This window comes from Musca domestica, unplaced genomic scaffold, assembly GCF_030504385.1.
Source record: "Musca domestica strain aabys unplaced genomic scaffold, Musca_domestica.polishedcontigs.V.1.1 18, whole genome shotgun sequence".
Taxonomy (NCBI): Eukaryota; Metazoa; Arthropoda; class Insecta; order Diptera; family Muscidae; genus Musca; species Musca domestica.
In genome coordinates this window covers 13,141,679-13,213,767 of record NW_026712238.1, presented here as the reverse complement: position 1 = coordinate 13,213,767, position 72,089 = coordinate 13,141,679, and the positions used below count along the sequence as shown (strand labels likewise).

The 72,089-nt window shown below is 35.7% G+C and overlaps 5 protein-coding genes across 7 annotated transcripts; 2 read left to right on the top strand and 3 right to left on the bottom strand.

The window, feature by feature from the left end:
* Positions 1–6,236: 6,236 nt before the first annotated feature.
* On the bottom strand, positions 6,237–15,013 carry LOC101896761 (vacuolar protein sorting-associated protein 26B-like). The gene is made up of 2 exons (XM_005183846.4): positions 14,661–15,013; positions 6,237–11,893 (listed from the first exon to the last, which is right to left on the bottom strand). Exons 1-2 carry the CDS (start codon positions 14,805–14,807, stop codon positions 10,538–10,540), a joined length of 1,503 nt encoding a protein of 500 aa, XP_005183903.2. The 5' UTR covers positions 14,808–15,013; the 3' UTR covers positions 6,237–10,537.
* A 3,137-nt stretch (positions 15,014–18,150) lies between these two features.
* Positions 18,151–46,339, bottom strand: LOC101896461 (apoptosis-inducing factor 3). Of its 3 annotated transcripts, XM_005183844.4 has the most exons (5): positions 46,252–46,339; positions 35,359–35,586; positions 34,941–35,233; positions 19,227–20,152; positions 18,151–19,162 (listed from the first exon to the last, which is right to left on the bottom strand). In XM_005183844.4, coding segments are annotated over exons 1-5 (2,205 nt in total). In that variant the 5' UTR covers positions 46,254–46,339; the 3' UTR covers positions 18,151–18,406. The 3 variants fall into 3 exon arrangements, with proteins under 3 accessions (XP_005183901.2, XP_058976927.1, XP_005183902.2); XM_059120944.1 differs by lacking the exons at positions 34,941–35,233; positions 46,252–46,339 and adding an exon at positions 35,997–36,153; XM_005183845.4 differs by lacking the exons at positions 34,941–35,233; positions 35,359–35,586; positions 46,252–46,339 and adding an exon at positions 26,976–27,126.
* Positions 20,353–21,552, top strand: LOC101896290 (uncharacterized). Its single transcript, XM_005183843.4, has 2 exons — positions 20,353–20,514; positions 20,582–21,552. The coding sequence occupies exons 1-2, from the start codon at positions 20,506–20,508 to the stop codon at positions 21,314–21,316; spliced, it is 744 nt and encodes a 247-aa protein (XP_005183900.1). The 5' UTR covers positions 20,353–20,505; the 3' UTR covers positions 21,317–21,552.
* Positions 46,340–48,869: 2,530 nt separating the features above from the next.
* On the top strand, positions 48,870–51,042 carry LOC101897749 (glycerophosphocholine phosphodiesterase GPCPD1-like). The gene has a single exon (XM_005183852.3). The coding sequence runs from the start codon at positions 48,870–48,872 to the stop codon at positions 51,006–51,008; it is 2,139 nt and encodes a 712-aa protein (XP_005183909.2). The 3' UTR covers positions 51,009–51,042.
* A 4,923-nt stretch (positions 51,043–55,965) lies between these two features.
* On the bottom strand, positions 55,966–67,896 carry LOC101896013 (LIRP). The gene is made up of 3 exons (XM_005183841.4): positions 67,584–67,896; positions 56,639–56,870; positions 55,966–56,572 (listed from the first exon to the last, which is right to left on the bottom strand). Exons 2-3 carry the CDS (start codon positions 56,868–56,870, stop codon positions 56,418–56,420), a joined length of 387 nt encoding a protein of 128 aa, XP_005183898.1. The 5' UTR covers positions 67,584–67,896; the 3' UTR covers positions 55,966–56,417.
* Between the last annotated feature and the right edge of the window lie 4,193 nt (positions 67,897–72,089).

Here is a 72,089-nt window from a genome sequence, read left to right as displayed (position 1 = left end):
CTGATCGTTAGGTACGTTCCGTATAATTGTTATATACAAGTGCGATCCTGCAAATCAATTGCTAATTCAAATCCGGCACTGGTGACTTGTCGATGAGTGTGTAACAAAATTTAAAGTTAAAATTTGAAAGTAAAATAAAAAAAATTAAAATTGTCAGCTTTTTTCGGAAAAGATATTTTTGTCGAAATATTAAATATAGAGCGGAACACAGGATTTCCAAGGGATCCAAAATATTTCTAAGGTTGAAAGCAAAGACACATTCAATTTGGATTCTAGTTGAAATGATCTCCAAACCACGAAAATTTTCCATATTTTGTTCAAGAAAGCTTTTTGTGTTCTGAAATTTCTGACGCTGTTTCCATCGTTTACATTACGAGTCTTACAATGATTTATTCAATAATTCGCACACAGCACCTTAACTTTACATAGCTCGCATTCCACTAGGTCCCACTCACTCGTATTTATGGGTTTCCATCTACAGGGTGAGATGAAAAAATTGCAACCAACTTCAGACTGCTGTCATCCTTTCTCTTTTTGTGCAAAAAATATAGTTTTTGAAAATTTCGACCTTTTGTGGGGAGGTACCAGAAGGTGTGAACCGATGTACACAGCTGTCTCTTTTTGTGCAAAAAATATATTTTTTGAAAATTTCGACCTTTTGTGGGGAGGTACCAGAAGGAGTGGACCGATGTATTTCAACTTCGCACCAAACTTGGGTTAATAAAATTATTGTGATGTGTGAAATTTGAAGACAATCGGACCCTTACATCACATTTTATGAGAGTTGTAATTATTCAAAATGTTGACCATTTATGGGGGAGGTACCTGAGGGAGTGGACCGATATTGTCCATTTTTGCACCTGATGTAGCACTGATCAAAATATTAGGATTCGCAAAGTTGGAGCAAAATCGGATTATCCTTTCCCTTTCTGTACAGTAAAATATTTTCTTTGAAAATTGGGGGAGGTACCAGAAGGAGTGGACCGATATTGCCCATATCCGAACTCGATCTAAGTTCTATGTTTAATAATAATAGTACGATGTACCAAGTTAGGACCAAATCGTATACTACTACTACGGATTTGATCCAAAGAGACCTAGGGTTTAAAATCATTATTTCGAAGAGGCACCTTTTGGTCGTATTAAATGATATATACCCTCTCTAGCCATAAGACTGAGGATATAATAATGTACTGAAAAGAAGAATTTCTAATTTTTGCATTTTTATACCCTCCACCAAAAAAGGTATGGAGGGTATATTAAGTTCGTCATTCCGTTTGTAACTCATCGAAATAATCATTTTAGACCCAACAAAGTATATATATTCTTGATCAGCGTAAAATTCTAAGACGATTTAGCCCTGTCCGTACGTCTGTCCGTCTGTTGTAATCACGCTACAGTCTAAACGAATTAAGATAGGAAGCTAAAACTTTGCACAGATCTCTCTTTTGTCTGCAGGCAGGTCAAGTTCGAAGATGGGCTATATCGTTGTATAGCCCCCATATAACGGTACCCCCGATATTCGGTATTTTGATGATGTTAGCCACATTTTTCAATGGAATTGTCTGAAAATCCACACAAGTAGTTCCTTGTGGGTACTTTATAACTCGGCAGAGAATTATCTATATAGGTCCACAATATCGTATAGCCTCCATATAACGGTACCCCCCCGGTATTCGGCATTTTGATGATTTTAGCCATATTTTTCAATGGAATTGTCTTAAATCCACACAAATAGTCCCTTGTGTGTATTTTACCTGCTCAAAAGAATTGTCTATATAGGTCCACGATATCGTATATCCCCCATATAACGGTACCCCCCCCCCCCCCCGATATTCGGTATTTGATGATTTTACCCACATTTTTCAACGGAATTGTCTGAAATCCACATAAGGAGTACATTGTGGGTACTTTATACCTCGGCAGAGAATTATCTATATAGGTCCACAATGTCGTACAACCCCCATATAACGGTACCCCCCCGATATTCGGTATTTGATGATTTTACCCACATTTTTCAACGGAATTGTCTGAAAATCCACATAAGGAGTTCCTTGTGGGTACTTTATACCTCGGTAGAGAATTATCTTTATAGGTTCACAATATCGTATAGCCCCCCATATATCGGCACCTTCCTATATTAAATATTTTAAAAGAATTTTTATTGGATTTAATTTTTTTGAAAATTTTCTAATTCGTTCCAAATGGTGGAGGGTATTCAAAGTTCGGCCCGGCCGAACTTACAGCTTTTTTACTTGTTTTTTCTAAAAATGTTTCAAAAAATTGCTATTTTCCAAATAAAAATGTTTTTGCTTGTGAAATTGCTTGTAATAAGAGAACTTTCTTCTCATATACAAATTGCCTTTATTTCCCAGCATGATATGGGGAGCTTAGTAACCATAGTGCTTTCAACATTTCGGATTTTTGGAAATGATTTTTGTTATACCCTCCACCATTCTATAGAGGCTATATTAAGTTTGTCATTCTGTTTGTAACTCCTTGAAATATTCATAATAGACCCTACAAAGTGTATATATTCTGGATCAGCGTACGATCTAGCGCAGTCCGTCTGTCTGTCTGTCTGTCTGTCCGCCTGTCTGTTGTTATCACGCTATCTTTCGAACGAATTGAGATAGAAAGCTAAAATTTTGCATACATGCATAGGTTTTTTGGAATTTTTCAATTTCCTTCGAAATGGTGGAGGGTATTGAAAGTTCGGCATTGCCTAACTTAATGTTTTTTTTTACTTGTTTTATTTAACTTTGGTTTTATCTCATTTGTCCATCATTATAACAAATCAAGTCAAGTGAAGATCAACACAGTGACGGCAGCAGCCGTTAAATTAAAAAATGCATTTGCATGCCGATCACAAGAAGAGTGTTAAACGAACTTAAAGAATAAAAAAAAAAACCAGCCCTGTTGACAAAATGCAAATATTTTTAAACAAAAAGACCGGAATTTTTCTGGCGAAGTCATTATTTTGTCCATGAGCAGAAGCAAATCTATATGCGATAATACTTGTGTAAGCGGGAGAAGAGAAAACACGACCGTATCGTAGGGCTGTTGATTCAATTCTAATTTTATTTTTAAAATATGTTCCTTACGTACTACTGAAACTAATCTAACTTAACCTAGTCGCAGCCACACAATTGTTCTTATCTATTATTAGATTTAAAAGAAACATTGCATGGGTGCTTGTCCCTTCATTCAAGTGGTCTTGGCTATCCACTGTACGCATCGATACTGTGTGTGTGGGTCATGACCTTTATTATCTTACACATTATCGTATGCGACAGCGCACAAGATCACTTAATTCTACACATGTGATATTTTATGACCGCTGGGAAACTGATAATTTGGAAATATTTATTTTTAATTGTTGGATTTTCCCAGCGCCTCAATCTCACTCAAAAGTATGTACAAAGTATTTTGTACAACTTGAAAAATTAAGATGTTGAAAATCATATATAAAAATAATAAAATCTAAGGGACAAAATAAATTTTCTTTAAAACAAATTAATTTTAATTTCCCAAGAAAAATTATTGCATTCTAAATGTGGAGCTTTTAATACTCATAAATTATGACTGACACTTTTAAACTTTATTTTCATTTTCCGTAAATGTCACAAAATGCTGGGGAATAATAACAAAATGTTTAATGCCCCAAAAAAAATCATTGACACCAATTTTACATTGTTTCCATTTTCAAACCCAATCATTTTATTAATCTTTTGATGCAGTGAACGTTCACATAATGTCACACATTTTGTTTATTTAAGATTTTTTGAATTTTTTCTTAAATATTGAAATTCAATATTCTAAATTGTTATTAGGTAGCAACATCTTTGGATAATTTGAACGTGTGAATACCTAATATTCATGGAATTTCAATAAATTTTTTGTTGTTCTACAACACGTTCTGTTCTATTTCAATTAGCATAATTTTAGATCAAAGATCTACAAAACAAACAGACCGGTTCAGAACAATTACCTTAGAACGCCATTTAATTATGCGAAAGATTGGCAAAATATAAAGCCTTTTCATTAGTTTAAGGAATTTTTAAGGAAAGAGGGTGATTAAATCGATAGCTAAGGGCCAGTTATTTTATATATTTTTATACCCTCAACCATATGGCTCGAGAGGGTATATATCATTTGATACGACCAAAACGTGCCTCATCGAAATAACGGTCACTTTGGACCAAATCCTAGGTCACTTTTGGACACTTGGAGTCGATCTAACGATGTCCGTCCGTCACTTCGTTTGTCTGGCTGGTGCGGACGATAACTCTCGAAGGGAGTATCCGATTTGGTCCAAACTTGGTACATCGTAATATTATGGTCAAACTTAGATCGAGCTCGGAGATGGGCAATAGCGGTCCACTTCTACTGGTACCTACCCCATAAAATCGAAATTTTCAAAAAAAAATATATATATTTACTGCACTGAAAGAGAAAGGTTGAACCGATTTTGCTCCAATATCACAAATCCTAATATTTGCATCAGTGCTAGGTCAAGTGCGAAAATGGAAATCATCGGTCCACTCCATTAAGTACCTCCCCCACAAAGGGTCAAAACTTTGAATAATTATAAATCTTATAAAATGGGATGTAAAAGTCCGATTGTCTTCAAATTACACACATCACAATATTTAATTAACCCAAGGTCTGGTGTCAAGATGGGATATATCGATCCAATCCTTCTGGTACCTCCCGCACGAAGGGTCAAAATATTGAATACTTGTGAATCTCATAAAACGCGAAATTAACATTCGATCCCATTCAGACTTGGCACATTTCAATATTTCTATCAACACAAGTTCTGTTTTAACGATAGTAGAGATCGGAGCATTCGTTCTGGTACCTCCCCCACAAAGGGACCAAATTTTGAAAAACAAAACGCTAAAAGTGTGGACTAGAAATTTTAAAGTTTCCTCCTTCTAGAGGATGCCACCATTCCAGGCCTCTAATTCCTAAAAAATACCAAATGAAATCCCTTGCTTAATTACTTATCATGGTATCCTGTAGTACAATCCCTGTATATACTCAGTATCCTCTCGTATTTAAGATTAAGAACTTATCGACGTCCTCGCAATAGAATCTTACTTCAGTACTTATCTTATTCTTTGTTGAGTCGTCGTTAAGGATTGAGTACTCATTATTACGCTAAGTTCTCGCAAGGTAACCTCAATTAAAAAATTAATTTCCAGCTATACATTTCCTGTAATTTACCTTGTCGAAAATTAACTTCATTGAAAACAAGTTCCCATCTGTGATTTACATGGGCCCAATTGATTTACGATTACTCATTTTTGGAAAAATCTGGAAAAAACTTAAAATTTTAATTTCCCAAAATTTCAGATATACGGGGTCTACGGAATCCATCCGTGTCCTTACTAGAGTACTTTTAAAGATTGCTTTTATTAGAATCCACCCGCATCATTCTTGAGTAGTTATAAAGGTTCTCTTTCTAGAATTTTTCATTATATTTGTTTGAGTAGTCTAAAGCTTGTAGTATCCTTGTTTTAGTAACTATTACGATTTTTGCTTTAGAGCAGCGCATTCTTGCCGGAGTATTCTTGTGGGAACATTACAAAAGAAACAAACCTTAATAAAATTGGAGTCCGAGAATTGACATTTAACGATGTCGTTTAACAATAGCGCCATCCGTTAATGTGCCCACTTACCTTACGTCTTAAAATGGATTTCTTTTGTAGTCTTTGATAAATTATTTTTTTTCTGGAAAGAAGCGCGGCCGCGGCTAAATATAAAATTATCCAAAATCCCAAATTGAAAACATTCACAAAACAACTACTTTTTTGCCGAACAGCTACATAGGAGATCTTGCATCATCATCATACATTGTTCTAGATTTTGTTATACGTTTTTTTTCTTGATTGATACCTGTCATGATATAAATTGTAAAAAAATTACAATATTTGATTTTATTGTTTTTTTATTTAAATTTTTAAATAACTTGGTTAATACATAATATATTTGTAATATATCATTTTTTTTGTTTTATTATACTTAATAACTACCAAAAAAAATAATATTGATTTAGTTTTCTTTTGTGTTCTTTTATGTTTTGTTTATATCATTACTCTTGTTTTTTTTTTCTTTCAATTATTCCAGAAAGTGTCTCGTTTTACAAAGTTTGGATTATTTTGTTATTATTATTCAATTTTATTTTGAGTTTTTTTGTATGTTGATTTTTTATTTTACTGCGTTGCGCATTATTTTTTTTTGTAGCTTATTAAATAAAGTACATTGATGATGAGGGGGAGAGAAAGAGAGAGAAAGAATAATTGGTAATTTAGGGGAGTAGGAGGAGACCGTTTAAAGGGGTTACGTTCTAATATAAGGGTGTGTGGAAGGTTGTTTAACAAATTGGAATCATATATAGGGGTATTTTTTGTTTTTTATTTGCTTTGGGCAAAATATATATTATAAACATAAAAATAATATTTTAAAATAGTAATAATAATAGTAATATAAACAATTATAATTATTATCCATAATAATTATTTAAACGAGAAAAAAAATTTTATAGCGGCAGAATGGGAAATAATAGAAGCAACTATTTATAGCAAAATGAATTAATAGACAATATACAACTAAAGCCAAGTGCTTAATTTTAAATATAAAAAAAAATATAATTTAAATAAAAAAGTTAGAAGTTGAAAAGAAGGACCTTTTTCATTAAAATGCTGTGGGTTTTGGTGAACCCTAGGATTCCTTTGAAATTGTGAGGTAAATAGAAGCGATGCGGGATATCTTAAAAATGGACATAACTGAAATAACCGCCGACTTTCTTCAACGAAAATGTTTCAATCACAATTTTAAGTATATGTCCATTTTTAATTAAATTATTTAGATCGCATAAATTCTTTTTACATCCCATACGAATAGAGACCTGTAGTGGAATTTTTTAACTCATTTTTTGAGTTACCGACAAAAATATATAATTTTGAATTCCAAAATTTTGATATTAAAAATTAATTTAAAGTTTAATTTTAATTTTACCGTCTTTTGTTGGTAACTGAAAAATGAGTTAGAGAATTCCCCTACTGGGTTTGTGATCAATATTTGTAGTTTAAGGTTTAGAACATTTGCAAACATAGGTAGGTAGATAGGTTCGAGGAGAAAACTAGCAAGGGCTTATTTTTCGTTTTGTTTTGTCGACATTTTTGTTTTGTATAATTTAAGGCTATAATTATTTTTTAAGTTTTCAAATTTTGTTTTAATTAGATTTCCAAAAGATTTTTGCTATGTGTATATGTATGTACGTATGGTTTGTGTGAGTTTCAAGTGATCTATATATGATTATGTTTCTTTACTACAAAAAAATAACAATTTGGTTGATTTAGTTTTTCATTGTTGTTCTTGTTGTTAATACTTTTTACAAACTATGGACTTGTTTAAAAAAGATTTTGGAAATTAAAATAGTTTCGTTTTATATTTTTGTTTTGTTCATTCATTCGTAGTTTCATTTTAGAATCATTCACTCACGTTTACACACACATTTACTAAAAGGTAATTTTCGAGTAAAGCGACCCGAAATTGTGGAAGTTAGACAGGAAGTCAACGAAAATTGAAAAACACAAGTCCTTTGACATGCATAAATAAATTGAATCGCTTCACTTTTAATGTTACCTCATATTTTCTATTAAGTTAAACATTTGTTCTCACTCTATTTAAAAAGTGTTTGTTTTTATGGGTTTTAAACATGCTTGTGATTTGTAGAATAATGATCGATTTGATTAATTTTATTGAGTGCCAAAAACATGTACTAAATACTCGGGTATCTGCAAGGCTATAAATTTTTTGTAAATTATGCAAAGCTGAATGAAAGTAAAAAAGTATCGGTCGGTTTTCCTGACAGATGTATACCCTCAGCCAATGTTCGATTACTAAAAAATATTTTGTCCTCTGTTATGATTATATAAATTTTTTGACCCTCTATGGTATTTTTTTTTGAAAATTTTAACATGTGCGTGAGGTACCAGATTTATTCAACCGAAGTATTCCATTTTCATGCTTCATCTAATACAGATAAAAATATTGGCATGGGCAAAATTACAAGAAGATCGAACATTTATATAAAACTTATGGGAAATCATAAATTTCATATTCATCTCAGGTTTCTGATTGAGAGTCATATATTTAGATATAGCAAGTTGGAAAGAATCGCTGAGTTGTTTCGCAATTTATGACAGATAAAACTATTGAAAATTGTGACCCTTTCTGAGAGAGGTACTTGAAGGAGTTCGCAGATATATAGCATCGTCACAACAGATCTTGTGTTAGCAAAAATGTGTGAAATATAAAGAGAACCTGTTGCTTATTTCGGATTTTAGAAACGTTTTGGTTATTCAAAACTTTGAACCTTTGTGGGGGAGGTACCAGAAGGAATGGTCCGATATCCACCGTCTTTATAACAGATCCTGTGTTGATAGAAATATTCAGATATGCCAAGTCTAAATGGAATCGGATGTTAATTTCGCGTTTTGTGGCCTTAATGTATATTCAAAATTTCAACCTTCTGTGGGGGAGGTGGAACTACCATAAGGAGTGGACCGATATACTCCATATTAATACCAGACCTTGGGTTAACATGAATATTGAGACGTGTGAAATTTGAAGACAATCGGACAAAAACATCACATGTTATGCGAATTGTAATAATTCAAAATTTTTACCCTTTGTGGGGGAGGTACTTGATGGAGTTCTAATTTTTACTTACAATTTCCAGTCAAAAGAATAAAATCTTTGCTTGTAGAACGGACGAACAAAAATAGACTCTATCAAGTCTTTATCCAATTCAGGTCTAGAGTCTACTTTAAAAGATCACAGAAATTCCTCCACATAGGATTGTAAAAATGTTTAAAAATGGGTTTTTATAAAGTCCGACATAAGAAAAATTTTGTTTCAATCTATACATTGGAAATACATCATTATATTAAAAATCGTAATATTTTTATGAAGTTAAATTTGTCATCGATGTACAAAGTAATCGGGCATATAGCATATATAGGAACTTAATATATAGGAACTTAATTAAAAGTCCTTTTTTAAACGTGTTAGATCGATATTCATCGACCTCATTCGAAAAAGCTCAAAACATTTAATACGGGGTTGTCAATTAGTCAGTGCCAACTTTTCGACATTATTAGATGTCAAAGTACTGTTAAGATCTTCAAACTATTTGACATCGGAAGATACTGTTATACGGAGATCTGTAAAAAGGGAACTGAGATATCAACAAAAACGTACGACAGCACTACCCAGTTGAAATACCTTAGAAGAGATCTTTGAGTACAATTTCAAGAAACATATTAATACGAAATGTTAATTTTCTGCACGTAAATTTAATGGCCAAAAAATCCTGAAATTTACTTTCCACGGCTTCCTTTCTTTAGTTAAGTTTTAGCAGAAGAGTTCGATTAGAATAGCTTGTTTCGGCACAAAATAAAATTAATCGAATCATTTAGTTACCACGAATGCATGTTTATAACCTTTTTGCGTTTAGTTTAGATTTTCACAAAGTTTTTTTTTTTTTTTGCTATTTTTTGCCCGCCCTATTCAAATGTAGTTGGAAATTGATTATTAATTGATATTGATCGATTTTTAATAAATAGTTGAAAAAAAAAAAACAATTGAAAATTGTCTATAAAACACGTGTTGTTCCAGAATCTAATAGTTTTAAAAATTTTCGATATCTTAAACGGAAAAAGTAAAATATTTTACATTCTTATAGTTCTGGAACAGTGCAATTGAAATATCTGCAATTCGAATTTTTTTATTAAATACATAGTTGAGAAAAAAAGAGAACAATTGAAAATTGTCTATGGAATATTTGCTGTTTCAGAACCTGCAATAATCTTATAGTTTTCCAATGTTTCGATATCATAAAAGGAAAAAGTAATTTTTTACATTCTTGCAGTTCTGGAACAGTGAAATTGTTATTTAATTTGCCGATGAACAGCTTAGCCATTCCTTAAAGGCATTACAAGCCAAAGACTCTGAAATTAATTTCTAGATAATTTCTAGAGAACATTTATGAATTTCCAAATCAATTTCGAACTACATTTAAAAACGGCAAACTCTTGTTGTCTTCATTGAAAAAGTCTTAGTTTTCGTATTTCTTGTTGTTTTAAAAAATAAGCCCTAATAGTTATTGTTGCTATTTTGTTGTTGTTGTTTTAGTGTATTCTTGTAATGTCTTTGTGTGGTTTTTTTGTTCTAAATTATGAGAAGTTGTTTGTTTTTGATGTTAGTATTCATTTGTATGATGGTTGTTGTTGTAGATTCTTTCATTTCGTTTGTTGTTGTCAGTTTAAGCACTTGATGCAATATTTACACGATCGATCTTTTTCAGCAATTGATCGTATGTAGTTGTTGTTGTAGTTGGTTTTGTTACTGTTTTGTTTTGTGTATTGATGATAACGATGATGCTGGTGGTTGTTGTTTGTGTTATTGTTGTTGTTGCTGCTGCTACTGCAGTATTACAAACTCAATTGGCTTGGCCATAATATCAAGCTCCGCCACTTCCAGTTGTAACAGCATCATCACTATCCAAGAAATCACTTGATGCCACCACTTGAGGCTTATCATCACCATCCAAGGATGCAATACCACGATCAACACCATCACTTGGAATATTGTCTAGAAAATCATCAGCTTCTTTCATGTTTTCAATCGATGACGATAGATTGTTACTGCCCGTCGATGCTGAGGCTGTTGCTGCAGGCAATGGAGGGGGCGTTGTTGACAGCATAACCGGTGATGTACTCACCGCAGCTGCGCCATCGCCCATGCCACGTTCAATTGGTATACCACTGACAGCTGTTGGTGTAACCGGCGATGTGGGCAAAGAATCTTGTTGTGAAAATTCCTGATTTGGACTTTCACGGGTGAATAAGCCCATTTTACCGCCCTCCGAAACCATGGTGGCTGGGGTGGCGCCCACCACTGGCGCCGCATTACCTCCCAGCTCATTGCTGGCCACAAGTGATGGTTGACCGGCCGCAATTGGTGCCGGTGGGCCACTCACCAAATGAGGTGGTGCATGTTGAGGATGTGTATTGTGACCCGCCGCCACAGCAGCCTGTTGATGCTGATTGTGGGCATGATGATAACGTGGTATATCAGCCTTACGCCACAGCGTAATTTCTTGCTGCTTAAAGTAACGACGATCTTCGGTATCCATTAACACCAAATTGAGGAAATATTTCACCGAAAACTTTTTATTTATATCACGCATTGTCGGCGTCAAATTGTAGCCAGCCAAGAATACACGTATTGGTATACTCTCACCCTTGACCGGTGCTCCATCCATGATCTCAAACTTGGCAATTGTTTCGTTTTCGGTGAACGTATTTGGCCCACTACCAGTCGATTCCCGTTTTATAATGGCAATTTCCATGTGCTTAATTTTAATGCGTACCAAGAGAAAATAGATTTTACCAATTATTGTATCCTTCAAGTGGTATTTACTCTTGTTGTATTCAAATTCAATGTGCAAACAGTCTTCAATGCCAACTTCCATTTTAATGGGATTATTTACATCCGGATAACTGCACAGGGTGTGAACGGCAATGTCAACCTCTTTTGTTATATCGCTGATGCGTCGTATTATGGTGGCACGCAGGAAATATCGCAATCGAACATTTGAACCATTATAGATTTCGAATTGTTTCTCCACATTGGGAAATTCGAAGGGATAGCTGTTGTTCTGCAGCAGGTCACCGGGTCGTGCCAGAGCTTTGGTAATACACTTGAACTCATGATGATTACCACGATCGTAGAATAATTCAATTTGTCCAATGAATTCTATTTTAATGCCCTGATGTTCCAATTTGCTGCCAGGTTTTTTGAGTGTAACATTCACCTGAAAAGGGGAGGAAAAACAATTATTTTAAAATCATTACAAGAAAAAGATACAAAACATATTGAGTCTGATATGAGAAGTGCTTTTCATGGTATTAAAAGTAGATTTAAAGTAGATTTGTAATAAGTAGATTTTCACAGCTATACATTGTCAGATTTTTTCGGTATAGAATGGGCTTTCAAAAATGTGAAGCTGGAGTCGATCCACAATGATCTATATGCCTCCGACATTTCCTTTATCCCTATTGAATGGCTTGATGGAATGCTAAAATTAATTAAGGATAATCAATTCAAGCTTGGGACTAGGAAAACTGTCAGCGGACTCCGCAAGAAGTTCTCTCACCTCTTTCTGGTGATTAATGAAATGCTTGTGAGTTTCGATCAGCTTTGAATAGATACATTGGTGTTGATGACAAAGTGCGGCTGATGTGTGGTAAATTTCTTTCAACTATTTCAGACCTAATGCAATGTGCACTAGACATCTGTCTGGATCATTGGCAATAGTCTGCTGGTAAAACCTGCAAAGACTTAACTCATACATTTATAAGAAATTAAAAAAATATATCAAATTTCGCTGCCAGTACTGGAAGGGGTTAAACTGAACCTTCCTTCATCCGTAAATACCTGGATACGATCTTGGGTTAGCTTTTAAACTAGAGCACGATGGTCTTTCTACAGTTTAAACGCTGGTCCAAGATTGTAAGAAGAAGGGTCGAATTGCGCTCCATTCATAAAAGAATGCCATAGGGATTCCCCAACCTGCATTGAATGTGCAGCTTAACGTACACTCACTGGATATTTTAGCTGAATATCAAACAGAAAGATGTGCCCTGAGACTACGGTTAGCTGGAGGATGACACTCTTCACTGGTTGGTCATACACGAAACTTGGAAATACCAATAAATCGGAATATCCTAGGTGAAAATAGCACAATTAGTGATTACATGTCCACTTTTTTCGACTGCAACTACCAGTGACTATATTTGTCAATAGTCAGGTGGCCCATACAGCTATCGAGTGCCATTAAATCGACAGCCGTTCTTGACTGCAAGAAAGTCCTGAAATATGTGAATGCATTAAACTTTGAACTTTCTGTTTCTCTCATCGAAGAAGCTGGCCCTAGGAAACCGGTAGCACTGTATCTAAGGTCACCTGGTCGGTAATCTCAAGAAGAAGAATAAGGTCCCTCCTATCACTGACTGCTGTAGACTATGTGAATATGAAGAAAAGGTAGAAACAATTGAAAGTCTGCGATGCAGATGAACCATGTTATACAACAACTCTGCCATTTTTCTCAGACATCGATTCCATCCTCATCTACTAGTTTGCCAAAAGCACTCCTGGCTAGGCAGACATCCCTGCTAACTATACATTTCTCCATTAACTCTGTCTCGTTTCTAAATCTCACCCATCACCAAAAACTTATTGTTCCTATTATGAACACATTGAAGCACTGGTTTCCGAGTGAAGCAGTTGCCGACTCATTTAAAGCTGCGCACCCTTAAACCAAACCATGTGCAAAGTATGAACGAAATCGGATACACCATTCCCCTTGAACCACTACCAGAAAGACTGATATTGCCCATCTTAAAACTTGATCTAAAATTGAAAAAAAAAAATGTTTGGAACGGAAATTTTAGCTCAACCCGGATTCTCTTAGCGAGTATCGTACGGAGAGCATAGCTGATTGCTATCGGATGCGTCCACAGGTTGCGGATAGTGGAAATCCTAGTAGATATCCGGTTTGGCAAGGTTGAAGACCTCAAATACTGACAAGTTTCCTCGCGATCGGCATTGTATTTTTCATTTTCATTGAGCATTACATCGTCCTTTCAAAAAGAATCTAATTAGATTAAGCTACTACAACAATAATTTAATAGAATTGTGTATAGCATATAAGTAGGCAACCTTCAAACTGGAACTTCAACTTAAATGCCATATTTAAAATCTTATCTCCAAAAAAAAAAATAATATCGAAATTAAAACGTGTCTTCTATTTAGCGCATTTGCATCGTCCTTATCATATAGCTTCTAATTGGATTAACTAGCTTATATCGTCATTAAATAAAATTCTAATATTTAAATTATACTGTTTCATATCCACACTAATATGCGTCATACATTGGATGTGCTGGCTGAACAAAACTTTTCGAAACATTGTTATCACAACCAAAAAACATATATGAAAAATCGCATTAAAAGGAGGTCATATCAGCAGCTGCTAAATGGCTACGTAATGTTTCCGTTCCGATATCCTCCACCTCCTCCGCTTCCAACGTTCAACATCAATTGCAAAATGATCGTTGAATTTGCAACTACCATCATCGTCATCATGACAGCTTCCCAGTTAAGAAGCGCATTTTTATGATATTTTCTTAATAGAAATGCTTAGAAACGTTACGATCACCGTACACGGCAACGACAACAACAGCAACAACACAAGAGCATCGACGAGTTTTCAATAAGCATAGAATTGAATGCACAACAAATTAATTAACAAAAACAAGTGTCCGTCTGTGCCGCTGTTGTCATCGTGTCGTTTGCTTTGTCAGCGGCATATGCGTTAGGAAAAAAAGTCCATTCTACCGCAAATATGTGACCGGTGTTCAATGCATTGATATTTGTTTTTAGTCATCCCCTTCGCAACACGGCCCTTAAGGAATTCATTAACCAATTAAACTGCGAATGCCAAAACTCAAGATATTCCTTTTTTTACATAATGCACACACACACGCACGCCGTAACTCTATTTGTTTTGGGTCATTTACCTTTCCGGACACCGTTTCACCATCGTAGTAAAGTAACATTTTCTCAATTTTCCCATCCTCTGCCTTGACCTCAGCAGTTTTCTTTTTTTCAGCACCATCGAAAACAATATCGATTTCAGCCGATTGTCCAAAACCCAAAAAGTTCATGTTGGATCCGTTTTTGTTTTTATTATGCGCAACGCACCGTTCGGAATGTTTCGTATATCAATTATTGGAAAACAATTACAACAAATTAAATGTTTTAACAAAAAAAAGTTGGTAAATTTTTTGGGCGTTTTGTTGAGAAAAAAATTCTTTTGCTTCGTTTGATTAGTTGTGGATTTTTTTTGATAAGTTTGACAGCCAGTGTGGTGTGGCCAGATGGTGGCATTTGTTGGTTGGCAAAATGCGAGGTGGTAAGGTTGTAGTGATGACAATGCAGATGATTTCTTTGATGTGTGAAATGTGAAATATAGATGGCGTTAGCAGTAAACAAGATAGGGAAATAATTTAATTTTAATTAAAGATTATGTACTTAAGAAATTAGATAATTTTTCTTCTAATTAATATACATTAATATATTATTATTAAAAACTGCGATGACATCACCTTAAAATAGGAGCAACTTAACCTGAATAATGAGTTTAGCATCGAGATATTACAGTTCTCTGGTCGAAATTGAGCCGACTTAATTTAACATTTTTAGAAAAAAGGTTTCCCAATGTCACTCAACAACTAAATAGCACATTTTACGAAGATTCATCGTTTATTTGAAATACTATCAAATGAATTTACAATCTGAATAACGTGGTTTTCTAAAATCATAATCGGTGTAAATAAGGCCCTGGATAACAGACTTCTCTACAGAGATATGACTCGTTTTCCTTTGTCCTGGAGAAATTTATGACGTTTTTCATTATTTTTTATGGTGAAGAGTAAAGACTAGTTGCCTGGTAATCTATTTCGCATATAGTCGCAATTTCTTCAGTTGTTTTAATAAACTAAAAAATCACAGGAACTGTTTTAAATTTCGTATTTGAAGTTCCATATAACGGGTTTCATTTAAGTGGTAGTTTTCGGATTTTTTTTTATTATAATAAATTTTTTTAATTAAAAGGTTCACCCCGAGTTTAGCTGCATTTTTACTTAATTTCTCTCTGTCTCCATAATCAGATGGCTTTGTAGTGTACCTTGAGGTCGTAATGGGAGAGAGACGGTCTTCTTTGGTTTAAGAATGCGCAGCTACAAGGAAGTCGGCAACCGCTTCACTTGGATAGGATAAACTGATAGGAGAGATATATAGGCGCGAAAGCAAAGAAACGATACCTATATTGCATAAAGCGGATAAGTGGATCTGGGTCTTGAACTCAGACTTTCGGATCAAAAATCTGGGGTCCCGGGTTCGTCCCCAAAGAAAAAAGTTTCCGGGATCAGGGTAAAATACCTACCTCTGCAAAAAATCGAAGAGTTTAGCAAAAACTAGAGTTGTTCCAGGATTTATATAGAGAAGTATGAGAAATGCTTTTAGATCAGATCTACTAAGTGATGGCAGGGAGCTTGTTCTTCTTCTCGAGATTACCGACCAGATGGCCTTAGATACCTTGCAACCAGTTTCCAAGTGCCATCTTCTACCACCTTCATTGATGAGAATTTTTTTGAGCAGCTGGTATAACAGCTGATTGGTGGTTTAATAGTCTGACCAATCGGTAAATCATTCGACTGGGAACCACCTCGTGTTAATTCATCAACCACTTTCTCACTATGTGAGTTCACATGTTTCAAGGAGAGCTTTCTTGCAGTCATGAATGACTCACGATTTAATTGCATTTGACTAGATAGCTTAGAGAGCCGCCTGACTATGGGCATATACAGGGTGAGATAAAAAAACTGCAACAAAGTCAAACGCCATAATTTTTACATTTTTTTTAAAATTTTATTAAATTGAAGCAGAAAATGTCGAATATAGCATCAAATTTTAGAATAAGTTTAGATTTGTTCGAATTGGTCACCTTTGGTACGAATTATGGCCTTCAAACTAAGCGTCACATTTTGATCTGCGATATTTTGGCCCATTCCCGGCGAAGCGCTTGCTTGAGGTGATTGACACTTTGGTATTTTTTAGTGCCAACCATGCTTTCCAAAATACTCCAGACACAATAGTCCAACGGATTGGTATCCGGAGATTTTGGTGGCCATTGTGCGCTGGAAATGAAGCGAGGAACCTCATTTTGTAACCATTTTTGGGCGGCGCTTGCTGAGTGCGATGGTGCTGAGTCCTGTTGGAATGTACAAGGTTTGTGGCTTTAATACACCCTCCAGAATATTTTTGCGATAATCAGCATTTTTTATGGCGGCCCACACCATCACCATGGTCGGCGCTTGAGTTCTGGTGGCCAACGGAAAATTTTCAGCTGACCTCTTTGGCAAGTAGACATGATCATTTTGTTTTGTTTACCAACTACTGGACAATGAATTTTTTCTCAACGAAGAAAACCAAATTCGGCAGTTCACCACTTTCGGCCAAGCGAAGCAACTCTTTAGCTCTTTTGAGTCTGATCAATTTTCTTTCTGTTGCGGTGTAAGTTCTTACACTTTTTGGCATTTCAATGGCTTTAGCCCGAGCTCATTTTTCAATATTTGCCCAATGGAATATTGCGATATGTTCGCGAGCTCACGAGCCATTTTCGGCTACTGCGACGCTGATTTCGATCAAGTCGCTTTTTTCTTCTGTCCACTTCCTTGACGTCGGGCTATGCTACCAGTTTCATGGTAACGAGCTATGGTACGAGACACAAAAGATTTATTCACAATTAAATGCTGGAGTGCTCCAACGATAGCCACTTGTGGTTTTCCAGCCAAATATAAAGAAATCACACTGTCACGCTGAAATTCCATCACGAATAACTTTATTTCTGGAAAATTCTCACTAAAATGCTTCTGTACGCTTGTAAACAATATAATGAGCTGTCACTGGGATAATTTTAACAGCTGTCGGACGAGTGGTTTTGAAATGACAGCAGTCTGAAGTTGGATGCAGTTTTTTAATCTCACCTTGTATAGGTTAATGTTTTCCTATAGTCCATATACATCGGTACCCCCAATATTCCATATTTAAATCATTTCAGCGTTTGAAGTTCGGTAGTTACAGTTCTTAATGGGCGCTACATTCTTAGGCGGAAAAGTTTCTACATAGGTAGACGTTTTCTTATATTCACCAGAAATTCGGTAACCCGTTTTGCTAATATGTGTGAATCCATCTAAAGCTGAGCTCGTACACAAGGAAACGAAACTATATGGAGTCAATATAAGCCTTTTGGATGTTAGGAAACGTCTTGCAAGAGAAGCATTGACAAAGTTCAAAGCGCAGCATCTTTGCCAGCAGTCTTTCTTCAGTTAGCCAGAGGACTAAATAGGCTTAAGGCGACACATTATTATTATTATTTTTCTTTATCTTTTTTAGTTCCTATCTTGGGTTTTCCGTGTATGGAAACCAAAGTATTAGAAAAAAAACTTTTTTATTTTGCAAAATAAATTTATTAACAATTTAAGTGGCGGAATTATAAAAAATAGACATATATAATTATATTATTATAAATACTAATGAATTATTAGCAATGTACAACAACACAGTTGCATACATACTATGTATATATATTTTATATAACAAAGCATCTTATATAAACAAAATATGTAGAGTAGTAACATAGCAATATAATACTCTTGGAGTTACAAGAATTTCAGACGGATTAACAACAACACAAATCAGATTAAATGCATTTACCAATAACTTTAAGTTTTTTGGTCCATGCCACCGGATCGCTGGCATCTTCCTGTAAATCTTTGCGATGGAGACTCTTGCCCTGGCTCTTTAATTCAGCAAATTGTGCAACAATTGGATCACGACCACATGATGCCACTGCAACAACCTTATCTTGTTCGTTGAGGAAGTAGGCAACAAATTTCAAATTTTCCAAATCTCCTTCAATGACAACATCCGAATAGGCACCATAACCGGAGTAACGGAAACCTTTGCCAAACAGCATGGTGAAGAAGAAGGGTACAGCTCTTAATTCCTCGGGTGATTTACCCACCATATTGAGGGCAGCTACGCGACCATGATATTGGGCCAATTGATAATGGCCGATGGCGGCACGTTCTTGATTGTAAGCGTAAACAGGAGCATTGGCAATATCACCACCAACATAGACATCATCAACCAAAGATTTCAGATATAGATCGGTATCAATGGAGCCATTGTGATTTAGTGGCAGCCCCGAACCCGTCAAGAATTCGGTGTTGAATTTGGAACCAGTACCCATAATGAGTATATCACAGGGAATTTTGGTGCCATCCTTGAGTACAACCTCTGTCACCTGATTGTCGCTATTGCCCAGGATTTCCACAATGCCACTGTTCATGATGCTGGTGACACCTTGATCACGGAATAGGCGTAAAACGCGTTCACCAACCACGGGGCCAAAACTGGCCATCAAGGGAAATTCTGTGCGTGAGACGAGAGTGGTCTGAAAACGAAAGAAATATGCTATTAGTTTTGGAAAATATTTTGCGGAATCAAGTTTTACTTACACTTTGCACCTTCTTGACCCAGCTTTGGGCAGCCTCCAAGGCAATGAAACTGGAGCCCAAGCATACCAAATTGGTCTCGGGTTTAATGAGTTTATTGATCTCCTTGACATCATCATATTCGCGTACAACCACAACACCTTTCAGATCGGAACCCTTAATCGGTGGCTTGCTGGCGGTGCAACCAGTGGCAATAAAGATTTTATCATATTTTAGGGTGGCATCATTTGAAAGTTGCAGAGTTTTCTCTTCACAATTCATTTTGGTGGCAGCCACCCCGAGCAATGTTTCAATACCATATTCCTCGTAGAATTCAGGTTTGCGGAATTGCAGAGTTTCAATTTGACTATCCGAACTCTTGGTCAATTTAACACGATCATAGGGTAAGTGGCGTTCTTTGCAGACCATAACAATGCGACCGGTGAAACCCTCTTGACGCAAAGTTTCGGCACACACTGCACCGGCAGGACCACCACCAACTATTACATAACACACAGAATTGTTGGGATCTCGTTTGACCATATCCTTGAGACGGCGAGCATTTTCCAAATCCTTGCGCTTGGCACGTACCATAACCTGGCCATCAGATTGCACATCAACCTTGTAGCAAGGCAGCGAATCGAGACCTGGAAAATCTTCAATATCACCCGTATCGATGCTGAAACAGGCACCATGCCAGGGACAACGTACACGACCATCACCCAAGACACCAGTGTGCAGGGGAGCACCATAATGGGTACACTTATTGCCAACAGCCTTGACTTGATCTCTCTGTTTGACAACCAGCACTTTGGTGTTCTCGTTGAATTCGAACGACTTCATTTCACACTCCTGCAAATCGTTGACATTGCAGACGGCAACGGGATCGGTGTAGTCGTCAATCATTTTGGCGTCGCAGGTAGATTGATATGAGCCAGAACCAGTTGTACCTGGGCGAAGCAAAACAAAACAAAATTAAACAGAGATAAATAAAAGAGAAGAACACACAAAGAAGAAGAAGAATATGTTGGCTTATTGCTATTCTACGGATTACATTGGAGGAATATTAATGTGTAAGACAGGCAAGCCAAGAGTTTCGTTTTCCAAAGAAATTCCCCTGCTTTTTTCAGACAAACAAACCAGGCAGAAAGAGAGTTTTTTCAGTAAACATCATTTCCATAAAATCTACCTTTCCCCTGAAACTGAACTGGTTAACAAGCAAAGAGCTAGCGATTGGGTTTTTGAATTAGTCATCTTCCAACCGTTGTGGTAGACGGAAGCAAAGACACAAGAAATTGGCAAAATGGACACGGTAAGTCAATGAATATTGACAAGTTAAATTAACAACTAAATTGTTAAATATCTATTTTTTTTTCCAGAACTATCTTCTTTTGTTGCAATTGATTTTGCTGTCGTGGGCAAAGTGGTTACAGGCCTTGCCTTTGGATGGCCACGACAATGATATGTTGAATGAAATTTTCATTGATTTGGATGATGACTCGGATTTGTGGAAGAAACAAAATGCATTCTATGAGCTGAAAAATTCACCAAAGGAAACGGAACCTATTGATTTTGTCATAACCGGTGATATTGAGCCACCAAAAACAAAGGAACCCAATGATATAGCCTCTGAAATGAAAACAACAACAGATGGGCCCATAGCCAAGACAACTGAAGGTGATGGCTTGGGCATTAAGTTATTAGAGGATATTACCAAGACAGCTGATAAAGGTTTGGATAAATTGAAAGATGTTAGCAAATCTGTTGTGGATACTGTATTGAATGGTTTAAGTACAACAACTCCGGCAAGTACCTCAACGAGTACCACCACAACAACTCAAAAACCCAAACGGAAAACTAGCTTTTGGCAAAGTTTAAAATCGATTATTTGCAATGATTTCGATTTGAATAAATCGATTAAAGAGAACGGTAATCCTCTGCAGCCCATCATTGATGCCATCGACACGGTGGAGCATAGTGAAACCTGGAAGAATGTCAATAAATATGCCTCAAAGACGAGAGAAGCCATAATGGAGGGTTACGATGAATTGGGCCATCGATTGGATTCCCTGAAGGATGGCCTGAAGGATTTGGGCAAGAAATTCAATATCTAAGAATACTCCATCGCATTTTTATTACAAATACGAAGATATCAATTAGAATCTATAACCCATTTTCATATCGAAAACATTATTTAATCATCAGATCATCATAATATTTGTGAAATTTTATACATTTTGAATATCGAAAGAAATCAGTGTCCCATGAATCATATATTTTGAATACGTCACACCTCCATATATATTCTTTAAACCGCTGCCTTTCACTTCAATAAATTTTGAATAAATAATTATGTGTTATCTGATTCGACGAATCAATTGGTATGCTCTCCATGAATTGGTGGACATTTTATATTTGTTATGTTAGGAAAATAACTGACCTAGAAACAACTCCCAAACGCAACAGTTTAAGGTAGAATCTTGAAATTTTTTCCCGAGGGCCAGTCTTTGTGCGTAGGCGTGAGATAAGGCTGGGTTTTTGGTACTAAAAATTTGACAAATGAAATGAGCTAGAATTCTGAAATTTGGAGTGATGGAGTGCAGGATAGATATACGAAAAATGGAAATTAGTACTTTAAGGTTACGAATGTTCCAAAATGGTACTAAACTTCTTAAATGGTACCATTTGGTATGGTGTAAATGGATAACTCTAAAAATTTGAAATTAGTTATGAGAACGGATGAAGCTGGAATTTTGAAATTTTATATTGGGGTCTCTCCTGTTGGCGGAAGGTTTGTGATAAAGAGGTGGTTTAAGAAATGTGTACTACAAGTGCACAAAAAGTAATAAATAATACTGTATTTGGTACAATTTGCTATTGGATGAACATATAATGCTTTGAATCAGAATTTTTGGAAGTTGAGCCGCTGTTGATGTGTATCCTGGTCATATGGATATGGTTTCGAAAGTGTGTACTATACGAAAAGTTCTCAATCGTACTATATTTGGTATGAGATGAAGGTAGAGAGCTGAAATCTCGAAATTTGATGTAGATTTCGCTGTTGTTGTCTGTAGTTAAGATATGAAGGTAACTTTGGAAATGTGTACCATAGTTCAAAAAGTACTATTTTTTCTAATTTGTCGGAAATTAAAATGGTTGTTTATAAGCCGAAATTGATGATATTTTTCCGTAGTACATATTAGGTATACAAATTTCTGTTGTTCAGAGACTCCCACTTAAATTTGATCTAGTATATTTCTTCCTTTAAGATGTTCCGTAAAAACTAAATTACAGAGTGAGATGAAAAAACTGCAACCAACTTCAGAGCCACTCGTCCGACAGCTATAAATTAATTTTAATTTGGGTGAGAATTTTTTAGAAAAAAAAAACTTATTCGTGAAGGTATTCAAGCGTGATAGTGTGATTTCTTTTTATTTGGCTGGAAAACCACAAGTGACTATCGTTAGAGCACTCCAGCATTTAAATGTGAATAAATCTTTTGTGCGTCGAACCGTCGCTCGTTACCGTGATACTGGTAGCGTAGCCCGACGTCAAGGAAGTGGACGGAAGAAAACAGCAACATCAGCGGAAATGGTTCGAAAAATAAAGAAGCGACTTGATCGAAACCCGGGTGGCAGTGGCCGAAATATGGCTCGTGAGCTTAACCTATCGCAATATTGAAAAATGAGCTCGTGGTAAAACCATTGAAATTCCAAAAAGTGGAAGAACTTACACCGCATCAGAACAGAAAGAAAATAGACTCAAAAGAGCTAAAGAGTTGCTTCGTTTGGCCGAAAGTGGCCGTGAACTGCCGAATTTGGTTTTCTCCGCTCCGATGAGAAAACATTCGTTGTCCAGCAGTTTGTAAACAAGCCAAATGATCGTGTTTACTTGCCAAAGAGGTCAGCTGGAAATGTGCACCTTTGGTTGGCCACCAGAAATCAAGCGCCGCCATAACAGCCGATGTTCGCTCTCCGCTCGTATTAATGCGTGATATCCGTAGCTTCAGAATAAATGCCGAATATTACCGCGAAAATATTCTGGAGGGTGTATTAAAGCCTTGGGCACGCAAACATTTTGGCCGCAGACCTTGGACATTCCAACAGGACTCAGCACCATCGCACTCAGCACGTGTCACCCAAGAATGGTTACAAAATGAGGTTTCTTCATTTCCAGCGCACAAAAGCCACCAAAATCTCCGGATACCAGTTCGTTGGACTATTGTGTCTGGAGTATTTTGGAAAACAAGGTTGGTACTAAAAAATACCAATTTGTCGATCACCTCAAGCAAGCGCTTCGCCGGGAATGGGCCAAAATACCGCAGAGCAACATTAGGGCTTCGGTTTCATTGGCCGTTTGAAGGTCATAATTCGTGCAAAAGGTGACCAATTCGAACAAATCTAAACTTATTCTAAAATTTGATGCTATTTCCGACATTTTTTGATTTCGTTCAATACAATTTAAAAAAATATAAAGATTATGGCATTTGTCTTTGTTGCAGTTTTTTTATCTCACCCTATATATCCTGTTTCTAACCTATAAATATTTATACGAGAGCTCGAATCTCAATTTTTCTCAAATTGTAGCAGGTGTTACATTACATGCTCTTTTATTGTGTAATTAATATACTAACAATAATAATTAATAATAAAAAAAAAAACAAATAAATAAATAAATGGATAATAAAATGTTTATACTGTCAAAAATCAAACAACAATCAAATGTGTGGGTGTTTTTCAAACAAATAACCTAAATACAAATAATTGATTGTAAAATAACCTAGATTGAAATTATTTCTTTTTTGTTATTATATTGGAAAGTAGGCCAATCAATTCTTAAGAGGTCTATTTGTAAAGAGCGTAAAAGCGCGTAAAAACTACCGCTAATTTGAATACTAAAGATATCGAATTAATGTGTCATCCAAGGGAAAAGTGTGTGGTCAACATTCTTCAGCTTGCCAGCTGCTGTTGAAATATTTTAAAATAAACAGGTTTTAGAGGGTATTTCTAATTGAGGCTAATGACACTTGAAAACGTGGATTTTTCGATATTACTTTCAATATACAGCATACTTGAATTTTTGAAAGTGATTTAGTTTAATTTCATTCTAGGAGATAAAATCTTAAGATTATGGCAATGAATTTTTAAATAGGCTTGAAGCTCATGTCTATGCAGATGTGCCGGCTTCAATTGACGCATTGGAAGACTACATTGAAACATTTATTACCCAGACATCGGTCGAAATGTTGGAAAGAGTGTGCCAAAAATGGACTAACCGGATGGACCATTTGAGGCACAGTCGCGTTCAATATTTGAATGAAAATATACAGGTCTATTAAATATACATGATGGTGTAGGGCATCATTTTTGTCTTTTCTTTACTGCTTTTTGGGACTTCAGTTGAGTTTAGGGGCTATGCTCGGATTGATCTGAAATTTTAACAATATGTATGTAGGTATTCTTTACCTAATTACGGTAAAGTTTTTTTTTCTATAGGTATTCTATGGATAAACGAACTTTTACAGGTCTTCTATTGATACACAGGGTGAGATAAAAAAACTGCAACAAAGTCAAACGCCATAATTTTTATATTTTTTTAAATTTTATTGAATGAAAGCAAAAACTGTCGGAAATAGCATCAAATTTTAGAATAAATTTTGATCTGTTTGAATTGGTCACCTTTGGTACGAATTATGGCCTTCAAACGGCCAATGAAACCGTCACACGCTGCCCGAATGTTGCTCTGCGGTATTTTGACCCATTCCCGGGGTAGCGCTTGCTTGAGGTGATCAACATTTTGGTATTTTTTAGTGCCAACCTTGCTTTTCACCATACTCCAAACAATAGTCCAACGGATTGGTATACGGAGATTTTGGTGGCCATTATGTGCTGGAAATGAAGCGAGGAACCTCATTTTCTAACCAATCTTGTGTGGCGCGTGCTGAGTGAGTCCTGTAGGAATGTCCAAGGTCTGTGGCTAAAATTTTTACGTGCCCAAGGCTTTAATACACCCTCCAGAATATTTTCGCCCACACCATCACCATGGCCGGCGCTTGAGTTCTGGTGGCCAACCGAAGGTGCACATTTTCAGCTGACCTCTTTGGTAAGTAAACACGATCATTTTGCTTGTTTACAAACTGCTGGACAACGAATGTTTTCTCATCGGAGAAAGCTAAATTCGGCAGTTCACCACTTTCGGCCAAGCGAAGCAAATCTTTAGCTCTTTTGAGTCTATTTTCTTTCTGTTGCGGTGTAAGTTCTTGCACTTTTTGGAATTTCAATGGCTTTACCCCGAGCTCATTTTTCAATATTTTCCGAATGCAATATTGCGATATGTTCAGCTCACGAGCCATTTTCCGGCCACTGCGATGCGGGTTTCGATCAAGTCGCTTCTTTACTTTTCGAACCATTTCTGCTGATGTTGCTGTTTTCTTCCGTCCACTTCCTTGTCGTCGGGCTACGCTACCAGTATCACGGTAACGAGCGATGGTAGAGACATAAAAGATTTATTCACTTTTTAGTGCTGGAGTGCTCTAACGATTGCCACTTGTAGTTTTCCAGCCAAATATAAAGAAATCACATTATCACGCTTGAATTCCATCGCGAATAACTTTTTTCTGGAAAATTCTCGCTAAAATGCTTTTGTACGCTTGTAAACAATAGAATGAGCTGTCACTGGAATAATTTTAACAGGTATCGGACGAGTGGCTAAGAAATAACAGCAGTCTGAAGTTGGTTGCAGTTTTTCTCCTGCAATATATTCTTCAGATCTTCTGTAGATACAGGATTTTCTATATGTCTTCTTAAGATAAAACACTTTCTACAGGTCTTCTATGACTAAAATGCCTTATACATGAATTGTATATATAGTTCTTCTAGAGATTGAAAATATTCTTCAAGAGACCACATATTTTCCTATGATAGGGTGGTTTCAACCGGTTCTGGACTAATATATTAATATTTTGGTTCTGGAACTTTTTGAAAAGTCGAAAATGGACTCATGATGGGGTATTAAAATCTATATACCTAACCTTTATAGCTTTTCTAAGTAGCTCCCTTTTTGGGTATAAACGCTAAAGGTACAATGAACGTGGCCTCTAATATCCTATAAATATTATTATTATTATTTATAGAATCTTAGAGGCATAATAATCTTAGAAACATTACTCTCGGTGATGAAAGCTCAACGCATTTAATATTAGAGGCCTTAATGTAAATTATTCAATTTTTATTTTTTGCTGCATAACAATCTCGAAATAACCGGTCACACTGGTCGAGTAAATGGAAACATCTGTTCTGTAAATTCTGCTCTCGTTATTAGAAAATGTTCATGGTTTTCATTTTATTGCACTTTGCTTATTCTCTTTCACTTGCATGAATTCTCTTTCGGGCGTCCATTCATTGCATTGCATTGAATAAGCACTTATTTTTACAAACACAAAAAACATACAGACATACATATATTAAAGGCATTTGTGCACTTAAGAAAAACAAATGCACAACCAGTTAACCTTCATTAAATGTTGTTGAATTATTACAAAATTTTGACTTGCAAAAAAAAATTGCAAAATTATTTACTTCTGCTGTCAAAACCAACACCCTCTCTCTACACGCCTGCACAATTCGTATTTGGCTATGATTTGGCATAAAAAATGCGCAAACAATAAAAAACAATCCATGCCAAATTGAATTACGACAACAACCATCAAATCGACCAACCAACAAACCGTGTGAGTCAGTCATTCATTTCAGTCAATCACTTCATTTCACTTACGTTTATATTTACTGGGGACGTTGTATTATTTCTTTATCTATCAGAGATGTTAATTCCGCCGCCGAATGATATGGTTCGCACTCTGAAACGTTAAGTTTCTAACTAATCTATGTTGCGAATGAGTGACGTTCTCGTTGAGGGGCTTATTTAATTTTTATTTTGCCGGCTTTGTTTATGGTTCTCTTTCGTTTTATTTCTGTTCTGTACTAAAACAAGTTTATCATTGATTATTCACTCTTTTTATTTGGGGTTACCAGCTTTTTTTGCAGGGTGCTTAAAAAGGGTTGCAAACAACTAACGAGAACTTTAAATACCCTATACCACAAGGGGGAGGAAATAAAATGCATTTGAATATTTTTCATAGTTTCTACAGATAACATACTTTATAGAGATCATCTATAGAAAGAATACTTTCTAAAGTTCTTTTATAGATAGAAGACTTTCTACAGGTCTTCTTTAGATAAAATACCTTCTACAGGCATATATACAGTATATAGTGGATAGAAGACCTTCTACAGGTCTTCTATGTATACAAGACATTCTACAGGTATTCTATGGATAGAAGACCTTCTATAGGTCTTCTATGGATAGAAGACCTTCTATGGGTCTTCTATGGATAGAAGACCTTCTACAGGTCTTCTATGGATAAAAGACCTTCTACAGGTCTTCTATGGATAGAAGACCTTCTACAGGTCTTCTATTGATAGAAGACCTTCTACAGGTCTTCTATGGATAGAAGACCTTCTACAGGTCTTCTATGGATAGAAGACCTTCTACAGGTCTTCTATGGATAGAAGACCTTCTACAGGTCTTCTATGGATAGAAGACCTTCTACAGGTCTTCTATGGATAGAAGAACTTCTACAGGTCTTCTATGGATAGAAGACCTTCTACAGGTCTTCTATGGATAGAAGGCCTTCTACAGGACTTCTATGGATAGAAGACCTTCTACAGGTATTCTACGGATTGAGGAACTTCTACAGGTCTTCTATGGATAGAAGACCTTCTACAGGTCTTCTATGGATAGAAGGCCTTCTACAGGACTTCTATGGATAGAAGACCTTCTACAGGTTTTCTATGGATAGAAGACCTTCTACAGGTCTTCTATGGATAGATGACCTTCTACAGGTCTTCTATGGATAGATGACCTTCTACAGGTCTTCTATGAATAGAAGACCTTCTACAGGTCTTCTATGCATAGAAGACCTTCTACTGTTCTTCTTTATAGAAGACCTTCTACAGGTCTTCTATGGATAGAAGATCTTCTACAGGTCTTCTATCGATAGAAAACTTTCTACAGGGTTCTATGGATAGAAGACCTTCTACAGGTATTCTATAAATAGAGAACCTTCTACAGGTCTTCTAAGGATGGAAGACCTACTACAGGTATTCTATGGATAGAAGGCCTTCTACAGTCTTCTATGAATAGAAGAACCTCTACAGGTCTTCTATGGATAGAAGACCTTCTTCAGGTCTTCTACGGATAAATGCAGATCTTCTATTCATAGCAGACCATCTGCAGGTCTTCTATGGATAGAAGGGAGTTTGCGATTTGGTTCAAACTTGGTACATCGTAATATTATTATCAAACTTACATAGAGTTCGGAGACGGGTAATATGGCCCATTTCTTCTGGTACCTCTCGCACAAGAGGTTGAAATTTTCAACAAAAATACTTTACTGCACAGAATGAGAAAGGATAATTCGATTTTGCTCAAACTTTGCAAATCCTAATATTTCCATCAGTGCTAGGTCAGGTGCGAAAATGGACAATATCGGCCCACTCCATCAAGTACCTCCCCTACAATGGGTTAACATTTTTAATAATTCTTATAAAATGTTATGTGAGAGTCCGATTGTCTTCAAATTACACACATCAAAATATTTTTATTGACCCAAGGTCAGGCGTGAAGATGGAATGTATCGGTCCACCACTTCTGAATATCCATTAAACTCATAAAACACGAAATGAACATCCGATAACATTCAGACTTGGCACATCTCAATATTTCTATTAACACAAGATCCATTATAAAAATGGTAGAAATCGGATCATTCCTTCTGGTACCTCCCTCACAAAGGGTCGATGTTCTGAATAACCAAAACGTTTATAAAATCCGAAATAAGCATTCGGTGCTCTTCATATTTCCAACATTTCATTATTTCTATTAACACAAGATCTTCTTTGAATATGGGTTATATCGGTCCACTCCTTCTGGTATCTCCCTTACAAAGGGTCAAATAACATTCGGCTTGGCACATCTCAATATTTCCAACACAAGATCTGTTATAAAGATAGTAGTATCGGTCAGTTTCTTCTGGTACACCCCTAACTTTGGGGTCAAGATTTCGAAAAACAAAACTCTCAAAGGAAGCGAAGTAAGTATTCACCTCTCTGTGAGGATTATATATATCTGCGAACCGCCTTCTGGTACCTCACCTGCAAAGGGTCATAATTTTCAATTTTTTTTAACTGCCATAACTTGCAAAACAATTCAGCGATTCCTTACAACTCGCTAAATACTTCCCTCAGCCAGAAACCTGAGATGAATAAGGAAATTATGATTTCGGATAAATTTGGATATAAATGTTCGATTTTAGTGTAATTTTCAAACATTTGAATAATCATATATTTCAATAATCGAAAATTGGCGGAGGGTATACCTCTGTCGGCAAAACGGACTGATACTTTTTAACTAGTTTTTTAATAAAATAAAACTGTATTCAAAATACCTTTGATATTATCTTCATTAAATAAACTAAAGACATCCAATATTTAACGCAACAAATTATTTTATATCACCTCGATCGATTGCCACCCTCTTTTTATTAGAATTTAATGCAAACTTGTTTATATTAACTTCACTTTGTCTATTCCATCCACAGGCTTCAATAATTGCCTGTTTGCCATAGTAATTTACATTCCCCACGAATCCGCACCACTTTGTTGGGTGGTCGTCGAACGAAATATAATTTATAGTAGATGGCCATAAAAAGATTCAATCGTTCATTTATAGCTGTGCATGTCTGAAATAATTACCCCATCAATGTCATGACGGCCAATGACAATTTATTTTTAGTCCTCCAAATAAATGTCTGTTATGTGGACATTTTGAAAGCAATTAATAAGACGCAATTGGTGTTTTGTATTCTAGCTCCTTGCTACTTGGGGATGGGGGGTTCGTTTGCCCCAGAAAACACGTGTTATTGACTGAATTTCTATACAACAATAAACAAATGGACTATTTTCCCAACACGCAGGCTGTTTCTCATCCCAGTATATTGTTCTAGGACATGACCCGCACGTCTTCAAGAATTTCACCTTTATAGATGGAATGTGTTGGAAAAATTGTTGGAAAGTATTTTTTAAAAATTCAGGATGTATGCTAGAATAGTTGCCATCGATTGTAAAACCTAGACTAGTCTTGAAGAATAATTCTTAAAAATCGACTATTAAAGCTGTAGTACTTTTGAGGAATAATTCTCCAAAAGTTCTACAAAATTGGAGAAGAATATATTTTTGAAATAACCAGGATTATAGCTGGTACAGGTTTTAAAAAACTTAAGAGGATAAACAAATTAATGGCCTTGGTAAGTTATTCCTCAAAATTGTACAAAATTGTGTTGGGAATTTTGTTTTTAAACCACAATTATTCGTCGGATGGTCTTGGAATACAATTTTTAGGTTCAAACAGTCTTCAAAAATAATTCTTTAAAAAAATCCATTATAGCACGAATAAAAGAAAAGAAAATTTAAAAAAAAATAAAAAATGGTCAAGGACTAATCTTGGAAATAATTCTTTAAAAAAATCCACAACTATATCTTTACAAGCCTTTAAAAAATCGACGATTATGTCTCTAATAGTCTGGAAACAATTATTTAAAACATCCGCAATCAAAGCTGCAATAGTCTTGGAAAATAATTCTTTAAAAATAGTCCACGCTTATAGCTCAAAGAATCGTATAAAATGGTTCCATGAAAAAAATTCAAAATTATAACTCGATTTATAGGCAGAGGAGTCTTGGAATAATATTCGAAAATGATTTTTAAAATATTAACTATTTTAGCCCGAATAGTCTTGGAAACTGATTATTGGAATGTTCCAAAACTGAAAGAATAGAAAAGTATCTACTACGATAATCGATTTTCCCTTTATGATATTGAATCTAATAGATTCTTGCAGGTACTGGGACAAAGCATATTATTGCTCGGTTCATGGCTGATAGAGTCTTGAAAATGAATTTCAAAAAACCATAAATATAACTCAAATAGCCTAAGGAAATAATTATTTTATTTGTTATTATAGCTGGAAGAGTCTTGGAAAAAATCTAGAAATTAGGCTCGAATAATAACTGGAATAGTCTAGGAAAAGAATGTTCTAAAAATCCATGATTATAGCTGAAAGAGTTTTACAAAGGAATGCTTTAAACCTACGAGAATCTTGAAAGTAATTCTTAAACAAATTCACCATTAAGATTCGAATTGGCTTGGAAAAAAGCTTAGATAAAGCTCTTTAAAAATCTACGATTTTGGCATAGAAAAGAATCAGTAAAAAATTACAGCCGAAATAGTCTTGAAAACAATTCTTTTAATTATCCACGATAATAGCTGGAATCCTTTTTGAAAAGAATTCTTTATAGATCTTAAAATCTTCAAAATATTTCTTAAATAATTTTGAAAAAAAAGAACAAAAAAAAAATCGTATAATCTTGAATATAAATTCTCTAAATATTATAGCGCAGATATATTGAGATAATTGTTTAAATTCAATTGCTGAGGTGGACAATAATTTTTAAAAATTATCGATTGGAAAATTTTTGAAAAATCCTTGGGCTATGGTCGTGGAATATACTTCTTTAAAATATCCACAAATTCTCAACCAAATCTATGGGACATATGGTCAAGACCGACGAAATATGTAAAATAAGGGGGTATCTATATATAAAAGTTATACCACAAAGTGGACCTATATTGATACATTTTCGCAGAGTTTCTACATAATAAGAACTCAAAATACCAACATTTGTGGCAATAAAAAATAATTCAAATCGGGGTTTAGTTTTACATAGAAGTGGAACCGACCCATCATCCAACTTAATGCTTCTTAAAGTAATCCAAATATCTTGTGGTTGCAAAATGGTCAGGCTTTATCCCTTCATTGTTGTTTTTATAAAAACAACGTTTGTTTATTAGTGGAGAACGATGGTAATGTTTACCAGGGGGTAAGGCAGGGAATACCTAGGTTTCGGAAAGAGCCACCAATCCTCATCAGTTGCCTTGTTTTTTGTCTGGGATGTTCTCCCCAGAAGTTATTTTAAAAATAACTTCTATGACAAAAAACATTTTTTACCCAAGTGACGAGATCGTAAGCTCAATAGAAGAGGAACCAACGAATTAAATAAAACTAAAATTCTTTTGAAAAGTCTTCTAAACCTTACAACCGCACTTATAAACATTTACATCTTCCTCCACTTGTTATGCTTTCGTTCAACCTGAACGAAGTAGCATAACCATATAAGATGGTTTTGTCTGTTACAACAAAAACCCCTTCGTCGACCGTGTCTTGTCTATTGATAGAACAGTGTGGCTTGTTTGTTCGGGATACCGTAGTATTTTGTTGTTGCAAAATGGTCAGGCATTATCCCTTTATTGTTGTTTTTATAAAAACAATGTTTGTTTATTAGTGGAGAACGATGGTAATGTTGTAACAGACAAAACCAACTTACATGGTTATACTACTTCGTTCAGGTTGAACGAAAGCATAACAAGTGGAGGAAGATGTAAATGTTTATAAGTGCGGTTGTAAGAATTAGAAGACTTTACAAAAGAATTTTAGTTTTATTTAATTCTTTGGTTCCTCTTCTATTGAGCTTACGATCTCGTCAATTGGGTAAAAAATGTTTTTTTCATAGAAGTTATTTTTAAAATAACTTCTGGGGAGAATATCCCAGACAAAAAACAAGGGAACTGATGAGGATTGGTGGCTCTTTCCGAAACCTAGATATTCCCTGCCTTACCCCCTGGTAAACATTACCATCGTTCTCCACTAATAAATGTTTACAATTATATAACAAACTCTTAGTACTTTGATCAAGAAGCTTGCATCAAAACCCAATACCATAAGACATATAAATATGTCCGTATAATGGCTAAGAAATGATACACGTTCCACTTAAAAGGGATAAGGGACAAAGCCTGACCATTTTGCAACAACAAAATACTACGGTATCCCGAACAAACAAGCCACACTGTTCTAATCCAAATATCTATATGAAGTTTCAAAGTTCTATAGAATCCGCAATCTAATGATGGTTGTTTTTTTATACCCTCCACCATACATAGTATGGAGGGTATATTAAGTTCGTCATTCCGTTTATAACTTATTCTTGATCAGCGTAAAATTCTAAGACGATTTAGCCCTGTACGTCCGTCCGTCTGCTGTAATCACGCTGGAGCCAAAACAAGTATAGAAAGCTAAAATATTGCACATATCAGTCTTTTGTTTGCATGCAGGTTAAGTCGGTTCACGATATCTTATAGGTATCTCTGTAAGGTATTGTAGCTAAATTTTTCAATGAAATTGTCTGAGAATCCGCAAAAGGAATTCCTTCTGAATATTTTACTCCCTGGAGAGCATTGTCTATATAGGTCCTCGATATCGTATTTCCCCCGTATATTCGATATTTTGATGATTTTAGCTACATTTTTCAATGGAATTTAATCCATACGAAAATTTAGTTTTAAGCACTTCACCCCCTGTCTATATAGGTCCACGATGTCGTGTAGCCCAAATGCAACGGTACTCCTCAATATTATTATTTTGTGGATTTAAAGGACATTATTCACCGGGGTTGTTTCAAATTTTGTATTTACAATTCGTAATGCGTACTACAGAATATGACAAAAATTGCGTATGCCGGCTCACGACTTCGTATATCCTACATATAGCGGTACCTCCCAATATTCGGTATTTTAGAGACATTATTTACCGGAGTGGTTTCAAATTTTGGTTTTAGAGTTCGTAATGGGAAATACAGTCTATGACAGAAAATTGTCTATGCAGGTCCAGGTTTTCGTCTAGGCCCATATATCAGTACCTCCCTATTTTCGGTATTTTGACGATTTAAGGTACAATATTCACCGAAATTGTTTGAAAATTCGTATTTGAAATTCCTAATAGGTAATAAAGCCCGTCAAAGAAAATTGTCTATGCAGGTTCAGGTCTTTGTATAGTCCCGATATCTCCGTATATGCGGTATTTTGATGATTTTAGCTACATTATTCACCGAATTTTTTCGTATGTGAATATTTTAATGGCTCGTGATAAAAGTTGCCTATGCAGGTCCATCTCTTCGTATAGACCCCAAAATAACGGCTATAATCGTTATTTTTAAAGATTTTAACAACATTTTTAACGGACTTTTTTTGAAAATTTCCAAGTGATGTAGTTTATACAAAGTTCGGCTCGGCTGCTTTTTTATTTTATTTATTTATCTTTTTTAAATTAATTTTTTTAAATCCCTAATCTGAACGAATATGGTTGTGTATACGCCTGAACAATGCTCTAATAATCTTCGAAAACATTATTCACTATTTTCAAGCGTGCTCCTAATAACTCGATTATTTTTGGATTTTACAGATTCTATAACCACTTTCTTAGAAGCATATATTCGGCTTCATCAAAACGAAAACTCTTGGTCCATTTTATGACGTATATTATAGATATGAGATGGAATACATATTGCGATATTAAAATATCTATGATTCAGTATTACATTAAAACAGTCACTGGGAATTCCAAGAAACTAGTTAAACACTAGTAAGCCATACTTCGTATGAACTTCTTATAAAATTTATGCGCAAAAAAACCCAACCTGAGAAACAAGATGAAAGAAAAGCGTGACAGAAAACCCCCAAAACAGAAAGAATGGATAAAAAACACACGCACACATACAAAAATTCTTACCGTTTTCGTTATTTGGACGATTGGAACAGGCTTCATTTGTGGTAACATATTCTTTGCAGTTGACGGATCCCATGATGATGGTGATGGAACGGCGATTAGATCCAATGGAGTGGGGATATAAGAATGAAGGAGATGGTGACTGCTGCTGCTGTGGCAACTGTTGCTGGCGATGGGGCCAATGACGTAATGTTGGCCTTGTAGAAAAATGTACACCGGCAACGGTTTGAAGGAAAGGTCGTCGACTATGATACGATACCAGCGACCACAATACACTTGAGTTTGAAATGTGAAACCTGTTGAATTTTTGTTTGATTTTAGCTTTTCGTTATGATACAATTTTTATTTTGTAATAGTTTCACTTCTTTTTTTTTTTTTTTTTTTGTTCGATTTCAAAATAACTAACTATGCCGCAACTAACCTTCGAGTAGTAATTAAATTTCCACTGGTTGTTGCAACGTTGCTACGTTGTTGTTGTAGGTGTTGGTGTTGAGGTTTCAAAATGCCCTTCTCAGCAGCAGTGTTGAATGTTGTCAAATATTTGCGTGATACTAATAACTTTCGAACAGCACTACTCGTATGATTCGTTATGCGATTGATGGGAATGGTAGCAGAATTATTAATCAGGGAACAAATGATGGGAAAATTCCTTGAGATAAGAAAAAAAAAAAAAAAAATGAAACAAAAATTTACTAAACGGAAACAGCTGGGCGTTGATAAGATTCAACAAATAACAATAATCTGTTCGGTCTTAATTAGTTTTTTGTTTTGCGAAACACTTGAGTTTTAATTGATTTCGATGGTTTTATGATTTGTTTGATGGATGATTAGGCACTTCACGCTTTTGTCACGGAAGCTATTTTGATTTGTTTATTCTGTTTGAACTTTTGCCGAAGCATAAGGGTATTTTTATCGGGACACCAAAAAATTTGTTATGAAATAAAAATGCATGGGAGGACAGGCTCCTCTGTACTTCATTAAAAATGCGTGTTTGAAAATCTCTTTAATTTAGTTTTTCATTTAAAATTTCCCCAAAAAACATTTAATTCTATAATTTACTTTATAAAGCTCTTTTGTAAACTCTTCGCCTTGTTGTATGAAAATCACGTTGTTATAAGCAGACCGAATGTCTATACAATTCCGACCGACAACCACCGGTTGACTACCACGATTCGTGACTACTTTTTTACGACTAACATCGTCGTACACTTGTTCGCATATGCATGTGCTGGTCGAAATCAAACCACCAAACAAATCAGAGATACCCGACATTACTCACAACAATCGGTGGCAGACAGATTCGTTGGTAAGTAGATATGGAGTATATCTCTGTTAATACTGCAAGTAATTTGTATAAGAACACTCAGTTGTGAATTTTAAAAAATATAATGAACAGGAAAAATAAAAATGTTAAATTGTGAAATTTTGAGAATTAAACGCGGAATGTATGAAATAAATCCTTCGATCTAGGTAAGTATAGAACTGATCTTAATTTAGAAAAGAAAAACCCTTAAAAATTGAAAACACATGAGTCATGCCATGCACGGAATGTAAACCTGGGGAAACAATAACAACTAAAAAAAAAAACAAGAGAAAAAGCAGTAAGTTCAGCTCGGCCGAACTTTGAAAACCCTCCACCATTTGGAAATTAATAGAAAAAAATAAATAAAAAATAGAATTCGTTATACATTCTGTTAAAATCTAAAAAATATCGTATATAGGGAGTTACCGTTATTTTTGTGTTTATACGAAGACGTGGACCTGCAATTTTCTGTCGCAGGCTGTAGTACCCAATACGAAGTGCAAATACGAAATTTGACACAATTTCCGAGAATAGTGTAGCTAAAATAATCAAAATACCGAATATAGGGAGGTACCGATATTTAGGGGCTATACGAAGACCTGTTTAGACAATTTTCCGTCACAGGCTGTAGTTCTCATTAGGAACTTTAAATATGAAATTTGAAACAATTCCCGTAAATAAAGTCGCTAAAATCATCAAAATACCGAAGTTTGGGAGTTACCGATATTTAAGGGCTTTACGAAGACCTGGACCTGCATAGACAATTTTCTTTCACAGGCTGTCGAACCCGATACGAATTACAAATACGAAATATGAAACAATTCCGTTGAATAATGTCGCTGAAATCAGCAAAATACCGAATATATGGAGGTACCGTTATGTGGGGGCTATACGAAGACATGGACCCGCATAGCCAATTTTCTGTCAAAGGCTGTAGTATCCATTACGAACTTCAAATACCAAATTTGAAACAATTCCGTTATATAATGTCGATGAAAGCAGAAAAATATCGAATATAAGGAGGTACCGTTATATGAAGCCTATACGAAGGCGTGGGCCTGCACAGACAATTTTCTGTCTTAGGCTGCAGTACCCATTACCAACTTCAAATACCACAATTGAAACAATTCCGGTGAATAATGTCCCTAAAATCATCAAAATACCGAATATCGGGAGGTACCGTTATATGGGGGCTATACCCAAACGTGGACCTACATGGTCCATTTTCAATACCAAAAATCATTCAGACATAACATACATTTGAGTGAAATTGTATGAATCTACTTCAATTCGTTCGGAAGCTAGAGAAATTTTCACAGATGGACGGTCATCGTTAAATCGGCATAGAATTTTATGCTGACCAAGAATATATACATTGTGGGATCTAAAATGTATATTTCGAGGTGTTGCAAACGGAATGACAAACTTAATATACCCTCCATACTATGGTGGAGGGTATAACAAGTTAAAAAGTATCAGTCGGTTTTGCCGACAGATGTATACCCTCAGCCAATGTTCGATTATTTAAATATATTTTGAGTTCTGTTATGATTATTTAAATTGTTGACCTTCTATGGAGTAGGTTCCGAAGGAATATATCAATATTGTCCATTTCGTATCGGACCTAAATAAATATGATATAAATATTGCGACGTGCCAGATTTAGACTACATCGACTACTTCCTTCACTTTATTCGAGATATGGGATAATTTCTAGAAAATCTTAAAATGTGAGTGAGATGCCACACATAGTTGAGCGAAGTAATCAAAATAAATGTTTTGTTTTTAAAACAAAAACTTAATGGAGTGGACCGATATTGTCGATTTTCGCACTTGACGGAAATAGTAGTACTTCCCTTTAAAAACGTGTCTCATCGTAAAAATGGGTTTAGACCTCATGTCTCCATGAACGAAATCCAATTCTGGACAATTGGAGTCGATCTAGAGATAACTCTCGAATGGTGCATCCGATTTGGATTAAACTTGATACATGGTAATATTATTATCAAACTTAAATCGAGTTTGGAGATGTGCAATATCGGTTCACTCCTTCTGGTACCTTCCCCACAAAAGCTTAACATTTTCAAAAAAAAAAAAATAAATAATAATAATAATAATTTACCTCATAGAAAAAAGAGGTATCATTCATAGAAGAAGAAATGTATGATTGAACAGGCAACCTCTTAAAAATATAAGTGGTATGTTTTGGCGGAAAATCCATTTGTTACCAATATTAAAATACTGATCGATCGTTACCAAAAGGAGTTGGCTGGTAAGTCCCATATATTCATACTAGATCTATGTTTGGTAGAAATATTGAGATATACGAGCTTTAATCTTTGTTTCGTACAGACCCCCTATAACGGTACCTCTCGATATTGATAATTTTAGCGACATTTTAGACCGGAATTTCTTCAAACTTCGTATTAAAAGATCTTGATGGGTACTACAACCTATGACAAAAAATTACTTATGCAGGTCCATGACTTAAACCAGTCAAAAAAGCTTTCTATATATTCTCACCTTTAGACGCAAATAAAAACTCCTTCAAGGCTATTCTTCGCCCCTCTCTCAATCGCTGTTTCAATATCTCTACTAAAATGTTTAGCAACAATTTCCAGCATTAGGAGGAAATTTCGGAACAACATATGGTGGCATTTAGATTGGGCAATATAGTTCACTAAGGAGATCGGGCTGTCTCTACAGTATCCATGTAGTATACATTTTTCTGTAATCGATTTTACTTTGTATTTTTGTATATTTTATTGTTCCTTTCGGCGTTTACAAACCAAGGCCTTTCATTCCCAAAAAGTATTTTTTACTTCTCAGACTTTTACCCACATTTTCTGTCACAGTGTAATTAACCAAGTTAAAGTATTTTCATATTATTGCAATCCAATATAATTTCCAATAAAATAACCCTTCGTTTCTTCCAAATAATTCAATATTTGTGATGAGTAATAAGCTTTTGAACTTCTGGTCTTATGCAAATAACTTCACAGTGTATCACCGTACACACTTCGGATGTTGGCTTGACGCGAATGATTCGTCGTCACATTACGTAGTATAAAATTCTATTGAATTTGGGGAATTTCATTATGGACTCTCTCAGTTTGCGTCGTTGTTGTTGCTTTTATGGATATTGTTGATGTTTTTGTTTTTATTATGATTATTCACAGACATGCATACACAAATAAGTACATATCCAAAAACAAAGCTATTTTAAATATATTTTTTTATATTTTGTTTTGCTCGCCTGTTGCTTTTGCTGTTTCTCAGCAGATTTATGATGAATGCAGCAGTAGAAGAGCGACACTGTTTGCGATGTTGATGCCGAGCGTTAAACAAGAACGTATTACTAATAAACGCTAAACGAGTATTTTCAAACAAAAGATTCTCAAGGTATGTAGAAAACATCTGGACGGTTGGTCGGTCGATTGTTTGCAAACAATACACAGAAAATTTCAAAAGGATTTTGAGACTTCCATATGTGGTGGATTGCGTTAACATTGTTGTTGAATACTAATATTTATATTCGAGGTGATTGGATGGCAAACGTGCTTAATAACATTACAGCCCGGACTTTGAGGTGGTAAGTACAATTGGTGTGGGACATTGTAGAGCAGCCAATATCTAACAATGTGAGCTGTACAAGGTGAGATAAAAAAAACTGCAACCAATTCAAACGCCATAATTTCTACGTTTTTTTTAAATTTTATTGAATTAAAGCAAAAAATGTCGGAAATAGCATACAATTTTAGAATACGTTTAGATTTGTTCAAATTTGTCACTTTTGGCACGAATTATGGCCTTCCAACGGGCAATGAAGCCGTATGTTGCTCTGTGGTATTTTGGCCTATTCCCGGCGAAGCGCTTGCTACCAGTATCACGGTAACGAGCGATGGTACGAGACACAAAAGATTTATTCACATTTAAAATCTGGAGTGCTCTTGTGGTTTTCCAGCCAAATATAAAGAAATCACACTATAACTTTTTTTCTGGAAAATTCTCACCAAAATGCTTTTGTATCCTTGTAAACAATATAATGAGCTGTCACTGGAATAATTTTAAGTTGGTTGCAGTTTTTTCATCTCACCCTGTAGACATGAGATTTAACATAGCCTCACAAAAAATAAACTAAAGAAGTTAAATCGCACGTTAAACGCGGCCAAATGATCGGTCCCTATCTTTCGAAGGAATTGGGACCAAGTGCCGAAATTTGGTACGTATGCGTTTCGGGTCTAAACTTAGTTAGAAGATGGGCATATGACGACTTTCGGCTTATATTTCAACAGTATTATCTGGAAATTGGTATTTGAAGGTTGTATCGGGTTCTCAACCACCTTGTACAAAAGTTAATATAGGTTCATTTTTGGTATATGTCTCATATAACAGTACCACCCTAAATGATGGCTTTCCCATATTTTCAACGGAATTGTCTAAAATTTCGTATTTGAAGTTTCTAATGGGTGTCTGAAGTCTTTACAAACAAATGGTTGATATAGGTCCCCATTTTGACTTTATATTATGGTAGAGGGTGCTACGTTTTAACTTTCACTGGATGCATTGATAGCTTTTACAATGCTTCTGGCTATTCTTTGCCTCAAAATCGACAATTCTGGTTCTCATCGACAATTCGAATCTCATTTTTGGCTCAATAGATACGTAACTATTGAGCCAAAAATGAGATTCGTCGCTGAACACAATTCTTCAAAAAACAAAAAAAAATGATCTTGGTCCCATTGTTTTAGAGCCCATTCACCAAAAATTCTGCGTTGCGGTAGGATTTTGAAGGCTTTACGCCTAAATCACTCCACAAAATTTCTACGTTGTTAAGTAATAGAGGCTCTATCTCTGCGAACGGTGACGTATCGATAATTATGGTCATCATTGACACTGGCCGATACAGTTGCGATATTTTTTTCAGTTCGAACTCTAGGTAAGCATATTGCTGGAAATGGAAATTTGCTCACAATAGCACGCATTTTAATACCAATTAATAATTTGCAAGCGTTGTTCGTTTGTAAGACGATCCATGGTTAAATTGTTAACAGTGAAACAAAACATGAAACGTGCGCGATCTGTTTAAACCAGGGTTGCCAAAACATAATAACTAAAACATTATTAGGACATTATTATTGAATTTAACAATAACAAAATTGCAACATCATAATTCTTCTCTCTCTCCTTCCGATATAAGACTATAAAATTTCGTTCAGTGCACAATATGAAGTAGGTATATTTATTGAAAGTTAAATAGTAAATGTACGTATGAATGTCGATTCCATGACCAAGGTCATAAAGCAACATGGTGTTGCTTGTTGCCACAATTATGGTCGAAAAAAAACTCACAATTTTAACAAAAACACAAAGCAATTGTTTTTTTTATTAGAAATAATAAAAACAAATGCTTTAACAATGTCATGTTCTTTGAACTTTTCGAAGCAGGTTTTATTTTGGTGTGGCACTCTGCTGTAGAAATCCCACTAAAGTTCATTAAACTATTTCTTAGACATTTGAATATTTTAATGGCTGTAAGGTAACCTGCAGAAAAAGTGAATGTCCATTGTTAATGATTTGAAATAATTAGCCAACAAAAATTATTGTTGGCCACAGACGAAATTAAAGCGCTATGACTGGCAGACCAATTTGCTGTCTAGCTTTGCGTTACTCAACGGAAGTTAGCGGGGAGTGGGGATAAGTGAATGCACTCCACCAGACATTGGCTAAGATGTGGCGGCGCTGACATTGATGAAAGAGCTGTTATATTTTCTTTGAGGGGGGAAACCATAGAAAAGTGAATGAGTAAAAGTGTTACATATATGGGTGTGTATGTGTGAATGCCTAAGTGGCAAGACCCAACCCAACATACCAAAAATACAATACAGCTTGAGAATAATATTATGAAAATAGTTTATCATAAGAATTTTTCAACAATGCTAGAGAAACACTTTTTTGCACAAACTTTTCTCAAATCTGTCCTTTGTTGTCAAATTTGTTTTGATTTTTTTTTTTTTTTGAGAAAATTGTCGAAAAAATATTTTCTTTGGTTAAAATTTAAATCACGCGAATTTAGGACCATTTCCAGACGAAACTCTTAGGTAATGATGAATAATAATTCTGTGAATCTGTAGTATATATTATTTCAATCTCATTTCAGAACAGAGGCGTCAAAAAAGTTGCAAGAATTCAAGAGAAGTGAAGAATTAGTGGAGGAGATACAGAAGCTCAAATAAGGGGAAAGAAAGCATCTAGGTACCAAGGCAACAGGAGGCAGTGAGAGCTGGGATGGCCATCAATGAATAAAATGTGTAAAATAATTAAAAAAAAGAGAAAAAATAACTATTTTATACCATTGAAAAAATAAGTTTGATATAATATTACTTTCGTAAGCTTATTCTGAATTTACAAGATAAAGCTTATGAATAAGGGTTCCGTTTCGATTATTCTATAATTATTAAACAAGCATTTCTCAATACATTCTCAAGATTTTCTCAAGCTTAAGGCTTATGTTTGTAAGCTTATTAAATTATTATTCTCAAGTCAATTTGGTATGTTGGGAAGGTTATACTTACAAACACATTTAAATTCAAATGATGTAGGGTCTTTAATGAGAAAGTAAGAATGGAGGCACAACTTCAGTAAAGCAAATCTTTGAAAATATTTGTATTATTGACGTTAATACATTTTAAGGATTTTGCTGCGGGGGTTATAAGATATCAAAAAAAAAAAAAAGCAAATAAAAAATTAAAAAATATCAAATGCAAATATGAATGACCCGCTATTATTTAATAAATAACCATATTAATTGTTTGACCCTCTATGGAGTAGTTTCCGAAGGAATGGTTAGTATCGGACCTAAATAAATATTATATAAATATTGTGACGTGCCAGGTTTGGACTATATGGTTACTTCCTTCACTTTTTATGAGATATGTGATCAGTTTCAGAAAATGTTAAAATGTGAGTGAGATACCAGATATAGTCGGGCGAAGTATTCCATTTGTATACTTCATTTAATATTTTTATGGACCGATATATTTGATCTTCACGGCAGATCTTGTGTTAGTATAAATAATGAAATATGTTTTTTATTATTGTTTTGGCTATTCAAAATTCTGACCCTTTGTAAGGGAAGTACCAGAAGGAGTGGACCGATATGTTCCATCTTCACACCAGACCTTGGGAGAAGCCGATATCGCTTATCCTTTCTGTGCAATAAAATATTGTTTCGAAAATTTGTGGTCGAGGTATCAGAAGAAGTGGACTGATATTGCCCATCTTCGAACTAGATCTAAGTTCGGACCAACCCGAATACTCCCTTCGAAAGTTATCGTGAGCACCAGTCAGTCAGACAATCGGACGGACATCACTATATCGACTCCAAATGCCCTGAAACGTATTTTGTCTAAAGAGACCTAGGGTCCATGACTGAGGGTATAAAAATCTAAGACCATTGGTCCGCTACTTCGTTCACCCAATACCGAATTTAGTATTATTTATTACTATTCGTACAATTATAGTACTTTTAATAATCTAAATATAAAATTTCAGGATTTCAGCACATTAATTTCCTACATTACCAAATTTTTTACAATTATGGTACGCATATCCACCAAAAGTGACATTCATATCAAATTTCAGGATGCCAGTCCTATCCATTTACCCAATTCCAAATTTAGCACTATTCTGTACTTTTCGCACAAATATAGTACACATTTTCAAAATAGCCTCCATAACTAAATTCCAGATACTAACAGAGACCTCAATATGAAATTTGAGGATTCCAGCCCTATCCCTTCAGCCAATACCAAATTTAGTACCATTTAGTTCTTTTCGTACAAATATAGTACACATTTCCAAACCCCTCTCTTTATCTCAATTCCAGATACCAATAGAGACCTCAAAAACAAATTTGAGGATTCCAGCTCCACCCCTTCACCCAATACCAAATTTAGTACCATTTACTTCTTTTCGTACAAATATAGCACACATCTTAATATCAGAGACCTCAACATCAAATTTCAGGATTTCAGCTATATTTTTTCACGCAATACCAAATATAGTACCATTTAGTGTATTTCGTACAATCATAGTACACATATCCGAAACCACATCCATATGTCCAGGCTACACATGAAAAGCATTTTAGAAATGAAGTACCATTTTAGACCTTTTTATAACCTTAAAGTTCGAATTTGCAAAGCCCCTTTGGGGCCTCAATCTTCCTCTCCATCAGTGAGTTTGATATTTGAAGGTGGTTTTGAAAATGTGTGCTAAGTGTGCGATCTTTACTAAATGGTACTAAATTTGGTGCGGTTTCGTTTAGGGTATACCTTTTTAGTACAATTTTCCAAAAACTCAGCTTTAACACAATTTGAAGATTCTAGCCAAGGTAGATCTAACAGGTAACCGCATCGGCGAATTGCTACAACAAAGCAACTTTTGTGGTCCCCTCAAATGTCAAAATTGACATCTAAGGCGAAAAACATAGATTCGCCATGACATTTAAAGGTTGCGGCAAATTTGTTTCAACCAATCAGAAACGAGGTGTTTGTTTACATTTTATTTTGTGTGCTTTCGTCGTAAACGAACTTCGCAATAAAGTTTTTATTGTAAAACAAATAAGAGTAAAATAAGTATTAATTGTAGTATTGCGATATTTTTTAAGCCAATAAACTTATAATGACTATATTTTACTGGTTTAAACCGAAAGTTTTCGGGAACTGCAAATGACAAGAGTCGAATTCTTGCATTACTTCCCGTGATGTGCTTTGGGAATCTTAGATGTTGAGGCTAACCTAATTCTTAAAGCTGCGCTCCATTCTAACCTCCTTCCTTCATTTTCTTTTAATTTTTTTACTGGTTTCACTCTTAACTTGCTCTTAAATTATTTGAAATATTATAAAAAGGTACTTTTGGGGAAGACAACATAAACAAATTTGTTGTTGCATTCATTTAGGGCGAATTCTTCATTACAACAATTTGTTTTGACATTTAATGGTGCCGTCAGCTGGGCTGATGCGATTACCTAGTACATCTACCTTGATTCTAGCTTTTCAACCCAACTTCAGTTGTTGATATAAACACAGTACTTTTTTGTACTGTACATTTTTGTCTGCGACCCCTTTGAAAGCAACGCCCATGCTACCAGCTTTTTTGCATGCATATTTCCAAGTCGAACAGTGTGGCTTGTTTGTTCGGGATACCGTAGTATTTTGTTGTTGCAAAATGGTCAGGCTTATCCCTTTATTGTTGTTTTTTATAAAAACAACGTTTGTTTATTAGTGGAGAACGATGGTAATGTTTACCAGGGGGTAAGGCAGGGAATACCTAGGTTTCGGAAAGAGCCACCAATCCTCATCAGTTCCCTTGTTTTTGTCCGGGATATTCTCCCCAGAAGTTATTTTAAAAATAACTTCTATGACAAAAAACATTTTTTACCCAAGTGACGAGATCGTAAGCTCAATAGAAGAGGAACCAAAGAATTATATAAAACTAAAATTCTTTTGGAAAGTCTTCTAAATCTTACAACCGCACTTATAAACATTTTCATCTTTCTCCTCTTTACCCTCTTTACTTTTCATCTTTCTCCTCTTTACTAACTTAAGTTCTATTTTGTTTGAGCATTGAAAATCACTTTTTAGTCTACATTTTTTTAAATAGCTTCAAATTCCTGTAGTACACTTTGTTTTAAATATCAATGAAAGTGGCCTACGGCTGATAACGTTGCCATAATAAGTTTCATTCATTGTTGAAATCGAATAAGCCGTCTATTTCGAAACTTAAAAATATAATATTTATTTTGGGTTTTGTCACGTTTTTTGATAAGAACAATTTAATAATTGATGAGATTTTCGTACGAAATACACACACGGGCACGATGACAATGCAAGTACTTCTATTTATACCGTTTGGGACTGAGTATGTGCGGGTGTGGGAGTATGTGCGCTTTAATGAATGATTACTGTTTATCTAAAATGCATTTTTCTTTAATGTTTTCTTTTTTACATTTCTCTTGGCACGACACAGTAAACAAAATGTTAAGAACGAGCGTCTGATAATGGACTGAAAATATGTCACAAAATTGTCAAGCAACCCCGTAAGATGTCAGAAAACATATGGCTGCGGTAAGGGTTGCCAATAGAGGCGAAGACTTCAATATGTGATGTGAATGATTAGAACTCACAATAACATTATTGTTAGCAGAGTAACAAACCGTGGCGTGTTGCCAACCAACAAAACATCAACGTGAGTGTTCTGTAACAACCCAGCGAACATAACGAACAAATTTTAGTTCTTTACCTGACGAAAATAAGAAAATCTTAATTTTTATGTGTCGGAATCTGTGGGTCCATTCTAAAAAATACACGATTTTGCAAAAAAGAGTCCTTTAGTCGGAAACATTCAGACAAACATTGTAAGGAACTGTATGTCTGCAATACCTTGTTTTTGTGACATGCATGGGTATGGAAGGAAGCGTCCATAGAAGCACTATTAACATAGTAAGAAGAGTTCATTAAAAAAATCGTCTAGACATACACAAATACGACAAGAAGGGGGAAATACAAATACTAAAAAATATATCATCCGTACGACAATAACTAACAAGAGTAGAATCTGCTCGATTTCGAATGAATTTTGCTCCCACTTAAAGACGAGGAAAACATACTGACTTCTATTCGAGCTACATCGAAAAATTAAGTTTGCTCGATTTTTCAACTCTCAGGACCGTTCTCGCCCGAATTCGAGTGATTTTCACACTTTTTATTCTTGTTGATGGTGTTGCTGCTTTTGTACACAAATCACCAACCCACATGATCATCCCCTCTCCCACAGTTTACGGCAACATCAAACCTGGTATATATTCTTGATCATCATAAATTCGAAGACCATTTAGCCCTGTTTGTTCGTTCATCTGTCCGTCTGTTGTAATCACGCTAGGTTGAAAACGAATTAAGAGAGGAAGCTAACATTTTGCAGAGATTAGTCTTTTGTCGGCAGACAGGTTCGGAGATGGGCAATATCGGTCGCCGATATCGTTTAGCCCCCATATAACAGTACCTCCGATATTCGGTATTTTGATGATTTTAGCGAAATTGTTAACCGGAATTGTTTCAAATTTCGTATTTAGAGTTTGAAGCTCGTAATGAGTGCTACAACCAATGACGGAAAATTGTCTGTAGCGGTCCACGGTACCTCCCTTTATTCAGTATTTCAGTATTATACGAATATCATATTTGAAGTTCCGCGTCGGTACTACAGCCTATGACAAAAACTTACTTATGGAGGTCCACGCTTTCGTACAGCCCCCATATAATGGTTTTCATTTAAGTGGTATTTATCGACGTTTTTTTTTTAATTTTTCAAGATTCTTGAAAATGGTGAAGGTGATGGAATTCAAGCGTGATAGTGTGATTTCTTTAAATTTGCCTGGAAAACCACAAGCGGCTATCGTTAGAGCACTCCTGCATTTAAAAGTGAATAAATCTTTTGTGTCTCGTACCATCGCCCCTTACTGTGATACTGGTAGCGTAGCCCGACGGCAAGGAAGTGGACCGCAACCTGAATGAAACTAGACTCAAAAGAGCTAAAGAGTTGCTTCGCTTGGTCGAAAGTGGTGAACAGCCGAATTTTGTTTTCTACGCTGAGAGAACATTCGTCGTCCAGCAGTTTGTAAACAAACAAAATGATCGTGTTTACTTGCCAAAGATTTGAGCTGAAAATGTCACCTTCGGTTGGCCACCAGAACAATGGTCGCTCTCCGCTCGTATTAATCGACCGTGGCATCAGAATAAATTCCAAATATTATCGCGAAAATATACTGGAGGGTGTATTAAAGCCTTGGGCACGCAAACATTTTGGCCGCATACCTTGGACATTCCAACAGGACTTAGCACCATCGCACTAAGCACGCGCCACCCAAGAATGGTTACAAAATGAGGTTCTTCGCTTCATTTCCAGCGCACTATTGCCACCAAAATCTTCAGATACCAATCCGTTGCGCTATTGTGTCTGGAGTATTTTGGAAAGCAAGGTTCGCACTAAAAAATACCAAAGTGTCGATCACCTCAAGCAAGCGCTTCGCTGGGAATGGGCCAAAATACCGCAGAGCAACGGCGTTTGACTTTGTTGAAGTTTTTTTTTATCTCATCCTGTTTAGCAAATATTTATGAAAAATAATTTTATAGATTATTTGGGTTGCTACCATCCTGTTTAAGAGGAATTTTTAGATGTGTTTTGAAAGAATGACCAAAAAGACTGCTGTTTTGGCCTGCTTGAAGGTTAAAATGTTCGACCAACATTTTTTTCGTATTTTATAGATTCCAAGGAATCTTAATCGGAAAATTTCCAAAAATGTGGATGTTGGAGAAACTTGCCTCCTCTATTTAGGTTACTTTAAGATGTTAACTTTAAAAACGCCGTTACACGTGCCTCATATTTTAAGTCTACTTTTATAATCTTCAGGATTTTCCCGGTAATTGTTGGAAAAATCTGAATTTTGTCGCACAGTGTTATGGTGAAATATTTTGGTAAAATTCTAAAAAAAAAATTGAATAAACTTTTATTAGTCACCCAGTTCCTTCAAAATAAATTATCAATTGAAGTTTTTTTACCAAAAGAAAAAAATGCATCGTTGGTTTTTTGCCAATGAGGAGCAAATTTGCAGGCCACCGCCTCCCACCACACCTTCAGTCTCAGCAGTCACTGAGCCCAGTGTATCCTCGTTAAATGAAATTCCCGATACAGAATGGAAATTTACCGTAAAATACAAAAGAAAATTGTGTTCCAATGAAGTTTTGGCCGTAACGGGTAATATACAAATATTGGGTAAATGGCAGGTCCAGCAATGTGTGCCAATGACGAAAATGGAAGGGAGTCCCTCTCTATGGACGGTGACTCTAATGTTGCCACGTAAATGTGATATATGTTACAGATATTTGATATGTGCCATCAATGGTGACAATGGGCGTAAATTGGTGCGGTTTTGGGAGACCCATAAGAAGGGGCGCCTCATACGTACAGAAGATGTACAGGAATTGGAATGCCCGTCATATGAAACCTTTGGGGTACTCAAGGGTATTACTGACTATAATGCGCAACGAGGTTGGCTGTCTAGCTCGGATATTAGAATATTGCAATTCCGTTTCGACAAGGCTCCATTTGTTTTGAAAATGGAAAAGGATAAGTTGGCAGAGGTATCGATACATGTAAAGCTTAGTCTTTTGAGGGTGCGATCCAAAGAGGAAGGAAAGGATGAACAAAATTCCAATATGAGTTGCAATATTTCCAAAGAGACTGGTATGGAAAATTGTGATTTTCAACAAAATCTTCCCAAAATGTTGGCATTTTGTGAAGTGGCCAATGTGGGTCGGGAAGATGGCTCCACCCTTCGCTATCAATCAAAATATGGTACACGCTGTGGTCCCAATGATATTCTGTTGTTCCACATGACCCTGGATGACATGACAAATACTGCCTATTTGATTGATTTATATACCTACCCTTCGAAGCCGGCCGAGGATATACCACCCTATCATTTTGGCTATCAACATATTCTGCCACAGCAATTAAATGGATCTGAAGGTACTTTAAATCTCCCCATAATGTGTGCCACCCGACATCGTCCAATTGGTAACATGACAGTGGAATATTTGCTGATTAAGCCCCTAAATTCGGTGGATTTTAATCTGGAGAAACCCTTTGAATGGCAATGGAAGAAAAAACCCAGCCTCGATATTGGTCATCGGGGTTGTGGCAAAAGTTTTTGGCATCAAAAAGATGTTCTTCGTGAAAATACCCTCAAATCTTTTGGGAAGGCTTTTGATCATGGCGCGGATTTCGTGGAACTTGATGTACATCTTACTCAGGATAAGGTGCCAATTGTATATCATGATTTCCAGTTGTATGTGTCACGCCAGGAGGATCTAAGTTCGGTCGAGTTTGACATTTTTAAACTAAATTTGGAGGCGGATGATATCAATGGCCTTAGGCGTTATGCGAAACCTTTAAAATCGGGTCTGATTGCAATATCTCTAAATAAATTCAAACTTGAGCACTTGGAAGATGTAAAAATTTACAATGGCACTTCAAAGGATATACCTTCCAGTTCATCGTTTATATCCTGTCCCAAGGATAATACCTTGAACTTACCCTTCCCTAGCCTGGAAAAGGTTCTCAAAAAACTGCCAATAAAACTGGGATTCCTACTAGATATCAAATGGCCTCAACAGCTGCAAAACGGTAAACATTACGAGGAGAATTTCCAACCCGACATGGATAAAAACGAATATGTCGATAATATTTTGAATACCGTGCTACGTAAATCTGGCAATCGTCGGATAATATTTTCCTCATTTGATGCTGATATTTGCTCCATGATTCGATTCAAACAAAATCTTTATCCTACCATGTTTATTATTAAGAATTCTGAAACCGATTTGAAATATTTGGATCCTCGTGGTGAGTTATTGCCCACAGCTTCATATTTTGCTAGGGCAATTGAACTATACGGCGTCGTTGCGGAATCAGATGATATTTTAAGGGCTTCGGGAGAAATCTCAAATTTTCATAAACGTAATATCCATCTGTTTGCCTGGGGTGATGTAGCACGCTCGGAACAGTGTCGTCGATCATTGAAAGCTGCTGATGTGGATGGTATCATTTTTGATCGCATTAACCATGTTACGAATGTGGAGGACCTTAAACAGAATATTTTCTTAATAGAATTGAAGGAGAATACCAGGAAAATGTCGTTAGGTAAATAATTATTAAATCTAATTTGGATATTTACAAAAACGATTTTGATCTGATTTATTTTTTTTTATTGTGGGAATGCTTGAAAGATGCGATTTTTATACCAAGTTTACTCCCCACTTTTCTGTTTAATGTGGGAGTGCTCGCGAATTACTCCTGTTAGAAAAAATTTTTTAGCGGATCCAAAATGCTCGAACTAGAGAAAGAGTTTACTCTAAGTGTGAAATAGAGTGGAAAATTTGTTTTGTTTGCTAATTTGTGTGTGTGTGCTGTAGGTTGGGAAAGATCGTCAAAGAGAGAATAACTGAAGTAAAGGCATTAGCATTTTGTGTACATAGATACAATAAACATACACTCATTCTTGCATTACCACACAAAACAAACATGAAAATCTTGTACATCCCCCAAAAAGATCAAGATTTTGGTCCCTTATTGAGGAAGGTACAAAATTTTCAATGCTTGATAAAAATACTACCAATGTCCAAGTATAAACTACCGTTCGAAGTGTGCATATTACGCATGTGAGGGACTTAAAACCCCAAATCGGATGAAACATATATATGGGAGCTATAGCTATATCTGAACCGATTTTCTTCGAATTCGATGTATTTGCTTCTAGACTGTATTCGGTCAGATGTACGAAAATTCAGGACTTTTGGACTGATATTGACCTTTTGGTGCACAAATAACCCGAAATTGGTTGCAGATATTTGTGGGAGCTATATTCAAATCTGAACCGATCTTGATAAAATTTGGCATAGGTATTTCTGGGCTGTATCATATATCTGGTAACAAATGCCATTGTTGTGGAGTGTATATTACGAATGTGAGAGACTTAAACACCAAATCGGACGAAACATACAGGGTGAGATTAAACAAGTAAAAAAGCTGTAAGTTCGGCCGCGCCGACCTTTAAATGCCCTCCACCATTTGGTACAAATTTGGCAATTTTCAAAAAAATAAAATCCGTTAAAAATTCTGTTAAAATCTTAAAAAATACCGAATGTAGCGGTATATTAGGGCCTATACGACGACGTGGACCTGCATAGACAACTTTTGTCACAAGCTATTACAATATTCAAATGCGAAACTTGAAGAAAAAACAAATTTTTAATGTAGCTAAAATCATCAAAATAACAAATATAGGGAGGTACCATGGGGGTTATAAAACGTGCACCTGTACAGACAATTTTCGGGCATCGGGTATGATATCCATTACGAACTTCAAATACAAAATTTAAAACAATTCCGGTAAATAATTTCGCTAAAATCATCAAAATACCGAATATCGGGAGGAACGATTATAAGGGAGCTATACGAAGACGTGGAGTCACATGGCCTATTTTCTGTTTTATGCTGTAGCATCTGTTACGAACTTCAAATACTAAATTTGAAACAATTCCGGTGAATAATGTCGCTACAATCATCAAAATACCGCATATCGGGAGGTACCGTTATATGGGGGCTATACATAGACGTGGACCTACATGGCCCATTTTAAATATCAAAAGTCCTGCAGACATAACACACATTTAAGTAAAATTTTATCAACCTTCTTCATTTTTTTCGGAAGCAAGAATGATTTCCACAGACGAATAGACGGACGGACTTTGCTAAATCGACATAGAATTTTATGCTGATCAAGAATATATATACTTTGTGGAGTCTAAAAGGTATATTTCCAGCTGTTACAAACGGAATGGCACACTTAATATACCCTCCATACTATGGTGGAGGGTATAAAAACACTACAAAAAAATTGTTGCTCTGCGGTATTTTGGCCCATTCCCGGCGAAGCACTTGCTTGAAGTGATCGACACTTTGGTATTTTTTAGTGCCAACCTTGCTTTCCAAAATACTCCTGACGCAATGGTCCAACGGATTGGTATCCGGAGATTTTGGTGGCCATTGTGCGCTGGAAATGAAGCGAGGAGCCTCATTTTGTAACCATTCTTGGGTGGCGCGTATCGAGTGCGATGGTGCTGAGTCCTGGTGGAATGCCCAAGGTCTGCGGGCAAAATGTTTGCGTGTCCAAGGCTTTAATACACCCTCCAGAATATATTCGCGATAATATTTGGCATTTATTCTGATGCCACGGACGATTAATACGAGCGGAGAGCAACCATCGGCTGTTATGGCGGCCCACACCATCACCATGGCCGGTGCTTGAGTTCTGGTGGCTAACCGAAGGTGCACATTTCCAACTGAACTCTTTGGCAAGTAAGCACGATCATTTTGTTTGTTTACAAACTGCTGGACAACGAATGTTTTCTCATCGGAGAAAACCAAATTCGGCTGTTCACCACTTTCGGCCAATTTAGCTCTTTTGAGTCTATTTTCTTTTTGTTGCGGTGTAAGTTCTTGCATTTTTTGGAATTTCAATGACTTTACCGTGAGCAATATTTGCCGAATGGAATATTGCGATATGTTCAGCTCACGAGCCATTTTTCGGCCACTGCGACCCTGGTTTCGATCAAGTCGCTTCTTCACTTTTCGAACCATTTCTGCTGATGTTGCTGTTTTCATTCGTCCACTTCCTTGACGTCAGGCTACGCTACCAGCATCACGGTAACGGTAGCGATGATACGAGACACAAAAGATTTATTCACATTAAAATGCTGGAGTGCTATAACGATAGCCACTTGTGGTTTTCCGGCCAAATATAAAGAAATCACAATTTCTCGCTTGAATTCCACCACGAAACACTTTTTTTCTGGAAAATTCTCACCAAAATGCTAATGAGCTCTCACTGGAATAATTTTTACAGCTGTCGGACGAGTGGTTTAGCAGTCTGAAGTTGGTTGTAGTTTTTTCTTCTCAGCCTGTATATCAAAACCCCATGAGAGTTTCTTAGCCAAACTTTTTTTAGGCCTTTATGTAGGCTTGGTGGCATACAAAGATACTCCAGTATTTTCACAATTAAGGTAGAGTTTGGAATTTTTGTTTTTATTTCTATTTAATTTCGCCAAATTTTGGTAATTCAAGTTCTTTTTAGCTAGAAACTATTTGCGAATAAATTTTTAACATTGGTCTACGTTTCGGTACAGCTCTTACATAAAAATATTTCTTGATGTACGTTATGGCGAGGGCCTTGACCATATTTTTCATTTGGCTGAAAATTTTTATTTAAGGTTCTTTGGAGATAGAAGAAAGTACATAAAAGCATAAAAAAGGTTTGGGGACTTTATCTACAAATCGAGTACTAACAAATTCCTTTGGAAATCTCCACAGCGCAGATTGGCTATTTAAACGTGAAATTATGACAAAATTTGACTGAAAATTCGGAAGAGATGCTGAATCTGCGGAAAGTAAAAAAAAAGGTTTATAGAAAATAAACCAAAAGTGATGATAGTTTTGTAAGGCACATTTTAGGTTAACAAATTTCTTTTGTTCAGAGATTTGCCTTGAAATTTGATCTAGAATAATTCCTCCTTCCCCACTTTCCCGAAAACATGAAGTTTTAAGCGAAAATTAAAATTATGCTTTGTAGGAGAATTTGGCATAAATTCACATAAGGTATAGCTTTAACCCTAAAATGAACGGTTTCCAAGGAACTTTAAATCGAAAATTTCAAAAAAAGTGGAAGTCGGCCTTTAAGACTTTCTTTACTGGTTCTATTAGTTAAACGAATTTTATCTACCATTTTGGTTGTGCCATGCCAGAACCTTTAAAATACTGCATAGATATTCCATAACCTGAATCTACATTGTCAATTTTTTTTATACCCTACACCACAAGGTGGTCAGGGTATTATGTCTTTGTGCATTTGTTTGTAACAGGCAAAAGGGAACAAAATAGACCCAAAGTTCCTTTTGATGATCTGCATAGAATCACATTCTGTGTCCGTCTGCCCATGTATTTTTGTGGACAAAGTACAGTTCGCATTTATTATGAAAATTATGAAATTTTGCACAAATCATTTGTTTGGTCCAAGGATCCAAGATATAGCTCCCATATATATCTTCGTCCGATTTGCATTTTATTGTGCACCAAACGTGTAATATCAGCCCGAATAGTATGGAATTTTGAACATACAACCAAATTAGGCCTGAAAATAAGTATGCCAAATTTGATCGAAATCGGTTCATATATAGCTCCAACATATATATTGTTCATCCGATTTGTTATTTTAGTCCTCCGCAGCCGTAATATACACTTTGTAACAACAATATTTGGGGAAATATATCAAATACAGCTCAGAAATACATTTGCTAAATTTTATCGAGATCGGTTCGGATTTGGATATATCTCCCATATATAACTTCGTCCGATTTAACTTTTATTGTGCGCCAAACGTCTAATATTTGCCCAAATGGGATGAAATTTGGCACTTACGACCGAATTAAGTCTAGTATTTAAAATTTGGTGAAGATCAGTTCAGATATAGCTATAGCTCCCATAGATACTGTTCATCCGATTTGTCATATTTGTTACCCACAGCCGTAATGTGCACTCCGTAACAACGATATTCAGGGAAATATATCAAATACAGTTCAGAAATATCTTTGTCAAATTTTATCAAGATCAGATTCAGATTTGGATATAGCTCCCATATATATTTTTATCCGATTTCAAATTAATTGTGCACCAAATGGGCAATACAAGTCCGTATTTAAAAGATACAAATGCTTCGGCATATTTAGTCCCTTGAACTTTAAATTATAATGATAATCATAGCGTGTATAATTGAATTCTCCAATAACAACTTTTAATTGTTATGCGCAGCTCTACTAAATTAGCAAAGTGGTGTAGGGTATCATAAAGTCGGCCCCGCCAGACTTTAAGACATTGTTTACCTTTTTTTTTTTTTTTGAAGATATCAATTTCTGAAGACGTTGACAGAATTTACAAACATTTTCAGCGAGAACCCACCATGCTTATTACCAACCGATTTAGTGTATGTTTCGTTCTCTAGAAGATCTTAAGTTGATTCCTCTCATTTCCAATACAAAAATAAAACCAAAACAATTGTTTAAGAATTTTTTCATTAAAATTTTTATTCTTTTTGTTTTTTATAAAAATCTCTTTTGTAAAATAAAAATTTGCTAACAACATTTCGCTAAAAAAAATAATGGGGGGAGAAACACAAAAATCATACAAAACACACAGAGAAAAAAAATTATTACGAAAAATAGCAAACGTCGCGACGAAACACAGACAAACTAATAAAACATATACATATGTAACTACTACACAAACATTAGAAATTATTAACAAATATTTTGTCTTTATACAACTTAAATTAATTTAGAACTTAACCACTAAACAGCCTAAATGAATGTGAGAGAGATAGAGAGAGAGGAAGACACGATGAGAAAGAATTAGATTGAGGTGACAATGTAATACAATATGTGTCAAATGAAGATAATAAAAAAATGATGCTAATGACGATGATCTTAGTTTAATTTAATTTTTTAAATTTAATCTGCACAATATGACTGCAGTTCTGAATAGCCACAGGGACGACGACAACACTCATGGACTGGACCGCCAAATGAGGGCCGATAAATGACATCGTCATCGGGTAACAAACGCCTCAAAAGACTGGCACGATTTTGATTGCCAAAGCTTTCGGCTGTAAAAAAAACGAGACACAAATTAGATATTGAATTTTCATTTTAATATTCCGATAAGAACTTACGATAGACATTCGACAGGGAATTGTAACGACCGTTACAAATTGTCCTGATGGCTTCAAATAACGATGTGCTGCAGTAACGCTGACGTGGCACCTGTCGCGTCTGTGTCGTCAACGGCTGTGTGTGGGCAGGTCTTGGCAGGGAAATTATCACAATGAAGCTTATTATGACTAAGAGCGCGATTGTTGTTGAACTTAACGCACGCGATGAGATTATACATTGGGAAAACGTCATCTGGAAAGGAAAAAGAGAGAAAGGGATTTTTGTTGTTAGAAAACTATTTTAAAAAATTAGTAACAAAAAGAATTATTCATGCCAAGGACATTGCCACCCTCAATCGGGAACCTTGTTTGGCTTGCTGTTTACATGTTATACATGTTATATATATGTTATGGAAAGGTTTGAAGTTATAATCCAGAATTTATATGAGTAAGTATTAAGTTGGGAGTACATATGCAGCTTGAAGTTTCCACATGGCATATTTTGTGACATATCATAAAGGAATGCCAGAGCCGCACTCGAATTCTGCAGTCGTTTTTTCTTTATAATTTGACAAAAAAAATGCCTAGCCATGATTCCAAGCTGTTTATGTACTCACACCTTTAGAGTCATAATCTACGGCTTTTACGATGAACTTTCAAATCCATTGTTGTAGATTCTAACGAGTATAAACGTGGAGCTTTGAGAGGCATAATCGTTAGTTTTTGAGTGAAGCTTCCATAACCGTAAAAGTGAATTTTCATACTTTGAGAGTTAAAGCCATGAAAAATATCGAGAGCTTGTAGAGCTGCAGACATGGATTTTTATCAATGGGTATTATGACGAACTTTCAGAACAAAAATTGTTGACTTTGGGAGAGTATACAAAGTGTGATAAAAAAAACTGCAACCAATTTCAGACTGCTGTCATTTCTAAGCCACTCGTTCGATAGCTGTTAAAATTATTCCAGTGCCAGCTCATTGTATCGTTTACAAGCTTACAAAAGCATTTCGGTGAGAATTTTCCAAAAAAAAAAATATTCATGATGGATTTCTTTATATTTAGCTGGAAAACCACAAGTGGCTATCGTTAGAGCACTTCAGCATTTAAATGTGAATAAATCTTTTGTGTCCCGTATCATCGCTCGTTACCGTGATACTGGTAGAGTAGCCCGACGTCAAGGAAGTGGACGCAAGAAAACAGCAACATCAGCAGAAATGGCTCGAAAAGTAAAGAAGCGACTTTATCGAAACCCGCGTCTCAGTGGCCGTAAATGGCTCGTGAACTGAACTTATCGCAATATTCCATTCGGCAAATTTTGAAAAATGAGCTCGGGTTAAAGCTATTGAAATTCCAAAAAGAGCAAGAACTAACACCGCAACAGAAAGGAAATAGACTCAAAAGAGCTAAAGAGTTGCTTCGCTTGGCCAAAAGTGGTGAACTGCCGAATTTGGTTTTCTCCGATGAGAAAACACTCTTTGTCCAGCAGTTTGTCAACAAACAAAATGATCGTGATTACTTGCCAAATAGGTCAGCTGAAAATGTGCGCCTTCAGTTGGCCACCAGAACTCAAGCGTCGGCCATGGTGATGGTGTGGGCCGCTATGACAGCCGATGGTAGCTCTCCGCTCGTATTAATCGACCGTGGCATCACAATAAATGCCGAATATTATCGTGAAAATATTCATTTTGGCCACAGACCTTACACATTCCAACAGGACTCAGCACCGTCGCACTCAGCACGCACCACCCAAGAATGGTTACAAAATAAGGTTGCTCGCTTCATTTCCAGCGCACAATGGCCACCAAAATCTCTGGATACTAATCCGTTGGACTATTGTGGCTGGAGTATTTTGAAAAGCAAGGTTGGCACTAAAAAATACCAAAGTGTCGCTCACCTCAAGCCGGAAATGGGCCAAAATACCGCAGAGCAACATTCGGGCAACGTTTGACGGTTTCGTGCCAAAGGTGACCAATTCAAACAAATCTAAACTTATTTTAAATTTAATGCTTTTTCCGACATTTTTTGCTTTCATTCAATAAAATGTAAAAAAAAAGGAAAAAAATGATGGCGTTTGACTTTGTTGCAGTTTTTTTTATCTCATCTTGTAAAATGTAAGATCTACACTTTTGATATCTTCTGCGGCCAATGGTAAAATTCTGTGACAAATACTTTTTTGTATAACATTTTTTGATATGCTACGATCCCATTTAAAGGGAGTTTTTAACAATATTTTGAAAGAAAGTAGAAGATACCCCATTGTTGGCTTTCTTGAGGGTTAAAACTTTCAACCAAAATAATTCTTGTATTTTTATCTGCAATATTGCCGGAGACAATATATTCCTAAAATCAACGGATTCCAAGGAATCTTAATTGGAAAATTTCGAAAAATGTGGAAGAGGGGGGACTAGCCCTCTCTATTCAAGTAACTTTGCGTCTAAACTTTCAAATCGCCGAAATACGTACCTCCTATTTTTAGTTATATTTTAATAATCTGCAAGATTTTCCCTGTTATTATAAAAACATTAATTTTTTCGTAAATTTTTATGATTAACTTTTAAAGTCATTTTTATGACGAAATTTGAGACCAATAATCATAAATTTTTCTGTTGAGCTTTAAAGCTATTGTCGTGGATTTTCATGGGGAGGGGTTAAGAGCCGGTTTTATTTTTCAACCTGAGGTTCCTTTTTAAGGACCTTTAACAGTAAAAATTGTGGAGCGTCGCACATTTTTCTTCCCCCAATTTGATACTCTCTCATTACATTGTTTTTTAATGAGTATGATTGTGAGCGTGGACAGAAATACGCTCATTGAAGGCACGCGTGCCTACTTATGCCTGGCTCTGCTTGTTTTATTTCTTTAATAAATAGACGACATAGACCTCATACAATCAAATATTATAATAATATAATTTAATATTAAAAAATAGAAATTAGAAATAGAAATAGACAAACGCACGATGATCTTCCACTATCCATTGAATTCCAACAATGAGAGTAAGAGAATGAACGTAAGAGAAAATTAGCGTTGCTTTCTCTACTATTTCATTATTCATTTATTTGTTTTATTGAAATAAGTGTCAGCCTTAATTTTTTTTCCAAAAATCTACAGTTAAGCACTAATATTTATTTAAAATATTCAATAATAATATAATTATTACATGCTAATATGAAGATCATGGGTTACCAATTCGTTTTGAATATTCATATTTAAAACTTAAAAAAAATTGATTGCATTAGATGATGGTAGCGATACAAGTCTCTAATTTCTATGTGCTGCCCATAATTAGTGCCATAATTCCTTTCCTTTTCACTCTTCTGGGCAATATGATTTAAGCTGGTCATAACCGCAAGGATGTCTACAACAGTCATAAATGGAACCGCCCTCGTTCGCTGTTAGAATAAAAAAAAAACAATAGGAAGAGAGAAAGAGAGAGAGAGAGAAAATGAGTTTTCACCAAACCAAACTAACAGCAACCTAAACATCACACTTACACTTGGACGACACTGAGCGAATATTCTCCCCGCAAATTAGTACCATTAGATCCGCAAGCGATCGACCACAGTAACGTTTGAAATCAATATCCGAACTATTGAATCGGGCTGTCAGGGGATTGGCCTGCAACGATCCTGGCATAACAACGACAACTATCGAGAAAATGATTAGGAGACCAGCCATTAGTAGGGGCAAAGTGATTGCTTGACCATATGTTAGAATGGAAACAGACTTGCTGGTGTGGAGAGATTTTTTCCTGATGAACACCATCTGAAATGATTCAGAGACAATGACAACGGTATGAGATTTTCGTGGGTGTGAGTTCGAGTACTTATGAGGTGAACCTAAAATTTTGGCAACATTTGCGGTATTTTTTTATGTTTTAGATTTTCGGAGGACATACCAGGGGTGGAAAGGACGAAGATATAACCTCTGATTTTTGTATGTAATTATCAGAGATATAATTTTGAATTTCATTGGAGGATAGAAGAGAACTTATTCTAGTCGTTTCAACTATAATTGAGAAGGTTCAATGTGCTATACTTCCCAGCTTTAAAGATAACCTTTGCGAATTTTTATTGTGTATTGTGAATGATATCTGTTTGAGCTATAATTGTGTAGCTATTGAGGTGGGGATCAGAATTTCATAGGTGATTTCAAATTGTTGTTTTATGTAGAGATTATGAGAACCTAGTTCAAATTGTAGAATATCTTGAGGATGTATCCCAACGATAATAAAAGGCAAAATAAGAGACAAAAAATATGGTAACATCTGGTATGAGAATCAAGGTTGGAAAGTAAGGTATATCAATGAAGTTAGTTTTGGAAATGTGAAAAAAACTTTGCCCTAACTTTATTAAGGTTTTTGTATTATTTTGGCCATGTAGAAAAGTATTCCTATAGTTTCAGAAATATATTTTGCAACACTTAGAAGCACTTAGGATTTAGCTTCGAAATTTTATAGAGATCTTTGGATTACATCCAGAATCATTGGATAACAAAATGGGTCATATCGGTTCACTCTTTAAGAATAACTCCGATTTCAAGTATTTTTATACTCCCCATGTAAGGATAACTCCGATTTCAAGTATTTTTATACTCTCCGCCATATTGCTAGGCACGTTTTGGCTGTGTCAAATGATATATATCCCCTATATCATTTGATACGGCCAAAACGTGCCTAGTCAAAAAAACGGTATTTAGACCCTAGGACTCTTTGGACCAAATCCATTTCAGGATATTTGGAGTCGATCAAGCGATTTGATGCAAACTCAGTACATCGTAATATTATTGTCAAACTTTGATTCAGTTCGAAGATGGGCAATATCGGTCCACTCTTTCTGGTACCTCCCCCACAAAATGTCGAAATTTTCAAAAAATAATTTTTTTTTCACAGAACCCGGACAATATCTGTCCACTCGATCAAGTACCTTCCCCACAAAGGGTCAACATTTTGAATATATCGGTTCACTCCTTCTGGTACCTCCCCCACAGAAGGTCAAAATTTTCGAAAAATATATTTTCTGCACAGAAAGACCTGATTGTGCTCCAACTTTGCAAATCCAAATATTTGCTAGGTCAGGTGCGAAAATAGACAATATCGGTCCATTCAACCAAGTACCTTCCCCAAAAAGGATTAAAATTTTGAATAATCGCAACTCTTATAAAATGTGATGTAAGAGTCCGATTATCTTAAAATTTCACACATCCCTATAATTTTATTACCCCAAGGTCGGGTGTTAAGATGGAGTATATCGGTTCACTCCTTCTGGTACCTCGCCCACAAAGGGTCAAAATTTTGAATATTTATTAAGATCATAAAATGCGAAATTAACATCCGATTCCACATAGACTTGTCACACCTAAATATTTATATCAACACAAGATCTGTTATAAAGGCGGTAGAGATCGGACGATTCCTTCTCGTACCTCCCCACAAAGGGTCATGTTTTGAATAACCAAAATGTGTATAAAATCCGAAATAAACATCAGGTTCTCTTTCTATTTCACACATTCCTTTATTTCTACTAACACAAGATCTGTTGTGAAGATGGGATATATCGATACGCTCCTTCTGGTACTCCCCCACAAAGGGTCATCATTTTGAATATCCATGGAGGTTATAAAACGCGAAATTAATATCCGATTCCATTCAGACTTGGTACATCTCAATATTTCCATCAACAAAAGATATGTTATAAAAATGTTGGAGATCGGACCATTTCTTCTGGTACCTCTCTCACATAGGGTTCAAGATTTTGAGAAACCAAACACTCAAAGTAAGCCTAATAAGCGTTCAACTCTCTTCACATTTCACACATATAAAAATTTTTGCTAACACAAGATCTTTTGTGAAGATGATATATAGCTGCGAACCCCTTCTGGTACTTCAGCCTCAAGGGGTCACAATTTTCTATGCTTTATCTGTCATAAATCTAAATATTTCTCTCAACCAGAAATTTGGGATGAATTTGGACTTTATAATGAAGTTACCAATATTGGTATTTGTCCATTCCTTCAGAACCCGCTTTATAGAGGGTCAAGAGTTTGAATAATCATATTTGAATATTGGCTGAGGGTATACGTCTGTCGGTAGAACCGACTGATACTTTTTAACTTGTTATACCCTACAGCACAAGGTGGTCAGGGTATTATGTCTTTGTGCATTTGTTTGTAACAGGCAAAAGGAAGCGAGATAGACCGCGAGATAGGATCTCCATAGAATCAATTTTTGAGTTGATTTATGCATGCCAGTCCGTCTGTCCATGTATTCTTGTGGACAAAATGCAGGTGGCATTTATTATCCGATTGAGATGAAATTTTCCAAACAACATTTGTTTGGCCCAAGGATGAACCCTATTGAAATTGGAGATAATCGGTAAAAATTTAGATATAGCTCCCATATATGTCTTCGTCCGATTTGCCTTTTATTGTGCACCAAACGTGTAATATCAGCCCGAATAGTATGGAATTTTGCACGTACAACCATACAAGCCTGAAAATAAATATGCCAAATTTGATCGAAATCGGTTCAGATATAGCTATAGCTCCCATATATATTGTTCATCCGATTTGTTATATTTGTTACCCACAGCCGTAATATGCACTCCGTAACAACGCTATTCAGGGAAATATATCAAATACAGCTCAGAAATATCTTTGCCAAATTTTATCGAGATCGGTTCCGATTTGGATATAGCTCCCATATATATCTTTATCCGATTTCAAATTAATTGTGCACCAAATGGGCAATACAAGTTCGAATTTAAAAGATACAAATGCTTCGGCGTATTTAGTCCTTTGAACTTTAAACTATAATTATAATCATAGCGTGTATGATTGAATTCTCCCATAAAAACTTTTAATTGTCATGCGGAGCTCTACTAAATTAGCAAAGTGGTGTAGGGTATCATAAAATCAGCCCCGCCCGAATTTAAGACTTTTTTTACTGGTTTTTAATTTATTAATTTTTTTTCTTTATTTTATGGACTCTGGAAATAAATTTTGCACAGTCTGGAGAAAATTTTATTTGCAAAAAATATTTCTTGAATTATATACAAAAAATCCGGATACTCGAATATGTCTGCTGAGACAGCTCAAGGTGAAAAAGAAGTTTTTTTTTCCAACCAAAAGGGGCCATTACAACACCAATGAAGCCTGAAAATAAGTTTGCATCCGAAAAGATTACACAAAGTGTAAAAATTGGTCATGGGAATTTTCCTTACTTGTTGTTATTGTTTACGTTGTTGTTGTTGTTGTAATGGAATAATTGCAAACCGCATTCCTTGTTCTCATTACTCGGCATTTATATTTAACTTTTAACAGACATTCTCATATGCATGCAAATAAACATACACACATACATACGAATGTGTGTATGTATGTAAATAATGTTTAAATATTAACACATACACACTCGAACAATAATCACGGTCCACATTTTATATTATCAGTGACCACCGAGGTTTTGTTGTTTTGATTTTTATAAAGTCCAGCACCCAGACACTTCATCGCATCGCAGGTTCCTGTCGTCGCCGCCACCGCCACCTCCATCGTCGTCGTCTCTTATTTCAATAGCTATGATGGCTGCTGTTATTCCCACCATCTCCATCCCCATCATCATCGCATTACAATTAGCCCGAGCCTGTTTCGGGCGTTTGTGTGTAAATATTTTTATGTGAAATAGCATTTCATTATCAATGAATTATTAACATATTTTTATGAATAAACACTGGTTTTAAAATAATTCATTTAAAATAGAATTCTTATCTCGGCGATGTTGTTGTTATTGTTGTTGTCGCCGTCGTCGATGATTTTGTTCCTTTATTTCTCGGAAATAGTTCACCCTCTCGGTGATACTATTGTGTACATAGCAGAACGCGTGCTTCAATTTTTTCACTTTTTGTTTTTGTTCAAATCCGTTTGACATATTACTACATAAATATAAATACATGAACATAAATATATTTTTAAATAGTTCCTATATACAATTAAAATTAGATGAAAAAAAAAAAACATAGCAATTAAAAAATTGAAATGATTTTGTTTTTAATTTAGTTGATGGCCGTTCATACGTGTTGTTGCGTATCACAAGTACCACATGTCATGGAGAGGGTTTCGAAAGTTTATTGTGGGTCAAACGCGTGTTCGATATCAGTCCACCTTAAATTGTGTTAGACTTTTGTGGCAACAAACTTCTTGTGTTTTATCTGATAAATATTATTTTTGTAGACTTATCACACATTTTGGTGGAAAGTCAGAATTCATCCACAATATTTTTTTGAAAAGGAAATTGAATAAAGACACTATTTCAAATAAAAGTAAGGAACATTAACTTATCTTTGTATAATCCGACCCTTCTTCATTTGGTCTCTTCACAAATCTCTGTATCATTATACTTAAGTCGCTTATGTTTGAAGCCTTTACAACAACTTTTATTCGCTTATGATTTGAACCAGAATAATGGGAAATAAGAAGGACATGTGGATTTATCCTGTCCGTCAATTATGATCAAATGCTTACAAACCTTCAAAAATCTAAATAGAGGAATAATTTGGGATCTCAGTGCGATAAAACATACATACAGACACGCTCAATAAAATTTCATATACCTCATACACGGTGAGATGAAAAAACTGCAACCAACTTCAGAATGCAGTCATTTCTAAGCCACTCGTCCGACAGCTGTTGAAATTATTCCAGTGACAGCTCATTATATTGTTTACAAGAGTATTTCCAGCATTTAAATGTGAATAAATCTTTTGTGTCTCGTACCATCGCTCGTTACCCTGATACTGGTAGCGTAGCCCGACGTCAAGGAAGTGTACGGATGAAAACAGCAACATCAGCAGAAATGGTTCGAAAAGTAAAGAAGCGACTTGATCGAAACCCGCGTCGCAGTGACCGAAAAATGGCTCGTGAGCTGAACATATCGCAATATTCTATTCAGCAAATATTGAAAAATGAGCTCGGGGTAAAGCCATTGAAATTCAAAAACGTGCAAGAACTTACACCGCAACAGAAAGAAAATAGAATCAAAAGCACTTGGCCGAAAATGGTGAACTGCCGAATTTGGTTTTCTCCGATGAGAAAACATTCGTTGTCCTGCAGTTTGTTAACAGACAACATGATCGTGCTTACTTGCCAAAGAGGTCAGCTGAAAATTTGCACCTTCGGTTGGCCACCAGAACTCAAGCGCCGGCCATGGTGATGGTGTGGGCCGCCATAACAGCCTATGGTCGCTCTCCGCTCGTATTATTCGACCGTTGCATCAGAATAAATGCCGAATATTATTGCGACAATATTCTGGAGGGTGTATTAAAGCATTGGGCACGCAAACATTTTGGCCGCAGACCTTGGACATTCCAAAAGGACTCAGCACGCCCAAAGGTGACCAAATCAAAACAAATCTTCACTTATTCTAAAATTTGATGCTATTTTCAAATCTTTTTGCTTTCTTTCAATAAAATTAAAACAAGTTAAAAAGCAGTAAGTTCGAACGGGCCGAACTTTGAATACCCTCCACCATTTCGAAAGAATTTGAAAATGTCAAAAAACAAAAATTCTGTTAAAATCTTAAAAATATCGAATATGGCCGGGGGTCTGTACGACGAGAACCTACATTGGCATTGTTTGTCATAAGCCATTACCATATTCAAATTCGAAACTTGAAATAAACGATGAATAATGTAGCTAAAATCATCAAAATACCGTATATAGGGAGGTACGGTTATATCGAAACTATTCGAAGACCTGGACCTGCATAGACAATTTTCTGTCACAGATTGTAGCATCCATTACTTCTTCTTCAAATACGACAATTTCGGTGAGTATTTTACCTAAAATCGTCAAAATACCAAATATAGGGAGGTACTTACATACGGGGCCTATACGAATTCGAAACTACTCCGGTGAATAATGACGCTAAAATCATCAAAATACCAAATAATGGGAGGTACCGTTATATGGGGCCTATATGAACACGTGGACCTGCACAGACAATTTTTTGTCTTAGGCTGTAGTATTAATTTCGAACTTAAAATGCCAAACTTGAAACAATTCCGGTAAATAATGTCGCCAAAATCATCAAAATACTGAATATCCGGATATGCCGCTATATGGGGGCTATATGAAAACGTGGACGTACATGGCCCATTTACGAACTTAGCCTGCTTACTGGCAAAATAAACATGTGTGCAAAATTTTAGATTTCTATCTCAATTCGTTCGAAAGATTGCGTGATTACAACAGATGGAGAGACAGATGGAATATATCGGTCGATTCCTTCTGGTACTTCCCCACAAAGGGTTATAGTATTGAATAACCAAAATAATTATAAAAACAGAAATAAGCATCCGGTTCCCTTCATATTTCACACATCACATTATTTCTGCTAGCACAAAATCTGCTGTGAAGATGGAATATATCGGTCCACTCTTTCTGGTACCTCCCCCACAAATGGGTCAACATTTTTGAATATCCATGAAGCTCATAAAGCAAGAAATTAAAGTCTGATTTCATTCAGACTTGGTACATCACATTATTTCTATCAACACAAGATCAGCTCAAAAGGTGCAAGATCCTTGCAAAATTTAAAAAAAAAAAATAATTCAAGTAAGTTTTAATATTTGTTCTGTTCTAGAACAGCAAGAATGTAAAACTTTTTACTACAATAACGTAATTTTCCTTATGATATCGAAAAAATAGCAAAATTAAGAGATGTTTGGTTCAGAATATTTTTGGAACAGATCAATTTTTATTGACATAGAATATTTTTTGCGTAAACAGGGGATTGACTGAAATTTCTCCACTTCCCATTTAAAATAGGCCGTTATTATTTTCCTCTAGAATTTGCAAACCAAAATAATGCCGCAATGGCATACATTTTTTACTATCCTTATCCTGATTGAGAGTACCAAAAACCATTTCGAATTCCTAAGATTTTCAAAATTTTTAGCAGTAATTATACTTACTTTTATGGTTTTCGTACTGAGCAATCCGGATGAATGTACTTGAGATGCGACGACTTTTGTTCATTATATAGATGCAGAGACTTGAATGCAAATGTTTCTGGCTTTATTTGTTCTGTTTTTATTTTTCGTTACAAACTAAGTTTAAATTTTAATAATTCTTGGAATTATATACGTGGATGTGATGTGTGTGGCTGTAGATTAAGTGTAAGTTTCCAGAACTCAATGTTACGATTTTTTTTCTTTTCAAATCACTTTCGTTTTTTTTAAGGAACTTTAATTTGGTTTTGCAAATTAAACAAATTTTAAGGATAATTGATTTTTTGTTATTTTTGTTTTCGTTTATTTTTAAAGGAATTTCCGTTTCCTTGATTTAAGATATATATATGTATTTTTTTTTTTTAATAAATCACAAAAATTTCCAAAATGGTTATCACAAATAATAAAATCACAATATTTTGTTTCCTTTTGTTGTTGTTTTTTTTTCTTTTGTTTTTGAAATAGTTTCCTTGGGTGGAAGGGATTAAACTCGGGTTGGCTGGAACTTTTTTTCTTGCTTCAGATAAACTTCTTGGTTAAATAGTTATTTGTTTTTTTTTTTAATTCTTGAAGATCAGCTCAATTAACTGTTACAACGGATTTTCGGAGCAATTATTTGGAGCTACTGCCGCTGTTCTTATTATTGTTGTTGTTGTGGTCTGTCTACTGCCGTTCCAACTGTTAGCGATTCTAGTCTACTGTAGCGAATAGCGCTGAGTGCGAGCAATCCACCGATTCGCATCGAGCTCTACATAGCTCTGGACTGGCTAATCGTTTGCGCTGAGCGTTGAAACCTTCGTGTGGCAATAGCTTGGGTGGATCGTGCTCGTGTCTGTTGTTGGTGCTGACAACGCCTCGAGTTGTTGTTGCCGTTGCTGCTGCTCTGTCGTTGATGATTTCGTGGTTGTTTACAATGGTGGCATTCCCATGTTTGCCGCCCTCTTCCTATGCGCTATGGCTGCTGCTTGCTTGTTGGCTAGCTGTCTGATTCGCTGGCTAAACACTCAACTTGTTTTTCAGTGTTTGGGTTGATTGCTAGGTCGTCCGTCTGCCGTTGTCGGATGGGAGATTTATGTTTGATAATGTTTGTGGGTCCGTGGTAGTTTTTTTTTTTTTTTTTTTGCTCTGGCTTTGCATGAATCTATTTTTAGCTCAGTTGTTTGTTTTTGTTGGTTGTTGTGTTTATTTTTATCACCATTTGTTTACGACACTTGTTGCTGCCACCTAACCTCACTCACTGGCTGCTACTACTGGCTGGCTGGTGACCACGACCGATATGTTGTTGCCACGATTGTTGATAGAACCCCACCAAATTGCCAGTTGTTGCTGTGCAACAAACATTTATTTTTGTTGACTTTTTTTGTTTTTCTTGTGTTTTGATATTCAAAAATAGATAAATCGCCACAACAATTTATCTCTGCCGTCTTCGTCGTCGTCGTCGTGTGTTGTTGTTGCTGTTGGTTTGATGATATATTTGTTGTCACTGCAGAAGTAATGAGAACGGCGCCTTCATTGGACGCCCGTTTCAGTTTAAGGTATGTAGATTGGCGTTTTTTCGCGTGTCTTATGCTCGTTACATTCGCTGGCGTCCAAACTATTTTTAACTTCATAAAAATTTCTATTTGCCGTAAATCATTATCTATTTCGATTCAATTTTCTTTACAATTTTCAATTATGTTTTATAGGTTTTTATTTTTTTTTTTTAATTAAAAATTTTCTATTTTAAGATCGCACATCGCACAATTCATATTCCGCTTTCCGAGAGTCATTGCGTTTGTAGTGTATCCGCCTCCGTTCACAGCCGTCGTACTAAAGATGCTCCGTTCGCTAACGTTTATTTACTTAAGCTGGCAGCTTGAATCAATGAATCTTATAGCAAGTGTAGACAATCCCACCCGGCCACGGCTGCCAGACACATCGTGGCTGTGTCTCGTCGATCGTTGCATTATCACAATTATCAGTTTAAAGCTCTCGCTTGTTGTTTACAAATTTTTGAAAACGCCTTCATTTCATTATTCGATAGATAATTCCGTTTCATTGGAAATATACATAGACATATTATGGGTATTTCACACCCTCAGTCTTAGGGCTACAGGGTGTATTCATCATTTAATAAGGTCAATTAAGGTGTCTCATTGAAATAACAGTTTAAGACCTCATGTCTCATAGGACGAGTTAACTCTACTGCAGCCTATGACAAAAAAATTCGTAAGCATGTCCAGGTCTTCGTATAGTCTCCATATAACAGTTTTCATTTAAGTGGTAGTTTTCGGATTTTTTTGAAAATGTTCAAGTTCCTTCCCAATGATGGAGGGTATAAAAAGTTCGCTGCTTTTTACATGTTTTAAACTCCACTCGGAACTGATCAGAAAGGAGGTTCCTTGAAACAAATTATATTTTGTTTTCACTTATCTATTGATTGGTTGTAGAAACAGTCTTTGGAATGCGTAACGGAATTTGGTACATAAACAAATTTACCAAACAAGTAAGCAAAGGCTACAGTCGAGCGGGGCCGACCGTTGAATGCCCTACAACACTATAATAAACGATACAGTTTATATAGGCGAGATACTCGAAAGAATTCCACAAGATATTGTGACGAATTATAAAAGAAACCATCAGGTTTCGTTCTCTAATTTTCGAATAATAGCAACCTTAACTAATTTGCTCATTTCCAATTTATTGGTAGATATTGCACTTAAATGGTCTTCGTAGATCTGGAACCAATATTTCCCAAAGACCTATAATCTCTCAGAAGTGCCAAAAGATTAACATTTATTATTGGTTTTTGGCTGAAACGCAACGAAATCAGCGTTAACGAAATAGTCAGAAGTGCGTCTTTCCTGTATTTGTGAATTCTCCAAAAAGTCACCGGAATGGACATTTTCGTATTTTGTCTACAAAAGTTGGCAAACTATTTCACACATTGAATATTTTTGGGATGGCCATCCAAAACTGCTTGGCTTTTGCAATGTCCGGTAACCCCCATCCAAATGTGCGTGAGGATCGGGCAATAATTACGATCTGTTGACAAAATTTGCAGTTTTTTGGTCCATTTCAACCCCTAAATATATGGCGATCATCTCCAAAAAGAGTAGGCTTCTATTCTGACTCTCATCTTATCCCCATGCAAAATTTCGTAAGGATCGGACCATAAATGCGATCTGTATATGATATCCTGATATCCTAACTACTTAGTTTTGTTAGCTGTAGAAATATTACCAAATGTTTAATTCAAAATGAAAATATGCCAAAAATATGAAAAAATATGAGAAAATGTTACAAAATCAATATTTTCATCTATAGAGAGATATTTTTATGCGATTTTTTAGACATTTTTTCTTTCCTGCCAAGAGGCCATTCTGAATTAATGAGAACTGTCGAAATCAATTCAGCCGTTCTCGACATATAAGAGATCGCACATATTTTGCTATATATCCGATTTGTTGGATGTTAACATCAATGTAAAGATCAGAAGTAGCCTTGTCATGTCTTTGTGATTTAGCTGGGATTTCAAATATTCGCGGTTTAATGAAAAATTTTGAATTTTTTCAACACAAAAGATATGGTATATTTTACCCGCTAAATATTATCCGATGACCACCCAAATTGGTTGGCTTCTTCCCTGCCCTAAACTCTAGATACATGCGAAATTCCGCGTCGATTGGTCTATAATTGCGACCTGTATAGCTACTGCAAAATCCGACATTTTTTCAGTATTTGGTCCATTTCAACCCCTAAACATTTGGCGATCATCTCCAAAAGAAATAGGGTTCTATTCTGACCTCAACCCCACCTACATTCTAAATTTCGTGAAGATCGGGCCATAATTGCAACCTGTAGAGTGATTACAAATTAACATGGACAGACGGACAGACGAACGGACGGACATACATAGCTAGATCGACTCAGCTCGGCGAGCTAGGAAGATCCATATTTCCTATGTGGGAAACCAATATTTCGAGGTGTTACATAATTTTTGGCCCAATCAAACTTATAATACCCCCAACACATAGTGTTGTAGTGTATAATTATATTGAAATCGGTTGAGATTTGGATATAGCTTCCATACATATTTTCGGCTGATTTCATGTATTTGATGTATTAAACACGATATATATGACCGATCCCAATGAAATTTGAAAGAAATTACAGAATTTGGTACAAAAAAATAAATTTGCCAAGTTATATTGAAATCGGCTGAGGTTTGAATACAGCTCCCATATATATTTTCAGCCGATTTCATGTATTTGATATACCAAACACCCTATATATCTTCAATTTCAATGAAATCTGGAATGTGTGACCGAATTTGGTCTATAAATGAATTTCTAAAATTATATTGAAATCGGTTCAGATTTGGATATAGTTCCTATATACGTTTTTCGGCTGATTTCGTGTAGTGATGTACCAAACACACTATGTATGTTAAATTTCAATAAAACTTAGAATGTCTAACGGAATTTGGTA

Coding starts and splice junctions, on each gene's coding strand:
- LOC101896761 (XM_005183846.4), bottom strand. CDS start 14,807: ATGAACTTTTTGGGTTTTGGACAATCGGCTGAAATCGATATTGTTTTC. Junction 11,894..14,660: donor GTGAAACGGTGTCCGGAAAG/GTAAATGACCCA, acceptor TCCCCTTTTCAG/GTGAATGTTACACTCAAAAA.
- LOC101896461 (XM_005183844.4), bottom strand. Junction 35,234..35,358: donor AATTTAATTACTACTCGAAG/GTTAGTTGCGGC, acceptor AAAATTCAACAG/GTTTCACATTTCAAACTCAA. Junction 19,163..19,226: donor GGGTCAAGAAGGTGCAAAGT/GTAAGTAAAACT, acceptor TTTCGTTTTCAG/ACCACTCTCGTCTCACGCAC.
- LOC101897749 (XM_005183852.3), top strand. CDS start 48,870: ATGCATCGTTGGTTTTTTGCCAATGAGGAGCAAATTTGCAGGCCACCG.
- LOC101896013 (XM_005183841.4), bottom strand. CDS start 56,870: ATGACGTTTTCCCAATGTATAATCTCATCGCGTGCGTTAAGTTCAACA. Junction 56,573..56,638: donor TTCCCTGTCGAATGTCTATC/GTAAGTTCTTAT, acceptor TTTTTTTTACAG/CCGAAAGCTTTGGCAATCAA.